Source organism: Coregonus clupeaformis, chromosome 1 (genome assembly GCF_020615455.1).
Source record: "Coregonus clupeaformis isolate EN_2021a chromosome 1, ASM2061545v1, whole genome shotgun sequence".
In the NCBI taxonomy this organism is placed as follows: domain Eukaryota; kingdom Metazoa; phylum Chordata; class Actinopteri; order Salmoniformes; family Salmonidae; genus Coregonus; species Coregonus clupeaformis.
In genome coordinates this window covers 12,524,543-12,575,264 of record NC_059192.1, presented here as the reverse complement: position 1 = coordinate 12,575,264, position 50,722 = coordinate 12,524,543, and the positions used below count along the sequence as shown (strand labels likewise).

The 50,722-nt window shown below is 43.2% G+C and overlaps 1 protein-coding gene and 1 long non-coding RNA gene across 8 annotated transcripts; one reads left to right on the top strand and one right to left on the bottom strand.

Annotated features, from left to right (window-relative positions):
• Nucleotides 1-4,075: 4,075 nt before the first annotated feature.
• Nucleotides 4,076-26,225, bottom strand: LOC121586593 (protein transport protein Sec24C-like). Of its 7 annotated transcripts, none has more exons than XM_045205215.1 (22): nt 26,137-26,225; nt 22,234-22,412; nt 21,825-21,905; nt 21,323-21,455; nt 20,361-20,527; nt 19,616-20,245; nt 19,335-19,468; nt 18,735-18,803; nt 16,206-16,445; nt 15,932-16,070; nt 15,721-15,836; nt 15,437-15,561; nt 15,144-15,335; nt 10,321-10,531; nt 9,984-10,154; nt 9,787-9,883; nt 9,406-9,690; nt 9,021-9,172; nt 5,976-6,155; nt 5,644-5,829; nt 5,468-5,557; nt 4,076-5,341 (listed from the first exon to the last, which is right to left on the bottom strand). In XM_045205215.1, the coding sequence occupies exons 2-22, from the start codon at nt 22,391-22,393 to the stop codon at nt 5,201-5,203; spliced, it is 3,699 nt and encodes a 1,232-aa protein (XP_045061150.1). In that variant the 5' UTR covers nt 22,394-22,412; nt 26,137-26,225; the 3' UTR covers nt 4,076-5,200. The 7 variants fall into 7 exon arrangements, with proteins under 7 accessions (XP_045061150.1, XP_041759474.2, XP_045061192.1 ...); XM_041903540.2 differs by having other exon boundaries at nt 9,054-9,172; XM_045205257.1 differs by lacking the exon at nt 26,137-26,225 and adding an exon at nt 25,532-25,706.
• On the top strand, nt 24,492-27,272 carry LOC121586797. The gene is made up of 3 exons (XR_006003970.2): nt 24,492-25,523; nt 26,096-26,339; nt 26,702-27,272. It is a non-coding gene; the product is annotated as an uncharacterized LOC121586797 (long non-coding RNA).
• Nucleotides 27,273-50,722: the final 23,450 nt, after the last annotated feature.

Below are 50,722 nucleotides of genomic sequence, written 5' to 3'. Positions count from 1 at the left end.
GTGGGGTCAAAATGATCACAAGAACGGTGAGCAAAAATCCCAGAACCACACGGGGGGACCTAGAGAATGACCTGCAGAGAGCTGGGACCAAAGTAACAAAGCCTACCATCAGTAACACACTACGCCGCCAGGGACTCAAATCCTGCAGTGCCAGACGTGTCCCCCTGCTTAAGCCAGTACATGTCCAGGCCCGTCTGAAGTTTGCTAGAGTGCATTTGGATGATCCAGAAGAGGATTGGGAGAATGTCATATGGTCAGATGAAACCAAAATAGAACTTTTTGGTAAAAACTCAACTCGTCGTGTTTGGAGGACAAAGAATGCTGAGTTGCATCCAAAGAACACCATACCTACTGTGAAGCATGGGGGGTGGAAACATCATGCTTTGGGGCTGTTTTTCTGCAAAGGGACCAGGACAACTGATCCGTGTAAAGGAAAGAATGAATGGGGCCATATATCGTGAGATTTTGAGTGAAAACCTCCTTCCATCAGCAAGGGCATTGAAGATGAAACGTGGCTGGGTCTTTCAGCATGACAATGATCTCAAACACACCGCCCAGGCAACGAAGGAGTGGCTTCGTAGAAGCATTTCAAGGTCCTGGAGTGGCCTAGCCAGTCTCCAGATCTCAACCCCATAGAAAATCTTTGGAGGGGAGTTGAAAGTCCGTGTTGCCCAGCGACAGCCCCAAAACATCACTGCTCTAGAGGAGAACTGCATGGAGGAATGGGCCAAAATACCAGCAACAGTGTGTGAAAACCTTGTGAAGACTTACAGAAAACGTTTGACCTGTGTCATTGCCAACATAGGGTATATAACAAAGTATTGAGAAACTTTTGTTATTGACCAAATACTTCCACCATAATTTGCAAATAAATTCATTAAAAATCCTACAATGTGATTTTCAGGATTTTTTTTCTCATTTTGTCTGTCATAGTTGACGTGTACCTATGATGAAAATTACAGGCCTCTCTCATCTTTTTAAGTGGGAGAACTTGCACAATTGGTGGCTGACTAAATACTTTTTTTTCCCCCACTGTATATATATATATACAGTGGGGGAAAAAAAGTATTTAGTCAGCCACCAATTGTGCAAGTTCTCCCACTTAAAAAGATGAGAGAGGCCTGTCATTTTCATCATAGGTACACGTCAACTATGACAGAGAAATTGAGGAGAAAAAATCCAGAAAATCACATTGTAGGATTTTTATGAATTTATTTGCAAATTATGGTGGAAAATAAGTATTTGGTCACCTACAAACAAGCAAGATTTCTGGATCTCACAGACCTGTAACTTCTTCTTTAAGAGGCTCCTCTGTCCTCCACTCGTTACCTGTATTAATGGCACCTGTTTGAACTTGTTATCAGTATAAAAGACACCTGTCCACAACCTCAAACAGTCACACTCCAAACTCCACTATGGTCAAGACCAAAGAGCTGTCAAAGGACACCAGAAACAAAATTGTAGACCTGCACCAGGCTGGGAAGACTGAATCTGCAATAGGTAAGCAGCTTGGTTTGAAGAAATCAACTGTGGGAGCAATTATTAGGAAATGGAAGACATACAAGACCACTGATAATCTCCCTCGATCTGGGGCATACGCAAGATCTCACCCCGTGGGGTCAAAATGATCACAAGAACGGTGAGCAAAAATCCCAGAACCACACGGGGGGACCTAGTGAATGACCTGCAGAGAGCTGGGACCAAAGTAACAAAGCCTACCATCAGTAACACACTACTCCACCAGGGACTCAAATCCTGCATTGCCAGACGTGTCCCCCTGCTTAAGCCAGTACATGTCCAGGCCCGTCTGAAGTTTGCTAGAGTGCATTTGGATGATCCAGAAGAGGATTGGGAGAATGTCATATGGTCAGATGAAACCAAAATATAACTTTTTGGTAAAAACTCAACTCATCGTGTTTGGAGGACAAAGAATGCTGAGTTGCATCCAAAGAACACCATACCTACTGTGAAGCATGGGGGTGGAAACTTCATGCTTTGGGGCTGTTTTTCTGCAAAGGGACCAGGACGACTGATCCGTGTAAAGGAAAGAATGAATGGGGCCATGTATCGTGAGATTTTGAGTGAAAACCTCCTTCCATCAGCAAGGGCATTGAAGATGAAACGTGGCTGGGTCTTTTAGCATGACAATGATCCCAAACACACCTCCCGGGCAACGAAGGAGTGGCTTCATAAGAAGCATTTCAAGGTCCTGGAGTGGCCTAGCCAGTCTCCAGATCTCAACCCCATAGAAAATCTTTGGAGGGAGTTGAAAGTCTGTGTTGCCCAGCGACAGCCCCAAAACATCACTGCTCTAGAGGAGATCTGCATGGAGGAATGGGCCAAAATACCAGAAACAGTGTGTGAAAACCTTGTGAAGACTTACAGAAAACGTTTGACTTGTGTCATTGCCAACAAGGGGTATATAACAAAGTATTGAGAAACCTTTGTTATTGACCAAATACTTATTTTCCACCATAATTTGCAAATAAATTCATAAAAAATCCTACAATGTGATTTTCTGGATTTTTTTTTCTCATTTTGTCTGTCATAGTTGACATGTACCTATGCTGAAAATTACAGGCCTCTCTCATCTTTTTAAGTGGGAGAACATGCACAATTGGTGGCTGACTAAATACTTTTTTTCCCCACTGTATATATATATATATATATTTGTACATGTATTTAACCCCATATTCTTGGCATTAAACAGTCTCCATTATATACTTCCATTCATTTTTTCAACTGGTACCAGGGGACCTTCAGATGAGTCTTGTGAGGCCTGTGGGTAAAACAACCGGCATGTACATATTTGTGAGAGTCTCACCTTTGCACGGAGGTGTCATATACCTAAAGGGTCATAGCCCAAACGGTTCGGAAGCTGCAGACAGAGGTTTGGCGGTTAACACCATTGTGTTTGTGAGAGTCTCATCTTTCCATAGAGGGGTCATAATAGTTTGTAGGCCAAACCGTTCGGACGCTACAGTCGACTTTGTGAGAAGACCGATTTTCGGGATCTCAGGGTCTGACAAACAACCTCTAGCTCTGTCACCTTTCACTGCAGATGTGGAAGTGCGACATAGGCGGATGCGGTGGATTGCGACACATGCAATGCAAAAAAAAGAATCTAGTTTAAATTGACAGATTTTTGTGGAGATTTTAAAATTATTCTAATTAGATTTCTGCGGGGGTGCGGTTACAAAGAACGTAGGGTGGGTGTATAACGTGAACATCTAGCAACCCAAAGGTTGCGAGTGTGATTCTCAACATGGACAACTTTAGCATTTTAGCTAATTAGCAACTTTTCAACTACTTACTACTTTTTAGCTACTTTGAAATACTTAGCATGTTAGCTAACCCTTCCCCTAACCTTAACCCTTTTAGCTAATTTGTGAGCGAAATAAGCTTTTATTTTAGCTCATGAAACATGGGACCAACACTTTACATGTTGCGTTTATATTTTTGTTCAGTATAAGATAACTCAAGAAATCTGTTATTCAGATTTCGAAGGGGCGTATTCTGCTACTGACTTCGGCTTGCCTCAAGAAATAAATTGTGCCCGAACAGCCGAAAATAACATTACCCAAGTACAATACTAACAAAAACGTCACAAAATATCATCCTAATATACGCACAAACTATTCCGAAATGTTTTGGCTGGGAAGCATGCTGACGCCTTCAGAGTCTACTGTAACCATAGTACCAACAAGCCAATGAGAGCACGGATGGGAGGAGCATGGCATGGTGATTCAACAATAACTTTATTTAAAGAGTCCAAGAGACAATGACAAAAACAAAATCAAAGAAAAGGGAAACTTAAAATCCCAGTCAGAAAGAAGGGCCATTCAACAGAGAGACAGGTTGAAGTAGAGGACATCACAAACACAAAATGTGTTAAAGACACAAGAAAGAAAACAAATGCATAATCAGAAAAGAAATGTCACCCCTTCTGTGTGTACCTATTGGCAGATCCCTCTTTTCCTCTGTAGAGAAATTCACCATGATCTGCCTTCAGAAACACACATCCACCTTTCTCTCTCCCACACACACTAACAAACCACAGCATTTGAGACAGGTGTTTAAAATGGAGGATTTAATTCTGTACAGGTTATATACGCAGATTATATATGTAAATATGAACTGAGGTGCTACAGCAGACAGTCCTTAGGGTGACAACTCAGACACAGCTGTATTTAGAGCACAGGTCGTGTTCAGCAAGGGACAACGTAGCAAAACATTCTGCTACGAAAAAGAAAACAAAAAACATATACTTCCTTGTTTCAAATAGTTTTCTCCAATTTCTGACTGACCTCAACAGAGAAGCGCCGCCAGTCACTCCCTCCCCCCACAGACAAGACAATACAGCCAGGAAGACACACAGGGAACAGGCATCAGTGTCAGAATGGTCTCTTATTCGATGCACACATTAGTAAAGACAACATGACACACACACACCTCCACCAAACCGTCTATACTGTGTGAGACAGTGGGACCGAACGCTGGTTGACCCTGTTCGGGTGTCAGAGGTGAAAATTCAAACCACTCGCCTGTCTGGATGATTCGATGCATAGACATTTATTGGGAGTTTAACCAATCACCACAGATTATCTCTATACACTCCTCCCTCTCTCCTATTGCCGTAGTGTTTCTAAAAGTCACAGAGGAGCACAATACACAGGAGGAGAGGGAGCAAGGCCATGTCTGAGAGGGAGAGAGAATAAGACAAATAGAAAAATAACTCTAGAGATGGAAAAACAGCATTTATTTCATTTATTTATGTTTAGTTTATGTCATCTTCCTTAGCTCTACTGGGTCTGAATCGTACAAAAACAAAAAGTGTTTCTACCAGCGGGCCGGTGAGTACACCCACAACGGGCTTCAGTGCTAGTGTTACAGACAGAACACCTAGTACAATCAACAGCAGTTATCTCCCTCTCACACACACACGTTCGCATATACTCACACACACTCTCACACACACACACAATCTACCTCCTCCGTTGGCCAGTGGATCAGCTCCAGTTGTTTTAGAGCTTGACATTTGGAATAGTTTAGAGTCGAATGATGACATGGAATCTGCCATGAGGCTGTGTATATGTCTCTGGCTTCTCGCTGACAGAGGGAGAGGGGTTCAGTTTATTAGGTCAATAAAAGATAAAGCGCCTGGGGGGGGACAGGGTTGAAGTGTCAGAGGTCAAGGGTCCTAGCTGAGCAGCTGGCGGATCTCCTTGTGCATGTGACACAGGAAGTCGACGTAGGAAGCTCCTCCGCTGACGCTCTTGTCCTCGCACAGGTAGTGTTTAAAGATTAGCTCCGCCTTGTCCTCCTGCTTCACCACCATCAACTAGAGACATGCAGAGAAAGACGTTAACACACCTTATACTCTAACTACAACACAGAGAAAGATAGAGATGGAAAGATACAGGAAGAACGAGGGAGAGAGAGAACGAGATTGGTAGTGAAGTCTGACCTTCATGTATCGTGATCGTTGTGATCTGAAGGAGTCGATGATCTCTCGGAGTCTCTGGGAGAACGGGTTGTCCAGCTCCGGCAGACTCGTCTGGAACACATCACATACATTTAGAAGATCAACACACACACACACGTCGAGGCAAGAAAATTATTTGTATGAAGTTGAGGTCTCACCATGTTGGGGTCTATCTGGCTGAAGGTGGGCGTGCCGAATATGTTGCTGAGCAGCTCCTGCTGGGCATTGGCTCCCACCCACAGGAACAGGTGGAGCCCTGTCTCCAGGAGATAGACTCCGCCCTTTGACAGGCGCTCCTCCGAGTTACGCACTGCCATGGGCAACGACCCTCCATCCAACTTCACCTGGGATGAAAAGGGATTTGATTAAAATACGATTTAACATTGATGTAATATGTTCTTACATGTTTGCTCATGCCTTGTCATGCAAAATGAGGCTGATTGAAGTGAACTGAGCGAGAGAGAGAGTTGGAGAGCAGCGTGTGTCTCACCAGGGGAAGTAGGCGGGGATAGAAGAAGATGTGGCTCTCTGATACGTCCATACAGCTGAGCAGCTGTCTCAGGTAGGCTCTGTCGTCTAATGAGATGTCAGCTCCCGGTTGCAGCACGTCACTCTTCAACACGCAGTTCAAATAGACTGGCAGCAGTTTCATACACTCTGGTAGGATCAGCTACAGAAGGAGAAAGGACAGAGGGGAAGGGTGTGAGGCGTCACGTCCCACGTGCCCACTCAGATGTCCTGTTTACATATTCAGATGTTAAATTCATTACTAAACTTTGTTTTTAAGTTCTGTCAGCTGTATTTTGCAGAGGGGGCACACTGACTGGACCAGACAAAGAGTAACCCCCACCCCACCCCACCCAGTAAGTGCACCACGGAGATCATGCAGACTGTATTGTCAGTGGAGGAGGATAAGAGTGTAGAGTGACACAAAGCATTTAATTTGATTTTAGCTGCCGGTGATGGGAAGGACTCGCAGGATATTTGTAAATTAATTTGATATACAGTGCCTTCAGAAAGTATTCACACCCCTTGACTTTTTACAAATTTTTGTTATGGCAAGCCTAAATAGGTTCAAGTCACATAATAAGTTGCATGCACTCAATCTGTGTGCAACAATAGTGGGCCCACCCACTTGGGAGCCAGGTCCACCCACTGAGGAAATGTGGGAAGGCAATTAACTTTTTCTCCTGAATACAAAGTGTTATGTTTGGGGCAAATCCAATACATTACAGAGTACCACTCTCCATATTTTCAAGCATAGTGGTGGTTGCATCATGTTATGGGTATGCTTGTAATCGTTAAGGACTGGGGAGTTTTTCAGGATAAAAAGAAACGAAATGGAGCTAAACACAGGCAAAATCCTAGAGGAAACCTGGTTCAGTCTGCTTTCCACCAGACACTGGGAGATGAATTCAACTTCCAGCAGGACAATAACCTAAAACGCAAGGCAAAATCCACACTGGAGTTACTTACCAAGAAGACAGTGAATGTTCCTGAGTGGCCGAGTTACAGTTTTAACTTAAATCTACTTGCAAATCTATGGCAAGACCTGAAAATGTGTTAGATTAATTTGTATTTTAAGAATAATGACCAAAGGATTTCACCCCAAATACAGTAAAAATGTGTAAACTGTGTTAGAATTATCAACCCACTAACAGAGGGGGGCAGGACTAAACATTCCAGGGTGAAGGAGAAGGTGGAAACTGTTTAAGAAAGCCTCCTAAAAGGTGGGCGGAGCAAAGTGCCTTTGTGTGTCAAGGGGTATAAAACAGGAGGGTATGGGTTTTGGCGCCAGAGCTCTCCATGAATAAAAATACAGATAATTCTTGCTGGTTGTGGACCTTGAATCATTTATGATTAAAACCAGAGCCTTACAACCTCTGGTAATGATTCAAGCTTAGGTTGAATTAGAGATAGAAATTCTCTTAACAAAATGGTTGTCTAGCAATGATCAACAACCAATTTGACAGAGCTTGAAGAATTTAGAAAATAATAAATGGGCAAATATTCAACAATCCAGGTGGGCAAAGCTCCTAGAGACTTACCCAGAAAGACTCACAGCTGTAATCGCTACCAAAGGTGCTTCTACAAAGTATTGACTCAGGGGTGTGAATACTTATGTAAATTAGATTTCTGTATTTCATTTTTCAATACATTTGCTAAAATGTCTAAAAACACATTTTCACTTTGTCATTATGGGGTATTGTGTGTAGACAGGTGAGAAAAATGAATTTAATCAATTTTGAATTCAGGCTGTAACAACAAAATGTGGAATAAGTCAAGGGGCATGAATACTTTCTGAAGGTATTGTATGCTTAGATATTAAGAAAAATACTTGGTTTAAATGTAATCTGGCACCTTATGATATGTGCCTTTATTGATGATTAAGCTATAAAGGCACACGAGGCAGTGCTGTATCATGAATGCAGTCACAGGCAAATGGCGTTGTTCGGCGCAACGCCATAGCTTTACTGCTTTTAATGTTACCAACATTAAAATAACACATTTTCATTTTTCAATTTTCATTAAAACCTTATTTTGATAAGTGAATTCATTCAATTTCATTCTTCCACCAGAAGATATAGTCTTTTGGTCATGTTGCTACAGATGCGACGCAGTCGTTAATTCCTTTTGCTTAGTTGCTATGCAAAAAGGTCTGGTTTTCCGTTCCAAACAAAATGGTTGCTATGCAGGCTGGATAACATTCTTGTCACTTGCTAGCTAGCTAGCCAGCCAACTTCAGCTAACTCAGTCACGTCAAACATTGAACCTGGAATTGACAGTACACTTGCTGCGTTTTATCTATTGACATTTACTTGGATATGTCCATGAAAATGACGTTGATGCGTGATTTTGACTGGCTCAGTAAAAGTTGTTTTGTCTGGGCACCCTTCACTCTATGTATGGTACTGCAGAGATCAAAATTCTAAAGTGAAACATTGTTTTCAGACAGCGAGGCTTATTTTAACCCCCGCTGTACCAAACTAAATGCTAGGCTAGAAGCAAGGGGAAATAATGTGAGAGTTGAGATGATTCGGACAGCAACATGAACATGATATTCTTATGGAGGCGCAGAGATCATTTTCAGATGGAACTGTTAGCAGCCATAGGTGTGTCTTTGATGGCCAATACAGAACGGCTTGGAACGCTGCTCATCCAATCAGCATCCAGGATCCAAACAACCAGTTTTATAATGTGTGTTATGATCCCATGTACTGTGTTGTAATGTAGATTGCAGGAAAAAGCTGTTTCAGCTGTTGGAAAAATGCTACATTTTCCAGACTTCAGGACATGGGGCAACGCCATCCTCACGTACTTTGTGCCCCCTCTAAAATAATGGGTGCATGACGCCCCTGAGTGCGTGTGTGTGTGTAAGTTGTTGAGTGTGGGAGTTGTTGAGTGTGGGAGATGTGTGTGTGTGTGTGTATATGTATGTTGTGTGTGACTGACTGACGTAAGTGGCATAGTGTGTGGTGTTGGGGTGAGCATTTAGTGTGCGGGTGAGTGTGTGTATCATGCGTGTGTCACTGACCTGTCCAAGAGGGGAGCTGAGTGACTGACTGACCTGTCCGGCAGACGAGGGGCTGGCACAGTTCTTGCGGTAGCAGGCCAGAATCTGGGCACACTGGTTCACCATGGTGTCTCTCACAGTCTTGGTGGGGGTGTTCAATATGCTGCGGTACGCTACACACACAGAGAGAACCATTGTTTCCATTTCCAGACGTGAAGTTGGTTTAAATCTTACTTATCAGACTGCTATAACGCATCTGAAGTAGAATTGGTTGTTTGTTGAGTGGACCCTTGCTGTCCTTTATACATGCTTTCTCTTAGTAACGTAATCCAGAAACATAGTAAACTATTTCACTGACATAGAGAGGCACAGGGGGATAGACGGAGAGAGAGTGTGTGACACTTACCATACTTCGAGATGAAGTTGATGATGGTGTCCGTCTCACAGTTCCGGTAGAGGTCGGCGAGCTGGGAGCAGCAGTTGACCGCCATGTTGTGGACCCGCAGACGCCGCTGACCACTACAGCTGGTGTACAACACCGCACACTGCATGAGTGCGCCGGTGTCCTCGCTGAGCTTGTCATCATGGCGGAATTCCACAGTAACAGTCTTGTCACAGTCCAGTCCTGCCAGCTCGACGTCTGTTGTGTTACTCATGAAGAACGAGCCGAAGAAATCTGTCGCTCGGATACCTGGAGGAGAGAGGTAGGAGGTTATGACAGCACTCAAAACAAGACCATTTAAAACTAGGTGAAGCGTGTGTGTGAGAGAGAGAGAGAAACACCTACCTGTGCTCGTTCGGACCCTCATGACAGCGTCGAAGCCCATCGGCTTCTGAACGTCTCGCCGCAGATCATTCAGGAACTGCTCGCGGTCCGTCTCAGCCTGACACACACACAGACAGAGTGCGTGAAGGCAGGTAACAGGTGAAGCGTGGACGAGGTTAGGATGAGCGCTAGTGTGTGTATAAATGTGTGTCTCTCACCTGGAAGTAGGTGTATTTGTAGACGGAGCCCCCAGTGGAGACGGGCACCACGCCAAGCGTTGCCACGTCGACGTACTGGTTTGGGAACAGGAAGAGGTCCACACAGCAGCCCTGGGCTACACACTCCTTAGACAGGTTACTATAGAAACCAGACTGGGGCTGGAACAGAGACTGGGGGGAGGGGAGAGAGGGAGGGGCATTGACAGAGTCATTGACTGCCCAACCAATACAAGATAAAACACATTCTCTCAAATGGGGGTTCTTTATGCGTTTTAATTGCTACAATCAGTTTACCTTGTCCTTGTTAGTGTGTGTGTGTGTGTGTGTGAGAGTGTACCTTCTCCTTGTCTGTTCCCACCAGTTTCTTGTCCTCTCTGTTCTTCAGTTTCCCAGGAGCCTCAGCGATGGGCAGACTGGAGTGGAACACAAACAGTTTCCCGGCACAGTCTGCAGCCTTCAATGCCTCCAGTCCTGCCTGGATGACTGGTCCAAACACCGTCTCAGTCTCCCTGGTGTCTTCAAACATCTCCGGAATCTGGTCTAGCAAACTGAAACACACAATGGGGTCTATGCAACATAAACAATTGAGATGCCTGGACAGATGAAATATGAGGGCTCCACACTGCGACCGTTTGACTTGGCTGTGCGAGTTAAAGCCATGATTTGGTCAATCGGTAAAGTACATTATCCTCATGATTCCTGTAATGAACGTTTATGCCCTGCAGCTGATACTTTTTTGCTGGGGCCTGCTACTGTGTTCGAGGAAGCTAATCGCTCTCTCCTTTCCCGGGTGAAAAAAAATAATCTGGAAGGAAAAAAAATCGGATTGTATGACATTTCAAAATCAAATTGCTGGGAAAACACAGCTATCCTGTGTAATACTGTCGTCGCTGTTGAAGAGAAGAGGTTCTCAGCTTTCTGTAAGTATAATTCATTTCTCAACTCTGATTACCGAGCTCAATAGCAACTATTTTACAACCCAGATATTTCATATATCTTTGAGATAGGCCTATGGAGCGGCCAAAATGCGCATCAGCATCATTGGGTCGTTTTTTTTTCTAGATTAACATATTGATACTAGCAGTGGGTATTATATTTAGAGTTAGCGATCTAGCTCATGTGTTTTGGGTATTATATTTAGAGTTAGCGATCTAGCTCATGTGTTTTGGGTATTATATTTAGAGTTAGCGATCTAGCTCATGTGTTTTGGGTATTATATTTAGAGTTAGCGATCTAGCTCATGTGTTTTGGGTATTATATTTAGAGTTAGCGATCTAGCTCATGTGTTTTGGGTATTATATTTAGAGTTAGCGATCTAGCTCATGTGTTTTGGGTATTATATTTAGAGTTAGCGATCTAGCTCATGTGTTTTGGGTATTATATTTAGAGGTAGCGATCTAGCTCATGTGTTTTGGGTATTATATTTAGAGTTAGCGATCTAGCTCATGTGTTTTGGGTATTATATTTAGAGTTAGCGATCCAGCTCATGTGTTTTGGGTATTATATTTAGAGTTAGCGATCTAGCTCATGTGTTTTGGGTATTATATTTAGAGTTAGCGATCTAGCTCATGTGTTTTGGGTATTATATTTAGAGTTAGCGATCTAGCTCATGTGTTTTGGGTATTATATTTAGAGTTAGCGATCCAGCTCATGTGTTTTGGGTATTATATTTAGAGTTAGCGATCTAGCTCATGTGTTTTGGGTATTATATTTAGAGTTAGTGATCTAGCTCATGTGTTTGGAGTTTCCACTTACTCAGGTGGTGAATTAGCCCCCCAAAAAGCAGCCCATGATATTAGTACACATAAAGAAGTAGGCAAATTCATCTCCATTGAACTCTATATTAACAGTAAAATATAGAAATAGCTTATTGTCAACCTGAAATTCATGACAATCACTGGATTAGGTTGCGCATAAAAAGATTTTCAATCACAACATGTTAGATTAAACAACTTATTTATTGAATACCATCTCAGTAGTCTATTACACGTCTTAATTAAAGCACTGAATGACTAAGATTATTACTTTATTGGGAATATTTAAGATGAACAAAAGTTCATATTCAGTTAAAGAGTAATTAACATTGCTTAACATAATTATACACAGGATTTTCAGTGTTCTATTTGGGACACATTTGTGTAGGGGTTGATGGTCACTAGACTTGATATGGAATGTTACGGATTGTTCTCATATCCGATTGTTATTGTATTCTGTGACACGGTGTGATTCTGTAGCAGCTGATGTGACTTCCGACAAGCCTCTCAGGCTGGTGTTTACAGAACATTGTTGCTGCGAGATTAGAATATAATGGCCTGCTCATGTGTTTCTTACTAAAGACTGTTGTGTCAAGACTGGAGTTTGTCATGGTCTAATTAATTATTCTGATCCTTTTCTCAAGAGGATGGCCATGCAGTCTCCAGATGGTACCTTTAATGCATCAGATGAATTTGACCAGATCAGTGAGACCCCAACACTCTAACCAGCTGAAGATAAGGCATCCACTACAGCTCTGTCCCTCACAACTACTAGCCTGAACCAAGCAACCTGTGTACAGCATCTGAGCTATAGACCGCCCTTCTCGCAGGAGTGCTGCATGTATCCTGAGACTTAGCACATGGCGCAGGCATGCGGAGATCCTATCTAAACTTCTCTCACGTTGCTGGTGCCTGGGAAAAAACAGACAATGCAGAATGGTCAGCAAAGGATGGTTGCGGCAGCTCAGGTTGTCGGGTAGGGAAATCAGACTTTCCCTAGACATTGATATTGGGACATCGGAAGGGCCACTGACAGTTTCATTTGTGCTGTTGGAAGTTGAATTGAAGAGATGCTTGGTTGAGTGCCGGGTGGGAGGAGTCAAGCTGGGGTCTACACTGTGAAAAGCTGTAGTAATCTTAAATTTGACAATGCATTGAGATACTGATTGGTCATTCGCATGGCACTTTGATGGGGTATGTAGAACATAGATATAGAATGAATAGAATGGGCTGCCAAGTCCACCCATTATGCCATCATTGACTTGAATGGGGACGTCCGTTCTATTCATTCTATTTCTGTAATGTCAAATTAGCAAAACAGGGGACTAATGGAAATACTTAAGATGAATAAAGTTAATATTCAGTTAAGAGTAATTAACACAATGTTTAGCATATTTACACTACATTCGGAAAGTATTCAAACACCTTGACCTTTTCCACATTTTGTTACGTTACGGCCTTATTCCAAAATTGATTAAATTGTTTTTTCCCCTCATCAATCTACACACAATACCCCATAATGACAAAGCAAAAACAGGTTTTTATAAATTTTTGCACATTTATAATAAATAAATAACTGAAATATCACATTTACATAAGTATTCAGACCCTTTACTCAGTACTTTGTTGAAGCACCTTTGATAGCGATTACAGCCTAGAGTCTTGGGTATGACGCTACAAGCTTGGCACACCTGTATTTGGGGAGTTTATCCCATTCTTCTCTGCAGATCCTCTCAAACTCTTTCAGGTTGGATGGGGAGCGTCGCTGCACAGCTATTTTCAGGTCTCTCCAGAGATGTTCGATTGGGTTCAAGTCCGGGCTCTGGCTGGGCCACTCAAGGACATTCAGAGACTTGTCCCGATGTCACTCCTGCGTTGTCTTGGCTGTGTTGGAAGGTGAACCTTAGCCCCAGTCTGAGGTCCTGAGCAAGTTTTCATTAAGGATCTCTCTGTACTTTGCTCTGTTCATATTTCCCTCGATCCTGATTAGTCTCCGAGTCCCTACCGCTGAAAAACATCCCCACAGCATGATGCTGCCACCACCATGCTTCACCGTAGGGATGGTGCCAGATTTCCTCCAGACGTGACGCTTGGCATTCAGGCCAATCTACCATAAAGGCCTGATCGGTGGAGTGCTGCAGAGATGGTTGTCCTTCTGGAAGGTTCTCCCATCTCCACAGAGGACCTCTGGAGCTCTGTCAGTGAGACCATCGGGTTCTTGGTCTCCTCCCTGACCAAGGCCCTTCTCCCCCGATTGCTCAGTTTGGCCGGGCGGCCAGCTCTAGGAAGAGTCTTGGTGGTTTCAAACTTCTTCCATTTAAGAATGATGGAGGCCACTGTGTTCTTGGGGACCTTCAATGCTGCAGAAATGTTTTGGTACCCGTCCCCAGATCTGTGCCTCGACACAATCCTGTCTCTGCGCTCTACGTACAATTCCTTCGACGTCATGGCTTGGTTTTTACTCTGGTGGACTCCAATCAAGTTATAGAAACATCTCAAAGATGATCAATGGAAACAGGATGCACCTGAGCTCAATTTCGAGTCTCATAGCAAAAGGGTCTGAATACTTATGTAAATACGGTATTTACATTTTTTTGTTTATACATTTGCTAACATTTCTAAAAACCTGTTTTCGCCTTGTCATTATGGGGTATTGTGTGTAGATTGATAAGGATATTATATTCATTTTAGAATATAACTGTAACGTAACAAAATGTGGCTAAAGTCTGAATACTTTCCGAATGCACTGTATTTTCATATTTATATTGACAATGTTATACAGTAGTTGCCATATTATTTTTGTTAAGTGTTATTTCTCCTTTTCAATTTGACACTCTTGAAAACGAGATGGTGCATCTCAAGACATTTCATCCTGCAAAATGTCAAATAAATACACATGACTTCCCGTGTTCTATATGGTACACATTTGTGTATGGGTTGACGGTCACTAGAACTTGATACTGAATGTTATGGTTTGTTCCCAGATCTGTTGATAGTGATTGACGCCAGACTGGAGGTACCAAGGACAGAGGACACTGATTGTTATTGTATTCTGTGACACTGTGATTCTGTAGCAGCTGATGTGACTTCCGACAAGCCTCTCAGGCTGGTGTTTACAGAACATTGGTGCTGTGACATTAGAATATAAAAAGGCCTGCTTAGAGAAGGTGAGTTAGACATTTTCTCTGCTTCTGTTCTGTTGCAACTTGTATTAGACCAGATTGAGTTTGATTGACTGCTCTTCTCTTTTACTCACCTTGAATATCCCCATGATATTTGTTTTAAAAATCTATTACGTGATTTTTTTTTGCTGTGACCAAATCATGGGCTGGTGCTACCAACTGAAAATGTTAGTCTGGAGCTCTGGTGTATATGCATGCGTGTGTGTGTGTGTGTGTGTGCATACCTCTCGATGACCATCCGGCTGTCGTTGACGTTGACCAGGAAGCCATCGAGCAGAGGGAGGAACATGTCACTGACGTCACTGACCACCATCATCTGGGGCTGGGCCAGGCTGGACTTGACGTTGTAGAAATGCAACACCTTGTTGTAGGTCACAAAACCCACACGCACCACCGAGTCAGCCTCTGGATTCTCCCTAGAGATGGAGCGGGGGAACACAGAGAAAATGTTAATTAGCTGGTATGTGTGTGTGTGTTTACATGGGTGAATAGTGTGTGTGTGTGTGTCTGTCTGTACCTGGGCAGGTAGTCCAGTAGAGTTTTGAGTTCCTGACAGACGATGTTGACCATGCCACTCTTCACGGCGTTGTAAGACACATCGATGAAAAAGACAAACGCTGGGGGCTGGGGGAGCTTATTGTTCTGAGAGAGTGACAAGTATTTAGACTAGACATATTGAGCATATTACATCATGAGAATCTCTGGTATGTGCCAAGTCTGGCTCTTTGAGAAAATCTTCTGGTCCAAATAGAGCAATGCTACAGGCCTCAAGTCTCTCATAAAAACACAGTAGTCACCTACCTTACAGTAGTCGACGGTGGCCACAAACTCGTAGCTGCCCAGCGAGAGCTCTGGCCGGTCGTAGCAGTCCACCCTCTTCCCTGTGTGGTCCAGATGTTGAAAGTAGTGGGGAGGCACTGTGGATGGATGGATGGATATAGATAGAGAGATAGAGAGCGTGTTATAACCCACAATAACCACACAGTAGCACAATATCTTCCTGCACACACACCCTCTGTGACGCAGCTGCAGAAGCCACACTGGAAGCGGCGTCCGCCCTCGATGAACTGCATGTAGGGACACATGTAGGCCTTACAGCGGTTACAGCGGATAGGACCGGCCTCCCCATGGTCCACGATGTACGGCAGGGTCTGAGAGACAGACAGAGGGTTGTGAAGACTCTTATAGCCTAGTTCAAGCTCATAGAAAGTTTAACACGAGAGAGAGAGAGAGTGTGTTGAGAAGACCAGACCAGAGGAGATAGCAGTGTGGTTTGTGTGTCTCACCTCGTCGGGGGGCAGCACGGCTAGAGGTTTGATTACAGCGGCCAGGGGGACCTGGGACTGTTTGGCCATGTCGGCCGTGCAGGGCATGTTGTAGGCCGTACAGCGGATGAACCGCGGGCTGGCGTTGCCCTGGTCTTTCACCTGGAAGTTGGTGGTGACCAGGGGCGGAGTCTGACCTTTGACCCCCGTGGTGAACGGCTCGCTGCTCTTGTTGGCCCGGTCGTCCTCAATCACCTGGATCTGAAATACAGAGAGAAAGCGAGTTTTACAGACACACTAATGTGAATATGACAGAGCATAGAAAACACATGCAGGGAGAGAGTTAAATTAAATTTATAAAAAAAACAGTGATGCCATCCCATAATAGGGCTGCACAATTAATAATATTGACATGTGCAATATCCATATCACATACAATAATTTGAAACGCCTCTCTCCCTCTACTCAGGCGCTGTCAACAGATTGTTCAAAAAAAGAACGATGCGGATTCTTAATATAAAATACACTACCAGTCAAAAGTTTGGACACACCTACTCATTCAAGGGTTTTTCTTTATTTTTACATTGTAGAATAATAGTGAAGACATCAAAACTATGAAATAACACATATGGAATCATGTACTAACCAAAAAAAGTGTTAAACAAATCAAAATATATTTTATATTTGCGATTCTTCAAATAGCCACCCTTTGCCTTGATAACAGCTTTGCACACTCTTGGCATTCTCTCAACCAGCTTCACCTGGAATGCTTTTCCAACAGTTTTGAAGGAGTTCCCACATATGCTGAGCACTTGTTGGCTACTTTTCCTTCACTCTGCAGTCCGACTCATCCAAAACCATCTCATATGTGTTATTTCATAGTTTTGATGTCTTCACTATTTTTCTACAATGTAAAAAATTGTAAAAATAAAGAAAAACCCTTGAATGAGTAGGTGTGTCCAAACTTTTGACTGGTACTGTATATTTCTATGATTCCAACAGTTCCAGTGTTTTGATGTCTATCGCAATATTTGGTTTTAAAAATCTCGATTAGATTTTTTGCCCATATCGTGCAGCCCTAAATCCCATAATACTAACACAATGTCACAGCAACCATGGCAACACTGTAGAGTACAGTGCACAACACACCAAAACCACTAGAGAGGGCGTAACACTCAAATGTAGAATGATCGTGGATGAACTTCACAACGCAAGGAATTGTGGGTGAGTCGTGAGCGAGATACTGCAGGCTGGCATGCGAGGAGGAGGGGAGAGGGTATCAGCACAGTGAGCATGGTCTACCCCCAGAGACAAAGGTGGGCTCCAGAGGGTCAGGGCAGTGTTTCCTCTGGAAAAATGTGTAGCAGTGGGGGCAAAAGGTCACAGATGGGGGGGATTTCTATGTATGACTGAGAAGCTCACTTCTGGTAACTTTTTTTAAATCGACATTCTACTCCAAAATGGATGAAAATAGGGTGCCGTTTTACAAGTTATGATACAATTGACCCGTGTTACATTTTGCCCCACTCTCCCCTATCCATTCACAGCGAATTGAGGAGAGGTAACGTGCTTAACCATGTCACTGCTAAAAACTCTGGGTATAAAAATTGGTGCAGTTCGCGCATATTTAGGAGTTGAGAAATAAATCAAGTAGGAATGGAGAGCTGGGAACGTCATAATTTTAATAAAGCCATTAAAACAGCTGTTTTCCCCACGATTGTAAGAATTGTTGTGCATTTACTGCTTGTCCGAATGCATGTTTACATCCATATGGCACTTCAATGCACCTTTCGAGAGGAATATTTCTCTCGCATAGAACACACAAGCAAACTAGGTAAACAGATCAAATATTCTACTACGGGGTTGTCGGATTTTTGTCTATTGGATCTCGTTTTGTTTGCAGAGGGAAAGTCAAATGTGGACTGATCTAGCATCTTCAAAGTATGCCTCGGCAGAAATATTTTTTCAAGTTCCATCTTTTTGGGCCGTGGTAGCAAAGATTTTGCCGTTGCGCAGCGCCATAGCTAAAAGACTGCAGCGGAAACACTGGTCAGGGGGTTAGGGTTCAAAGGTACGGGTGTAGCAGTTAGTCCGGCGGAGACGACACAGAAGATTGCTGGGCTGGGGTCAGAGATTAGGGCATCGGGTGTAGACAGGGGGATGATTAGTTAAGGGGTATATCAAAGTAGTTAGGGTGTAGGGGTTAGGGTATTGTAGACAGGGGGATAATGGTTTTCGGGGTTAGGGCATAGGGTGTAGACAGGAGGATAATGGGTTAAGGGGTATGGGATAGGGGTTAGGGCATAGGGGTTAGGGTGTAGACAGGAGGATAATGGTTTACGGCAGGACTGCCCAACCGTTTTCTTGGAGAGCTACCGTCCTGTAGGTTTTTGCTCCAACCCTAATCTAGCACACCTGATTCTAATAATTAGTAGGTTGATAAGATGAATCAGGTTAGTAACACCTGGGGGTAGCTCTCCAGGAACAGGGTTGGGCACCCCTGGTTTACGGGGTTGGGCATAGGGGTTAGGAGGTAAATAGGAGACTTACTGGACTGGGGACAGCATCTGGGTCTATTCTATGTCTGGATTTCTGCACAGCCGGCAGCTCAGACGCTTGCTTTACATTCACAACAGAGTTTTGTCCAGCAAATCATTAAATTAAACAAACCAAAAGAAAAACAGGGGACAGAGAGACAAGAAGATGAAAATAACTCTGTAGCAGGACTATCAACTCCCTGACTGATTGTCCAGACTGTGATGATTGGTTATAGATTAGTCAGTGATCAGAGAGAAGGCAAGCAGATGCACATGCTCAACTTGGATTGGGTTACACTGTTAGACTGACATGCACACACACACACACACAGTTTTGTATTGCTATCCTTGTAGGGACCAAAGAATTGATTTACCATCCCATTATCCCTAACTCTAAATCTAACCTAACCTCTAACCCTAATTGTAACCTGAACTCTAAAATAGCATTTTTCCTTGTGGGGACCGGTTATCACTTGTCCGAAATGTCCTTGTTTTACTATCCTTGTGAGGACTTCTGGTCCCCACACACGGTACAATATCTAACATCATTATCACCAATACACTATACATCAAAGGACTTACCACGATTAGGGTGTGTGTGTGTGTGTCTTACCGGGCTGGGGATGGAGTCAGGGTCCAGTCTCTTCTGTGCGGGTGCAGGGGCAGGGCCTGCTCCGTAGTTCTGTTGCCCGGGATACTGCGGACCTGCATAGCCAGTCTGGGGGCCTACGGGCTGCCCAAACGCACCTAGGGAGCAAAATATTGATTGATTATAAACTCTACTGGGTGGGCTTATGTTTATTAGCTAGCAAACGGTTTTCACATCCACTCTTGCCAAAAGCAAGCCAGCGGTCTAGTGGAAGTTGTACAGGGGTTTGAAAGTGGTGCACTCACCATTCTGCTGGGGTGGGTATCCTCCCTGCATGCCAGGCTGAGGAGGCTGCTGCATGGGGGGCTGCTGTATGGGGCCGGGGGGAAGGTGGTTGGCCTGCTGCTGGGACATGGAGGGAGGTGGCATGGGGCCTTGAGGAGGGGGGCCAGAGTGGAAGGGAGGGGGCCCGGGTTGGGACGGGGGCTGGGGGGCAGGGTACTGGGCAGGGGGTGCAAAGGTAGGTGGGAAAGGACCAGGTTGGGAGGAGGGAGGGTGGCCTCTGGGGGGGAAGGAGTGCTGGATGGGAGGAGGGGGGCCAAAGTATGAGGCCCGGGATACTGGAGGAGGGGCAGAGTTGGGGAAGGGTTGCTGAGCAGGGGGAGGGGGGCCAGGTGGGAAGGACTGCTGTTGAGAGACTGCAGGGGCCCGAGGTTGGCTGGAAGGGGGAGGGCCCGAGTATGGAGAGGAGGAGGGGAAGGGTTGTTGGTGAGAGGGAGGAGGCCCACTATAGTAAGGTTGGGGGGCTGCAGGCTCACTGGGAGGGGGAGGCTGGGAGGGGGAGCCAGACACTGGGGGAGGAGCTTGTGTATAGGAGGGAGGTGCTGCAGCGGAGTAGGCAGCACTGATTGGAGGCTGGGAGCTGGGAGGCGGAGCTGGTGAAAGAGCGAGAACAGAAAATTCAGCAAGAATCGGTAACTAGAGTTGTGTTTAGTAGGTGCAAAGTTCGGCACGAAATTCATCAATTGATTAATATTTATTATTTCTTACCATATCCTGGCCCAGCAGAGGTAAGGGGGCCTGAACCGATCTGCATCCCTGACATCTGATTGGTCACCTGTTGCATAGGGGGCTGCACCCCGTACTGCTGGGGGTAGGAGGGTTGTGGGCCAGACAAGTTCATAGCGCCTTGGCTATACAGCTGAGACACTGGAGGCCTGGACACATACACACAAACAACTCAGTACACATACACACCCCTTTCTTCGTAGACCACACATCTAACCATCTGGACACACACACGCACACATATAACTATCTGGACACACACACACCCCTATCTGGACACACACACACACACACACCCCTATCTGGACACACACACACAACTATCTGGAGACACACACACACACACACAACTATCTGGACACACACACACACACACACAACTATCTGGACACACACACACTCACACAACTATCTGGACACACACACACACACAACTATCTGGACACACACACTCACACAACAATCTGGACACACACACACACAACTATCTGGACACACACACACACACACACACACAACTATCTGGACACACACACACACACACTCACACAACTATCTGGACACACACAACTATCTGGACACACACAACTATCTGGACACACACAACTATCTGGACACACACAACTATCTGGACCTCTGTAGCTCAGCTGGTAGAGCACGGCGCTTGTAACGCCAAGGTAGTGGGTTCGATCCCCGGGACCACCCATACACAAAAATGTATGCACGCATGACTGTAAGTCGCTTTGGATAAAAGCGTCTGCTAAATGGCATATTATTATTATTATTATTATTATTATCTGGACACACACTCACACAGCTATCTGGACACACACAGCTATCTGGACACACACACTCACACAGCTATCTGGACACACACACTCACACAGCTATCTGGACACACACAACCGTTGTCTACTGAATACTATTCATGTGTGTTGTCTGACCTGTGAGCTGGCTGAGCCATAGAGTGATCCATAGATGGGGGTCCATTCTGAATGTCTCCCTGGGCATACTGGGAGTAGGCCTGGGGAGTGGAGACAGGAGGGGGGACAGAGGTAGGGGGGGCCCTGGCAGATCCTGAGTGAGAGGGAGGAAGGGAGGCAGAGAGGTAGGCTGTTAGGCACCTGCCTGCAATGACGACAGGTTTGAAACACAGCGGATGCATTCTGAAAGTTGTGTCATCCACTATGATGAATGTTATGTCATCAACACAAGAACATTAAAGGTAGGATTACTTCCAGCCAGAAAAACCCACATAGCTTCACCAGTTGGTAAAGTTAAAGTCATCCTAAGGTAAGGTCGGGCGGTATACCGTATGCGGAGGTATTTTGAATGCTTTGAAGGTAATGTCATGTCGTGTGAGAAAGCTACATCTTAGATTTGGAACTTTAAGTGGTTCATGAGAACCATTGTTCTCTGTAGAAGGAACAGAGAGAAAGCAGTTACCCAAGTCAAGAGGAGAGGACAGGGCAGAGACTGGGTTAGCTGCCACAGCCTTCGAGGGAAAGCTGGCATATGTACAGTAACCTGAAAGACAAGAAGAGAGGAAGACACTGTGTACTGAGACAGGAAGAGAAATGCAGAAAGCCGGGGGAGGAGGAACACATGCACGCATAGCTTGCTCACGCATTCACACTGCTCCAATCAAATACATCCAAACAGGTTTAGTTCCATTTCTCTCTCTCACACACACGCAGGAAAGGCAAAGAGTAAACTTTGCGATGGGCACAGAGATAATCTCTACCTTGCAGAAGGCAAGCCAGCTTGTGGGAGGAGGAACAGAAACAGACAGTCCCTTGCAAGAGGGAAGAAGCGAACCAGAGGGATAGGGTTAGGGAAAGAGGGACAGACTTACCTTGTGGTGGAGCCCCAGGCTGGTAGGCTGTAGCGGGGCCGTTGTAGGGTCCGTAGGGGCCAGGGTAGCCGCCTCCCAGGGGAGCGTAGTTGGGCTGGCCGTAGCCAGGCTGGGGTTGGCCGTAGGGAGACGCAATGGGAGGCTGCTGGTTCACATTCATTCTCAGTTCATACCTAGAGCTGGGAGAGGTTAACATGCATTTAGCTCCCGAGGCAGGGTTTGATTTATACATCAACTTCACTGCCCTAACAATACTAGACTGGGCCAACAATGTGAATCTTTTGAAGTTCCAGGGGTAGGGCTCTACAGTGCCACCATTTTACTCGCATATGCACCAAAATATTTAGCTGTGCGACTTGGAATTTTTATCCAGTGAGCCAAGAGAAATGAAGGATTCTAGCTTTATTACCTCAAATATTTTTCATTGTGCTCCTGAATTTCTCTGTGTGCTCCTACATTTTTCAACTTAGGTGCACGTGCTCCTTGCAAAAAGAGGTCAGCGTTGAGCCCCGAGGGGCTGCCCTGCTTCGTTAGGGTAGGAATCCCTGTAGTTGGAAGTGAGCCCTTGCTATCGGAGCTGAGATAAGTAGGAGTCAAGGTGAAAAGAGTGTGCTCAGGTTGATGTAGTACCCACTAAGGTTCCCCTACCAGTCTGGGTTCCCCTGGTTCTAGAGAGTATATATGCCCACTCTGCACAACCAGGCCAGCCCCTGTGTAATGGAGTCAGTACTGTGCTGCAGCATCTCAATAGCCTCCTGGTCTCGCTCTCCATCGACACTGATGTAGACGATCTGGACAGCTGCGAGAGAAATCCAAGAGACCATCCACCATATTTCTTTCGCCTATCATTTGTTGTTTGATCAGTGCAGAGTAGAGAAAAGCACTAGAGTTTTGAGATGCAGCCCAGATCTTGTTTAGCAACATACCCAGTCCAAAACCTAGTCAATGTGCTGAACGGCTTGTAGCTACAGTAACATGAGATGATATAGCCTGTGGACAGCTACACTGACATACACTACCAGGCAAAAGTTTGGACACTTACTCATTCAAAGGTTTTTCTTTATTTTTACTCAAATATAAAATATATTTTGATTTGTTTAACACTTTTTTAGTTACTACATGATTCCATATATGTTATTTCATAGTTTTGATGTCTTCACTATTATTCTACAATGTAGAAAATGTTAAAAATAAAGAAAAACCCTTGAATGAGTACGTGTCAACTTTTGACTGGTACTATATGTCTATAATAGCTGAGTCACATTCCCTGTGACAATCAGAAAAACACCTATATCAGCTCTGTACACCGTTTGTCTGGACCACGCCTTCACAATACACCTTAGTACACACTGTACGCTCATGGGAATTGGCCTATATGGATAGGGCTAAATTGAAATGTTTCTTACAGAAGAAATATGGAAAGCAAATGCATAACCATGGTAGCAAATAAAAAGTAAATTAGACTTAAAATGAGGACACACCAGTTAACCTGACAAGACTGGATCCAAACATTACACTGTTGATTTTGTGCATTTTACATTTACTGTACTTTTTGCTACATTTGTTGATAACGAAATCTGAAAACTCTGGATACATTCAGTAACATAACATTATTCCTGGAAAATTGGGGGAAGGTGCAACATAGGACAAAAAAATGACAAGGGTTTGAGTGAGAGGTCTAAATTGTGTTTCCAAGTGGCCACACACACACCTCTCCAAAGTGTGCACAGATTCCAAGTAATTTCAATGCACTTTTATGACTAAAAAAATAATCTTCAACTATAAGGTGCTTTTTTGCGCTCTCCTAGCTGTGCCATTGAGGAACCAGACCAAGCACACTTGTAGTTGTTTTGTTTGGAACATCGCGCATCCCATCTTTACACAATTACTGTTGTTTACACAATCCAAAAACGGTCCATTATAAGTCATCCTTGTAATTTACAGCATATCCCTCACTCAGACAACAAAACATGTGCAAACGTTGCCCAATTAGCGGGAGTGAGGGGGCAACTTCTTGTCGCGTGCGGTGCTCATGTTCAGATAGATTTTAGACAAAACCCATACAGAGCTGTGAAGCGGAGACCGTGAGCTCTCACGTTATGTACTATAGCATATTACTGTCCTTCCAATGTAGGTGTTTATCAGTATCCAAATCTGCCATTTTCAACCCGGATGCAGGTACGAGCGTAAAAATCATCCTACTACAGGGCTGACATGGTATTCTGAGTTTGCCAAACAGAAGAATGTCGTTTCCCCACTTCCATTTTTTTTTTTTTTTTTAAATACACCTAACAGACCTGACCTCATTTCTATTTGTGCGCCACCAATACAACCCTAGCTATACAACACAAGTAGGATCAATCTCTGCTCAATCAACAGACCTTGTTGAACAACAATGCTCAATCAAACGTCATGTGCTAGGCTGACAGGCTGCCATATAATGGATAGCCTGTAGTTCCAGAGTTAGTCTATGCTAGTGTCCTGTCCTCTGAACACCAAAAGTAGGCCTAGCTACACCACCCACTTGTCAACAAGACAGATAGCAAACTAGTAGCTGAGAGTAAATTCACCATAGCTGGCTATTGAGCATTCATTCACTTACAACATGTCTTTCTTAAAGGTTAAACGAGCAGGTTAAAAGGCACCAACATATTCTGACAAGACCTGACCATGATATTTAAATAATTGATGATAACTCATTGACTAGCTAGCTAGTCTCATCGGAATTCGCTAGCTACTACCGTTACTAGGTTACCTTGGCTGGCTTGTTAGCTGGTGTACCAATATTATCGTATGACAAACACGGGTTCATCCAACGCAGCTCTTTAAATAATTCAAAGTAGCAGTTGCCACTGCTAGAAATACAATACCGTTGGATCCGTGTATCTATTAACGTTACAGGCCTGTTGAATGACCCATCTTCGCCGTAGAGGCGTTAACAAAAAACTGTCGAACGTGCAGTAGCTAGCTAACGTTACGACTGGCTATCTAATTAGCTAGCTAAATCTGTTTAGCAACTGATTCTCGTTCAAAATGCTTAGATTACTTGATCAATACAGCCCACGAGAGTATATTGAAAACTTCAAAAGGACAAGGCAGGAGAGGTTTTGGGGGTTTTAGGTGAACTGGCTAGCCAGGCAAGATTAGCTAGCGCGGTTAGTTAGCTAACCTAAGCAACCAATGTGTCGCATTTGACCTAACTAGCTAAATTATTATTAATGGTCCTGACCAGGCAGCGAAACAATCATATTTCAGTTTCTATACACTGCGTCTTCAGTCGAAACTTAAAGGTACTAACCTTCCTGTCAGCTAGTTGAGAGTTTGGGCCTAATTTAAACACGTTGTTGAATCATGAAAAGAAGAATCGGCTGTGGTTATCCTGCTAGTTATGTAGCTAGTTAAATTAGTATGTAGTTAGCAGAACCAGTATCTGTGCGTTGGACCTCTGGCTCTAACGCCCAGAAAGCTCCGATTCAAACTCCCATTCGCCATCTCTACAAGCTTTATTATGTCAAAATACGTTTGTTGATCAGCAAATACGGAGTTTCGCTGAGCAAATATTTTAATTAAAGCCCGGTACGGCTGGTATGTACTTCCAAAAAAGGTCCAACGTTAAATAAAAATGTACAAACAACTGAAAATGATTTTTTTGGTTCGTACATTTTTATTTACACTTTTTTTTAAAAGTACATACCGGCCGTAACGGGAGTAAATTACGATAGTATTTTCACATTATAATGCTTACAGAACTGTTGAATGGGAGTTTGAATCAGAGCTTTCTGGGCGTTAGAGAGATCTCTAACGCACAGGTTCAGTAGCTAGCTAGCACTACCACGGAATCCTAATCCTGTTTTCTTTCAAGGAATGTCACACACTGCACCACCGTACAACTCGACAACCCACCTCCAACTGGGTAAAATAACAAGTTAGCCAAGCAGACGGTTATTCCCTGTTCAGAACCGGTTCCGAAGGCCGGTGGACGTCAAACACTTCACAGCGATGTCGTCCCGGGATTGATGTTTCACTAATCCCTTCTCTGGTTTCTCTCCAAGCGGACATTCGCACCGGAAGCGTCGTAGCTGTCTGCCACGTCCACATCCGGACAGGTGCTGGTTTGTGAATTATATGACGCTACATTCATGACAAAGTGGGAATTTACCACCATAGAGTTAGCTAGAGGACTATAGATGGATGAAACTCGTTTTGGCGTAGACATTGCCATTGAGGGATTAGCGAACTGGGTGGGCCTTTCTATGGGTGAAGGAAGGATCATATGATTCCATCTGGGTCATCAGGAGGGATCAGCCAATACATTTTACTTGTGAGCAAACATACCATAACTATAAGTGGCAGTAAAACGCCATCCTTGGCTTTATACCTGTTCAAACAACACTCTAGATAGCAGTATGCACCCTTTCAGTTTGTTGTGCCTGCTTACCCCTCAGCTTGTCATTCCTCCCCTATGCAGATCCAACACCAGCACCAATCCAGATCCCGGGATCCATTACCAGTCCCAGCACCAGACGAGGAACGGAGGAGGGGACAGACCAGACCTTCACCCGGAGCGAGCAGACCACAGGGTAGTGCTACCATTGACCTCTGGGTCTAGGGTTCCCTTGTGTGTCTGATTGGTCCTCAGGTTGTCTTTCCTCCCCTCCACAGACCCATATCCTGACCCAGAACCTGCAGCAGCCCCAGTTCGCTGTTCCTGTTTTTTTCCCAGTCCCCAGCACCAGCACCAACCCCTGGTCTCCAGTCCCGGCCCCAGCACCAGCACCATCACGATTCCCAGTTTCCAGCCCAGCCCAGCCCAGACCCCACCCCTTCCCCACCTCCAATAAAAGGACACAGACAGACTGGCAGCCACTCCGCCAGACCATCCACTCAAGCAAAAACGTCAAAACTCAAACAAGCAAAATCTACTCTCCAATGAACACTATCAAATGAAGACAGACGGCTAGTAATAGTTTGAATTTTGGTTAGAAGTTTTTTCCTTTCTTTTGTAATGAGGCTTTTTTTATTTTCATGTAATAACTGATTGATTTATTGACTCAACATTTATTGAATTGATTGAATATCTTGTTTTAAACTTTTAAACTTGAATGCCAGTTGAATTATGGATGACTTATGCGTAACCAAATAAAATTACCTTTAATGGTTGAGTGTTTAGCCATGTTGTTTTGATCTGTTTGCCCTGTAGTCACTGCCAGTTTAACTTTCAACTTTCAACTTTTAATGTCACATGCACAAGTACAGTGAAATACCTTTCTTGCAAGCTCTAACCCCAACAATGCAGTAATCAATAACAATGTAATATTACAATTTACAAGGTAGAATAAAAACACACAATATTTAGAAATAAGAAGAACATGACAAAGTATACTATATACAGGGTCAGTTGTTCCAGTACTGTATTTACAATGTGCAGGGATACTGGATCGATAGAGGTAAATATGTATAGGGATAAGGTGACTAGGCATCATGATATATGATAAACAGAATAGCAGCAGCGTATATGATGATTGGGTGTGCGTGTGTGTAGAGTCAGTATAAATGTATGTGCATATTATGTGTGTGTGAGCAAATTATGGAGTGTTTGTATGTGTGTTGGAGTGTCAGTGTGCGTAAGTGTGTAGGGCCCTGTGAGCGTTCATAGAGAATAAAATAAAATGCGAGGGTCAACTCAGATAGTCTGTGCAGCCATTTTGTTAGCTATATAGTTAAATATTTAGCAGTCTTATGGCATGGGGATAGAATCTGTTCAGGAGCCTGTTGGTGTCAGACTTAATGTACCGGTACAGCTTGCCATGCGGAAACAGACAGAACAGTCTTGGGTAGTTGGAGTCTTTAATGATTTTCTGGGCTTTCCTTTCACACCGCCTGATATGGAGGTCCTGGATGGCAGGAAGCTCGGTCCCAATGATCTACTGGGCTATCCGCACCACCCTCTGTAGCGCCATGCAATCGAGGGCGGTGATATTGCCATACCAAGCAGTGATGCAGCCAGTCAAGATGCTTTAAGTGGTACAGCTGTATAACTTTTTGAGGATCTGAGTGTGTGGACCATTTAAAGTTTTTAGTGATTTGGACACCGAGGAATTTGAAGCTCTCGACCTGCTCTACTGCAGCCTTGTTGATGTGGATGGGGGTGTGCTCGCCCCCCTGTTTTCCTGTAGTCCACGATCAGCTCCTTAGTCTTAATGACATAGAGGGAGTAGTTGTTGTTCCGGCCCCACACTGGCAGATCACTGACCTCCTCCCTGTAGGCTGTCTCATCGTCGCCGGTGATCAAACCTACCACCGTTGTGTCGTCAGAAAACTTGATGAGGGTGCTGGAGTCATGCGTGGCCACGCAGTTGTGGGTAAACAGGGAGTACAGGAGGGGACTAAGCATGCACCCGTGTTGAGGATCAGCGTGCTGGAGGTGTTGTTGCCTACCCTCACCCCTTAGGGTCGGCCCGTCAGGAAGTCCAGGATCCAGTTGCAGAGGGCCTCTACAAGTGCAAGTAATATGAAACGTATTATTGATTGGTATGCTGTAATATATAATTACATATTCACTGTGAGCAATTTTATTACAATACAATTTAACAATGTTTGTTTTGCTGTATATTTACTTCAGTATTCAGTAAATAATGGCACATTGTGGACACATTTTGTGGGAGGGAAAATAATTGCTGGCTTATTACCATATTTTGAGGCGTGCCTTGTAAGTGTCTATATTTGTGGCACCTGTTAGTGAGAATGCTGTACCAATTGAACTGATGTGTGGTAGTAGTGCCCTAAGAATTATATGTATATAGAGAACAGATCAGAGTGATAGTGGGTGTAAAACCTTTAATGGTTAAATGTTATTGTGTCCTGTATTTTGATCAAATTTGGTCTTGTTTGGAGGCAGAGGTCATTAGAATAATACCAAGCAGTATGCTTTGCAAGTGTTCATATTCACGTTTAAATTTCAAACCTTTAGCAGACGCTCTTATCCAGAGTGATTTAGTCAGTATAGTAAACGAGATTATAAACTGGGTGGTTTGAGCCCTGGATGCAGATTGGCTGAAAGCTGTGGTATCAGACCACATGCCACAGGTAAGACAACATATTTATTACGCTGGTAAGCAGTTTATAATAGCAATAACGCACCTCTGGGGTTTGTGGTACAGTATATAGCCAATATACCACGGCTAAGGGCTTATCCAGGCACTCTGCATTGCGTCGTGCATAAGAACAACCCTTAGCTGTGGTATATTGGCCATATACCACGCCCCCTTGTGCCTTATTGCTTAAACATACCACAGTCATAGCAAGTGAAAAGATTGTTACTTTTACTGAAATTTTTTTAGTTAAGTGGGCTACTTGCAAGTATATAAAGTGCCTTCGGAAAGTATTCAGGCCCCTTGACTTTTTCCACATTTTGTTAGGTTATAGCCTTATTCTAAAATGGATTAACCTCTATGGGATCGGTGTCCCGTATACAGGACGGTTGAGCTAATGTGTGATAATGTGATTAGCATGACTGTTGTTGTCAAGGGGTGCTGAAGGTGGGTGTGGTGCATGAATCAAGCGCAGGACGCAGAAGCTCAGTCCAAAAGACTTTAGTGCAATATTCACGTAGAAAATAAGCACAATAAGCCCGAAGGCGAAATCACGGCGCACACAGGCGTCAAACAAACGGCGCACTAACATGTGCGAAAAACCTCTCCAAAACACTGGAGGGAAGTACGTAGCTCCAACACGAAAACAGAAGAGCAATCACACACAAAGACAAACACAACCAACGAGAACTAAATAGGACACTAACGAGGACTAACAAGACACAGGTGTACAACATAAAGACAAAACCAAACGAACATGAAACATAGATCGGTGGCAGCTAGTACTCCGGGGACGACGACCGCCGAAGCCTGCCCGAACCAGGAGAAGGAGCAGCCTCGGCCGAAACCGTGACAGTTGTAAGTAACAGCAAATTTTCCAGGTCATAGACATGTCTTATATGGGCAGAAAGCTTAAATTCTTGTTAATCTAACTGCACTGTCCAATTTACAGTATCTGTTACAGTGAAAAAATACCATGCTGTTGTTTGAGGAGAGTGTACAACAACAAAAAACGTATCACGGCAACTGGTTTGATACATTCACCTCTGAAGGTAAATAATGTTTTTACATTCAATAATCTTGCTCTGATTTGTCATCCTGAGATAAAATGTAGCATAGTTTTGTTTGATAAAATCCAATTTTATATTCAAATGTAGGGAACTGGGTTCTACAGTTTGAACCCTTGCTGTCTCTGGCTCCACACCCACCCCGCACGGCCATCTAGATGTGTGAAAGTTAATGTATAAGCTAATGATCCATCATGTATGACATTCCTGGGAGTGTGTAAACTTACATTTTGTATTACCATATCATTTTTGTATGTTCTCTATAGTTATGTACTTGAAAATGTATCAATTGACCAATTCGGCACATTTGGGCAGACTTGATACAAAATAGTCCAGTATTGCAATGATTCACTGGATCAATCTGAAATACATAAGTATTTAGACCGTTTACTCAGTACTTTGTTGAAGCACCTTTGGCAGCGATTACAGCCTCAAGTCTTCTTGGGTATGACACACCTGAATTTGAGGAGTTTCTCCCATTCCTCTCTGCAGATTCTCTCAAGCTCTGTCAGGTTGGATGGGGAGTGTCGCTGCACAGCTATTTTCAGGTCTCTCCAGCGATGTCCGATCAGGTTCAAGTCCGGGCTCTGGCTGTGCCACTCAAGGACATTCAGAGACTTGTCCCGAAGCCACTCCTGCGTTGTCTTGGCTGTGTGCTTAGGGTTGTTGTCCTGTTGGAAAGTGAACCTTCGCCCCAGTCTGAGGCCCTAAGAGCTCTGGAGCAGGTTTTCATCAAGGATCTCTCTGTACTTTGCTTTGTTCATCTTTGCTTCGATCCTGACTAGTCTCCCAGTCCCTGCCTCTGAAAAACATCCCCACAGCATGATCCTGCCACCACCATGCTTCACCATAGGGATGGTGCCAGGTTTCCTCCAGACGTGACGCTTGGCATTCAGGCCAAAGAGTTCAATCTTGGTTTCATCAGACCAGATAATCTTGTTTCTCATGGTCTGAGAGTCTTTAGGTGCCTTTTGGCAAACTCCAAGCAGGCTGTCATGTGCCTTTTACTGAGGAGTGACTTCCGTCTGGCCACTCTACCATAAAGGCTTGATTGGTTGAGTGCTGTAGAGATGGTTGTCCTTCTGGAAGTTTCTCCCATCTCCACAGAGGAACTCTGGAGCTCTGTCAGAGTGACCATCGGGTTCTTGGTCACCTCCCTGACCAAGGCCCTTCTCCCCCGATTGCTCAGTTTGGCCGGGCGGCCAGCTCTAGGAAGAGTCTTGGTGGTTCCAAACTTCTTCCATTGAAGAATGATGGAGGCCACTGTGTTCTTGGCGACCTTCAATGCTGCAGAAATGTTTTGGTACTTTTCCCCAGATCTGTGCCTCGACACAATCCTGTCTCGGCGCTCTACAATTCCTTCGAACTCATGGCTTGGTTTTTGCTCTGACATTACATTTACATTTTAGTCATTTAACAGACGCACTTATCCAGAGTGAGTGCATACGTTTTCATACTGGCCCCCTATGTTCTGTCAACTGTGGGATCTTATATAGACAGGTGTGTGCCTTTCCAAATCATGTCCAATCAATTAAATTTACCACAGGTGGACTCCAATCAAGTTGTAGAAACATCTCAAGGATGATCAATGGAAACAGGATGCACCTAGGCTCAATTTCGAGTCTCACAGCAAAGGGTCTGAATACTTATGTAAATAAGGTATTTCTGTTTTAAATGTTTAATACATTTCTAAAAATGTCTAAAAACCTGTTTTCGCTTCATCATTATGGGATGTTGTGTGTAGATTGCTGAGGATTTGTATTTATTTGAGACATTTTAGAAGAAGGCTGTAACGTAACAAAATGTGGAAAAAGTCAAGGGGTCTGAATACTTTTCAGAATGCACTGTATTTGTATTAGAAAATACAAAATCAATGTATTCTAATTAAACTCTTACAAAATAGGCTACATGTAATACAAATTACAAGAAAGTATTGAAATACTGCCTGTCGTTGGCACTAGCTACCTGCACTGTAAATCTACAACAGTTTACTAACCACTGTGGTTCCAGTAATGCTCTGTACATTCCTGTTTCATGTGAATATAAAAAAAATCGGCCCGGTCGTGACTTTTTCATGCGTCAGGTAATTCATCCGCATGAAACGGTTGGATGGAAACATGGTTATTGTTATATATATTGTGATGTCACGAGAGGCTGTGTCCTGGAGGGACGTTACATCCCCCTGAGGTGGCTGCAAACCCAGACAGCTATGGCTCCATCTGCTGGTATGGTCGGGAACTCCACCCCTCTATGGCCAATCTTCCCACGCAGCTGAAACAAATGAGGAGCGGATGAGCTGAAGGTTTGGGAAGGGAAGAGACACAGTCTCCAACCTGGGCTCTCTGGAGGACAAGAGTGCTGCACGTCCACTTCCAGGAGGAATATAAGGATTTGGAGATACTTACCTTTGGGAAATACTCACCTTTGGATATATGCACCTGTGGAAATACGTGAGAGACATTTGGAAGGACTTTTTGCTGGGTTGGCCACTAGCTGCAACGTGGACTACAGTAAGGCTGGGGAAAAGTTATCTGAGCGAGTGAGAATTATGATTTTGGATGTGGAAGAGACATCCCTGAACTGTTAACCCTTAAAGAGCCACAAGAGAACAGAATTTTGTTATATTTTCGTTAATTTCCCAAGACCTATAATAAAATCCTTGTTTTGTTTGAACCTTGTCTCCTTGCACGACTTGAGCAATCCCGCTGAAAGCTGTGTAGCCTCTCGTGACGTCACAGATGGTGGAGAATACAGGCACGCTCAAGCGTTAATAGTGCATGTCAGAGGAGGATACCGAAGGTTTGATCACCCAGTTTTCCAAGTTGGCCGTAGGCTCCCCGCCCGACTGAAATGGAGGACATATTGAAAGCCCTTGTTGCTGGCCAGCAAGCCCAGATGCAAGCAAACGTGGCTCTCTTGGAGGAGCAAAAGAAAGCCAACCTTCTGAAGGCAGAGGAATTGCAGTTGCAGAGACAGAGGGTGGTCCAAAATACCCGCCCAATAAAGGCAAGTGACTTTATATCTAAGATGGGAGCTACCGATGACATTGAGGCATACCTGCATGCATTTGAGGCCACGGCCACTAGGGAAGCCTGGCCCAAGCAACAGTGGGTTGGTCTGTTAGCCCCCCTTTCTAACCGGGGAATCGCTGAATGCTGTCCGGGACCTGGGCCCCTGACCAGGTTACTGACTATGATGCCCTGAAGTCTGAGATCCTCAGCAGATATGGACTCACAAAGTTTGGTATGGCCCAGCGCTTTCACAGCTGGACCTTCCAACCAGACCAACCTCCTCGGGCGCAGATGCATGAACTTGTCCGAATCGCAAGGAAATGGCTGGATCCGCAGAGGAATACAGCAGCGGCGGTGGTGGAGGCCGTTGTGGTGGATCGTTACCTACGCGCCCCTGCCTTATGAGGCAAAACGGTTCATCAGTCAACAGGCCTTGACCACGGCTGATCTGACCGTGGAAGCTGTGGAAAAGTACCAGGCCACAGCGGAGATGCTGAATGCTTCCCGAAAAGACCCCAGGAGGGCGGCCCCACCACAAATGGGAAGAACCCGTCCAAAGGACCCCAAGGTCTCGAACCCAGCCACGTCAGGACTTATCCCGGCTCCAGGGGGAGCCAGAAACCAGGCGGGTCCAAGAAGAGTACACCAGGAGGGGGGAAACTCGACAGTGTTACCGGTGTGGGGAGATGGGACATATCTCCTGGCAGTGTGGGAAACCAGCCGATGAACCTATGCCCACTGCGGAGTCCTCCAGCTCAGCACCCACACACCGTTTGCCTCGCTCTTGGGAGTCGTAGATGGCGGCCCAGATCGACCCCCCACCTGCCCGGTAACTGTGAATCACCATGATGTGGAGGCCTTACTGGATTCTGGTAGCCGGGCCACCCTGGTGCGTAAGGATTTGGTGGGCCCAACGTGTCTGACCCCGGGGAAAGTCCTCCCAGTTTCCTGTGTCCATGGGGACACCAGAGAATACCCCATTACTGAACTTACAATGACCAGCACACGGGGAACCATACACACGACGGCGGGGGTGGTTGATTCCCTCCCGTTCCTGTCCTAATTGGGACGAGACTGCCCAGCCTTTTACCCACTCTGGAGAGAGTCTCAGGAGAGGATAACCCGAGTACCTCGGAAACGGAGAGGCAAGACTCATCCTGGGAAGGCTCCGGTGCAATCCTCCGAGTTACTCACTCCCCGCCCCGGGCTCTGATAGGGATGGCAGGTGCCCAGACCGACACAGAGACGGAGCTACAGAATCTGGACAAAGAACTGTCTGGTCTGAAGGGGACCGCTGAGAGGTATCGTTTGTTAAAGCAACAGTTAGACATGAAGACAGAAGAGTTAGATATCCTCCAGGCTAAACTCCAACAGAGCTCCTTCCCTAAGCAACAGGAGGAGCTGGAGAGGCTGCGCAGGACCATCGAGGAGTGTGAGGAGACCCTGCGCAGTAGTAAGGAGGTCCAGAAGAAGGCAGAGGAGAAGTACAAGGTGTTGGAGAACAAGATGAAGAATGCGGAGGCAGAGAGAGAGAAGGAACTGAAAGCTGCTCAACAGAAGCTAAACTCTGCTAAAACCAAGGCTGATGCGTTCAGTAAGAAACTCAAGGAGAGACAACAGGAGGCTGAGTCCCTGGTCCTAGAGTTGGAGGAGTTGAAGAGAGAGCAGTCTGGCAAGCACCACGGCAATGCGGACGCCCTCTCCCGGCGTGATGCCTTCTTCGCTGCCTTTACCCCGACGAGGACGTCGGTCCCGAGGAGGGGGATGTGTGATGTCACGAGAGGCTGTGTCCTGGAGGGACGTTACATCCCCCTGAGGTGGCTGCAAACCCAGACAGCTATGGCTCCATCTGCTGGTATGGTCGGGAACTCCACCCCTCTATGGCCAATCTTCCCACGCAGCTGAAACAAATGAGGAGCGGATGAGCTGAAGGTTTGGGAAGGGAAGAGACACAGTCTCCAACCTGGGCTCTCTGGAGGACAAGAGTGCTGCACGTCCACTTCCAGGAGGAATATAAGGATTTGGAGATACTTACCTTTGGGAAATACTCACCTTTGGATATATGCACCTGTGGAAATACGTGAGAGACATTTGGAAGGACTTTTTGCTGGGTTGGCCACTAGCTGCAACGTGGACTACAGTAAGGCTGGGGAAAAGTTATCTGAGCGAGTGAGAATTATGATTTTGGATGTGGAAGAGACATCCCTGAACTGTTAACCCTTAAAGAGCCACAAGAGAACAGAATTTTGTTATATTTTCGTTAATTTCCCAAGACCTATAATAAAATCCTTGTTTTGTTTGAACCTTGTCTCCTTGCACGACTTGAGCAATCCCGCTGAAAGCTGTGTAGCCTCTCGTGACGTCACAATATATATATATATTCATATTTATTTATCTTTTTCATTTAAGAAAAAATATACAGTACAGCTCCTGTTTGGCATGTCGCTTGGATTTTAATTCACATCAGCACTGACGCATGTGATGACTTGACAACTGCGTCAGTTTTGAACAACCCTTCCCCGCCCTCCCTTTCTGTTCCGTGCTAATAAGACCTAGCTATCCAGTAACTATCTAACACCAGAAACAGATGAAAGGGGAAACATTTAAGTATATTTGCCATAAATGAATAGTGTAAACTTTTAATTATGTTTGCTGACACCCAACAGTCAAATTCTGGCACCAGTCGAGTAGCTATCCAGCTATATAAACCACGCCCCTATGCAAACACGCCTGCTCTGATGTTGGTTACAAGGCGGTACTCATTTAAATTAGGTACGAGAATATAATGTTACCATTTGTGTATTCAAATGAGAGTTAAGGTGATGTCACCTTGTCATCCAAGTGTTTGACATGGTGGAGGGGACCAGTAACTTTATGATCAAACTTTATGATCAAACTTTGATAAAACTTGGCCAAGCAACAGTCATTTCTCATACTTTGGTCATCCTACTTTGATCTGGTTTCCTTCAAATATCATCCAATTTTAATGAAAAACATGATTTTGACTGTTCATGACCTGTAGTATGGGCTATATGAGGTACCCCGTGAGGGCATTTATCCCCTGAGTAATGCAGTGTTCCAACTGCAAAGCATTGTGTTGAATGTTTGCAGACAGTTGGACATCAGTTGCTATTATTATGTAGGGCAAGACGAGGAAGTTTAATGTCGCAATTGTGGTGGGAAGCATGCACATGAGTCCCCAGAATGCCCAGCAAGAATAAAGGAGGAGTTCTGCCATTGTTTATACAAGTTTTTCTTTATAATGTCAAAATAAACATGTCCCCAACCCCCATATCACACACTCACAAACTGAAATCATATGTGTGCGTTGTACAATCAATTAGTTGTGATTGGGAAGAAAAAAAATAACATAGTACAGTACAGTCAAAGACAAATGTCCTGTAGTGTATTAAGATTATGACTTTGTTAATGTTTTTCAGTGGAACCTGAGAGGATGTTTATTTAGTGCCAGAGGGAATTGTTTTAGTGTGACGCCACATAGGACAGAGAAGTCTGTGTGTTGTAGACAGGGGATTGGACAGTAGAGGGAGCCACCCATATCTTGGGAAAATTATAAGTACTGGGTTTAAACAGAGAACGTTAGAGCAGACATTGTAATTTGGAGGACACTGCTCTCCGGGTGATCATGACATCCGTAAACTTATGCTGAAATCTTGTGATATGAATAAAACTTATGATCAAAGTTCAGTATAAGCGGACTCCTTTGTTTAACAGCAATAATTAGCAACATTGACTCGACACTACAGTCCCACTAATGATGACTTCACCCTATATTAACTCTTTGCAATGCCTTTCCAATGAGTTTTGCGTTTCTGCTTCAACGTTCCTTTTCAATCTTACTGGTGCATTCAAGACAACTGGAATTCAGAAAAAGACTAGCTCAGATTTCAAAACTATTTTTCCCAGTCTAAGCTAGTTTTTTTCTGACTCTGAGATTTCCTAGTTCCGAGTTCGGAGTTGCCTTGAACACACTATGGCAAAACCAGACCAGTTTGTCCTGAACCCACAGAGGGAAGTTGGGGGGTAAGATGGCCTCAGCACTTTCCCAGGTTTTCCTCTAACCTTGTCAAACGCTGACCTGTCTGCTGATGTGTAGAATTCCTCTCCTCCTGTAGGCGACAACATCTACGGACCTGAGATCTGTCAGGTACTGGAGGGCTTGAAGCAGAGCCCTGAGAGGATGGCCTGTATTCTGATTGACAATGTTCAGCCCCGCCCTGTACACAACTACCTCCTGAGGGTGGGGATGCCACTCAATAGGTGTGTTCACGGAGTAAGGCTAACGAAGCTGACGGTCGAAGAAAGTTGATGAATGAAGTCGGGGGAGGTGCATCTGTGACAGCCGAACGTCGGACGCTGTCGTGGTTTTCAAACAGCAAGGCTCAGATCAGCATGGCAGTGTCAACATAGCTGCTATTTTAATACATTTTTTTATTTATAAATGTCAAAACAAACTTTTCTATATCCCCATATCACACACTCACACTCACAAGTGTGTGCAATTAATTGAGAGAGGTCTCAAACATATATTTTGTGGCAAAGTTTGTTCCTGTTTCAGTCACATCTTTGGTCATGTTCACATGGTTCAACCAATCGTTAGGGTGTTTTTTTATTTGGGTTGACCCACGCGAACGTGACCAAAGACAGGACTGAAACGGGAACCAACATTGACACAATTCTAAAGCTATAATGCCTCCAACTAGCCAGACGATGGCTGCACGTTGGGGAGAAGCAACTGTAGCGACTTCATAAAAACAAAACTGCATTACCTTCGATTACATGGTTTATGTAAAGTACGTGCAGTCGACATGTTGGCGTAAATCATTGTGGACTACAGGAAAAATAAGTTTGACTGAGCACACCCCCATTTTCTTCGATGGGGCTGTAGTGGAGCAGGTCGAGAGCTTCAAGTTCCTTGGTGTCCACATCACCAACAAACTATCATGGTCCAAACACACCAAGACAGTCGTGAAGAGGGCACGACAAAATCTATATATATATATATTTTTTTTTCTTTCTATTTTTATTAACCGGAGGACAAATATATATTTTGTTTTTTTTTACAGCTTTTCTGCTACATATACATTTTGTATACACATTTTACATACATGGTACTTTTATATACAGCAATCACATAACAATAACACATTACCAAACATAAGGTCTTTAATCCCACCCCTCAACCACTCTCAGCCCATCCCACCTATCACCATAGACCACCCTCGTTTGGATTCCATGTGCCATATATTTTTCAATTGTGCTGTGATGTTTTACATACATTTTAAACCTTTCTAATCATATAGTATCCACAGATTGTGAGCTAAAGATGAAAACCTTTCCTACGAGTATTATTATATTATTTATTGACTGACTATGGCTTTCCTAATCGCCCAACACTGCTATTTGTAAGGTTAATTTTAAGTGAATTATGTAATTATTTTACCGTTCCTGAACCTGTGAGCAGAAACAAGCTACACAGGGGTAATACCAGAATAAATGATCTAGTGATTCTGTCTCTTTACAGTAAAATGCTACTTGATTAAAGTCTAAAAGTATTTGGTTTTAAATATACAAGTCAGAAGTTTACATACACTTAGGTTGGAGTCATTATAACTCATTTTTCAACCACTCCACAAATTTCTTGTTAACAAATTATGGTTTTGGAAAGTCGGTTAGGACATCTACTTTGTGCATGACACAAGTAATTTTTCCAACAATTGTTTACTGACAGATTATTTAACTTATAATTCACTGTATCACAATTCCAGTGGGTCAGAAGTTTACATACACTAAGTTGACTGTGCCTTCAAACAGCTTGGAAAATTCCAGAAAATGATGTCATGGTTTTAGAAGCTTCTGATAGGCTAATTGACATCATTTGAGTCACTTGGAGGTGTACATGTGGATGTATTTCAAGGCCTACCTTCAAACTCAGTGCCTCTTTGCTTGACATCATGGGAAAATCGAAAGAAATCAGCCAAGACCTCAGAAAAAAATAGTAGACGTCCACAAGTCTGGTTCAATTTCCAAATGCCTGAAGGTACCACGTTCATCTGTACAAACAATAGTACGCAAGTATAAACACCATGGGACCACGCTGCTGTCATACCGCTCAGGAAGGAGACGCATTCTGTCTCCTAGAGATGAACGTACTTTGGTGCGAAAAGTGCAAATCAATCCCAGAACAACAGCAAAGGACCTTGTGAAGATGCTAGAGGAAACAGGTTAAAAGTATCTATATCCACAGTAAAACGAGTCCTATATTGACATAACCTGAAAGGCCGCTCAGCAAGGAAGAAGCCACTGCTCCAAAACCACCATAAAAAAGCCAGACTACGGTTTGCAACTGCACATGGGGACAAAGATTGTACTTTTTGGAGAAATGTCCTCTGGTCTGATGAAACAAAAAAATAACTGTTTGGCCATAATGACCATCTTTATGTTTGGAGGAAAAATGGGGTTGCTTACAAGCCGAAGAACACCATCCCAACCGTGAAGCACGGGTGTGGCAGCATCATGCTGTGGGGGTGCTTTGCTTCAGGAGGGACTGGTGCACTTCACAAAATAGATGGCATCATGAGGAAGGAAAATTATGTGGATATATTGAAGCAACATCTCAAGACATCAGTCAGGAAGTTAAAGCTTGGTCGCAAATGGGTCTTCCAAATGGACAATGACCCCAAGCATACTTCCAAAGTTGTGGCAAAATGGCTTAAGGACAACAAAGTCAAGGTATTGGAGTGGCCATCCCAAAGCCCTGACCTCAATCCTATAGAACATTTGTGGGCAGAACTGAAAAAGAGTGTGCGAGCAAGGAGGCCTACAAACCTGACTCCGTTACACCAGCTCTGTCAGGAGGAATGGGCCAAAATTCACCCAACTTATTGTGGGAAGCTTGTGGAAGGCTACCTGAAACATTTGACCCAAGTTAAACAATTTAAAGGCAATGCTACCAAATACTAATTGAGTGTATGTAAACTTCTGACCCACTGGGAATGTGATGAATGAAATAAAAGCTGAAATAAATCATTCTCTCTACTATTATTCTGACATTTGACATTCTTAAAATAAAGTGGTGATCCTAACTGACCTAAGACAGGGCATTTTTACTAGGATTAAATGTCAGGAATTGTGAAAAACTGAGTTTAAAAGTATTTGGCTAAGGTGTGTGTAAACTTCCGACTTCAACTGTACTTACAGTGGGGAAAAAAAGTATTTAGTCAGCCACCAACTGTGCAAGTTCTCCCACTTAAAAAGATGAGAGAGGCCTGTAATTTTCATCATAGGTACACGTCACCTATGACAGACAAAATGAGAAGAAAAAAATCCAGAAAATCACATTGTAGGATTTTTTATGAATTTATTTGCTAACTATGGTGGAAAATAAGTATTTGGTCAATAACAAAAGTTTCTCAATACTTTGTTATATACCCTTTGTTGGCAATGACACAGGTCAAACGTTTTCTGTAAGTCTTCACAAGGTTTTTACACACTGTTGCTGGTATTTTGGCCCATTCCTCCATGCAGATCTCCTCTAGAGCAGTGATGTTTTGGGGCTGTCGCTGGGCAACACAGACTTTCAACTCCCTCCAAAGATTTTCTATGGGGTTGAGATCTGGAGACTGGCTAGGCCACTCCAGGACCTTGAAATGCTTCCTACGAAGCCACTCCTTCGTTGCCCGGGCGGTGTGTTTGGGATCATTGTCATGCTGAAAGACCCAGCCACGTTTCATCTTCAATGCCCTTGCTGATGGAAGGAGATTTTCACTCAAAATCTCACGATACATGGCCCCATTCATTCTTTCCTTTACACGGATCAGTCGTCCTGGTCCCTTTGCAGAAAAACAGCCCCAAAGCATGATGTTTCCACGCCCATGCTTCACAGTAGGTATGGTGTTCTTTGGATGCAACTCAACATTCTTTGTCCTCCAAACACGACGAGTTGAGTTTTTACCAAAAAGTTATATTTTGGTTTCATCTGACCATATGACATTCTCCCAATCCTCTTCTGGATCATCCAAATGCACTCTAGCAAACTTCAGACGGGCCTGGACATGTACTGGCTTAAGCAAGGGGACACGTCTGGCACTGCAGGATTTGAGTCCCTGGCGGCGTAGTGTGTTACTGATGGTAGGCTTTGTTACTTTGGTCCCAGCTCTCTGCAGGTCATTCACTAGGTCCCCCCGTGTGGTTCTGGGATTTTTGCTCACCATTTTTGTGATCATTTTGACCCCACGGGGTGAGTTCTTGCGTGGAGCCCCAGATCGAGGGAGATTATCAGTGGTCTTGTATGTCTTCCATTTCCTAATAATTGCTCCCACAGTTGATTTCTTCAAACCAAGCTGCTTACCTATTGTAGATTCAGTCTTCCCAGCCTGGTGCAGGTCTACAATTTTGTTTCTGGTGTCCTTTGACAGCTCTTTGGTCTTGGCCATAGTGGAGTTTGGAGTGTGACTGTTTGAGGTTGTGGACAGGTGTATTTTATACTGATAACAAGTTCAAACAGGTGCCATTAATACAGGTAACGAGTGGAGGACAGAGGAGCCTCTTAAAGAAGAAGTTACAGGTCTGTGAGAGCCAGAAATCTTGCTTGTTTGTAGGTGACCAAATACTTATTTTTCACCATAATTTGCAAATAAATTAATTAAAAATCCTACAATGTGATTTTCTTGAAAAAAAAATCTCAATTTGTCTGTCATAGTTGACGTGTACCTATGATAAAAATTACAGGCCTCTCTCATCTTTTTAAGTGGGAGAACTTGCACAATTGGTGGCTGACTAAATACTTTTTTTCCCCACTGTAAGTATCAAAATTAAATGTAATGGCTAAAATATACTTAAGTATAAAAAGTACAATTATAAATAATTAAACATTCTTATATTAAGCAAACCAGAGGGCAGATAGCCAGGGGCACACTCCAACACTCAGACATAATTTACAAACGCAGCATGTGTGTTTAGTGAGTCTACCAGATCAGAGACAGTAGATGACCAGGGATGTTCTCATGATAAGTGCGTGAGTTGGACCATTTTCCATTCCTGCTAAGCATTCAAAATGTAACTAGTATTTTGGGTGTCAGGAAAAGTGTATGGAGTAAAAAGTACATTATTTTCTTTAGGAATGTAGTGAAGTAAAAGTAAAAGTAGTCAAAAATATAAATAGTAAAATAAAGTACAGATACCCAAAAAAACTACTTAAGTATAACTTTCAAGTATTTTTACACAACTGCCTCACTGGCAGAGTCAAGACATGGTGCTGATTGAGGTTGCTGGACATCTGCAGAGGACCAAGCGTGACGAGCACTCTGATGGAGGTGTGGCTGCGGGAGTGGCAGTGCTCGACAATCCACTCCTCGTCTGACCTACACTGCCCTCTGTCACATTACTAGTGGAACTGCACAGGAGGACAGCCAGAGACAGGTCAAACACACACCTTTGACCACAGAGAAAATAGCTGCTCATCATCTTTTGTTGATTTTTTTGTGTGACTTTTACTCAGTTTTTACTGTAAAATCAAATATGTCTTCTTGTAGCTTGTGGAGATCAGGAATGAGCCTGATGGAGGAAGAGCAGCTATGTGTGGACACTGAAGTCTTACTGTCACAATACATTTGAATCACTGCTCGGATAGACTTAAACAGAGACAATAAATTAATGTAAAACAGAAAATACAGAACTATCATTATTTCGGACCAAAAAGTATGTAGTATTCTAGATATTGTACAATCAAACTGAAAAGCTGAACATGATTTCATCATGAAACAATAGAACAATTGCGGGTTGCGGACGTGACAGTAATAAATATGATCAGCACTGTATTACCAAAGCTGGTATCACATGTGCCACATTTCCATTGAGCATTTATCCTAGTGTTTAACCCAAAAGGCTCAGACTTTTCTGTTTCCATCTACACGGACCCACATCTCACTGGGCCATGGCTCCGGCAGACTTGGGGCCAAGGCAAGACCCTGGATACGTGTAAGCTTTCATTTACATAACAATTACTAACTGTGAACTTAAACACCTCACAAAGCAACAGTCTTGAATGATGCAGAGGTTGTTGATTCTGCTCACCCCAAGTCTTTAGTTTCAACTACTGATGGAAGAACAATAACACTAGAGCTTACACATCAACATAATGTAGTGTATTGACAATATGATGGTGTTAAATGTTTTTCAAATGGAACTGAAAGAATGTTGATTTTGGTATCAAGAGGGACTGTTTTATTGTGACGCCACATATGACAGACCGGAAGTGTCTTGTAGACAGGGGAGACTGGGGATTGGCCAGAAGAGGGAGCTTCATTGTTTATAAATAGGGGGGTTAAACAAAGAAGAAGTCAGAACGAGCAGCCATTCGGAGGCGTCGCTCTCCGGGTGTCATGTCACCTGTCATTTATGCTGTAACCTCGTGATTTTAATAAAAGCCTCTAACACGATGCAGCATAGACGGACTCTTTGTTGACAGCAATAATGGCCACCACTCATCCGATACGACATAATGGCGCCCAACGTGGGGCTGGGTTTGCGTCTCTTCCTTGTTTCAGTCAACCGCCAGGCTAACTCGCTTTGAAGCATGGCCAAAAAGGGTGAGTGTTTTCTTACCGCTTCGGAGTTTGTTAGATTGGATACGACTTGTGTACACTGGAGAGATGTACCATATGACCTTGCCTCGGGTGGCGTTGTTGCTGTTGACTAGAGTTTGCTAAAATGTTATTCCATTGGTAACGGGTGGCAATGGGGAAATTTAGAGCATTAAGATAGATTCCATTGGTAACGGTTGACAATGGGGAAATTTGGAGCATTAAGATAGATTCCATTGGTAACGGTTGACAATGGGGAAATTTGGAGCATTAAGATAGATTCCATTGGTAACGGTTGACAATGGGGAAATTTGGAGCATTAAGATAGATTCCATTGGTAACGGTTGACAATGGGGAAATTTAGAGAAGGCCGATATGCGCATTCTTTAGGGCACCGTGAATCTGGTAAAGACCTCGAAGCGAGGCGATTCTTTAGGAATGGGCCATGAAATCCTTGCAACGCGTTCGGTGTGGTAAGGTTGATTCTGGGAATTATAAGCTGGATGGATTATATGCATGTTATGCTCATCGTATAGTTGACGAAGTATAATGCATGGGGTAACCTCTCTATGATTATCCAGAACTTACGGCAGCATAAAGTTAGGCGGAGATATGGATAATAATGGACAATGATTTGGCCACGGTGCAGGTTACTTAGGGCTGGGTAGGCCGCAGTTAGCTAGAGGCTAAAGCTAATGTTAATGCTAAATGGGAGTGTGTTTCATGCTACATGGTACATCGTGGCTAAGGCTAATGCTAAATGCTAATTGTGTTGTGTGCTACATGCTAATGTATCCTTAGAGACTCCATTGCGATGGATTAAAGTCTCTTAAATTTGTCTCTGTGTGTGAGTCAGGTTATATGTTTTGTGAGCGCTGTTAAATGTTGTTTGACTATAAGGGGGAAACGGGAGTTACAGCTGGACTGTTAACCGTCTATTTGGGATTGGGGAGAGTCCACGGTGAAAAAGTATTTTGAATGGATGTGCGCATGCGTTTAATTTTGCGACACTACACTACAGAAAGGGGGAGTTTATGGCACGAGATTAGGACACGTTTTGGTTTACGGCACTAAACTACAACACGAGGGTATTGTAAAACTACAAACCAAAATGGTGGGTTAAGGTCATAGGTCCCATTTGGCGTTACCCTGCAAGGGAAAATAGACAGACAGAGGAGAAATTTTTACACGAATATTCTAGTTGTTACATCGGCGATGGTTAAAGATGAAACTTGTTTTGTGATCTATTGAATTTATACATTAAATATATGTTGGCGAAGTATAATGAGTTGAATTAAATGACGGATTAAAATAAAATAAAAATGTTTTTGAGCGATCTATTTAGTTCTGAGTTTAGTCTTAGAGTGAATCATGTAGAACGAACGAATATTGAATGGTTGGAAATACTCAGTGATTGCATTAACTACTAAAAGCTGTTTCTGTGTCTTTGTCCCTTGTCATGAGAGACAGGAGAGAGGGGGAGCGAGGAGATACAGGAAGTGATCACGTGACGCGGCAGAGGATCAAGTCAAAAAATAAGGTTTTGAGACTGTTACAAGATATGTGATGTTATGACAATTTTACATAGGCTTGGCAAATACTATTTCATTAAAAATTGCATTTTGGAGGCTCTGCATCACTGGGGTTTGATGGGAATTGTAGTATTGAAGGGTTAGAGGCTTTGTTTTTGGGGGATTGCTTTGAAGTTGACTAACTACATTTACTTGCATTTGATGGGTTGTGGTAAGATAGCCAACACTAATTGATAAATTGGTGACATAGGAATAAAAATTGGTTTTAATTATTCATGATTTTTAATTGATTTATTTGGAGTTTATTTGGATTTATTTGGAGTTGTTTAGGTTATATTAATAATTAGAGGGGGGGAAGCCTTAGGCTATACAGTCTAAAATAAGCTAATTCATAATAAAGGAATATAAAAGGGTTGTTACAATGGGGAGAAAGGACAGCAAGGCTAGATGAAGGTGATTACACCGATTGATATAGGGGGAAAATAGTAATCCTTTAATTAAAGTAGGGTTAGAAAGTAGTGTTAGGAAAACTAATGGCAGAAGTTAGTACACCTTTCTCACATACGGATTCAGCAAAAAGACACCCACCTTACGAGAAGGAAAAGTACAGCTTAGGGATGTTTATCCTCAGCTTTCAGTGATCATCCAGCAGGGTGATTATGGCATCAGAGATGAAGACGAATAATAGATAGAGGACAAGCAGAAACGACGATAAAGATGAATCCAGAACTCCAGAAGGAAGGAAATGAGATGTCTGGAAGAGAAGAGTGAGGTTAAAGAAGATGAGGATGATGAAGATGAGAGTGATGATGAAGAGGTCATGGGTGGATATGACTCTGTGATCAGAAGGAAGTTGGCAAGAGAGGAAAGAAGAAGGATACACGAGATTTGATCTCTGATGGAAGTTGAAGATGAAGAAAGCGATGAAGATTTGGAGATTAAAGGTGCTTTATGTTCAAGAGGATTTTATCCTACAATGACTAGCAAAGAAGAAATAGAGATATAGACCGATGCTTATCATGCCTGGATAAAGCAAATAGTTTAGAAGTAACACAGCTGAAGATACAGAAGAGGAGAAACTGCTGAGGAGAGGATCCCAAGAATTGGAGAAGAACAAAGAAGAAATAGAAGAAGGAGGAAGATTTCAGCTACACTTCCAGCAACTTTCAGAAGACTGTTATAATTGTGGACAGATTGGTTACTTTACCTGGGATGGAAATGCGCCAGGAGAAAACAACAGAGGAAGATAAAGGAGCAAGTGAAGATCACCTGTTAGTGCCTAGAAGAGACGAAGGGGGGTGTCAGCTGAGAGAATCGATTAGAGAAGAAGAGAAAATAGCTAACAATTGAAGTTAGGGAATCAATGGAGCTCTGCTATAAAAATCAAAGAGAAATCAAAATCATAGACATACTAATATTAGAAGATACTGTTATGGCAGTGTTGGGAAGAGATGCATTGTTTAAATTGAATTGTACAATAAGATGTACACTAGACGACTGGGTTTTTGGGAATCATTTGCTTAAAAACGATAATATCATAGGAAGGATGATAATCTATTGTTCTGTCTATTAGACAATCTGTCTGGAAAAATAAAGTTAAAAGGGGTGACTATTATTCTGGGTTACATTCTTACACTAAGGGATTTCAGGATAGGCTAAAAGGTGTTTAGTCGTTTGCCAAGTGTGTGTGAAAAGTCAAAGGCAGTTGGGGATTTTCCCAATCACATTTTCTAAAAATTGGTGTTAAAGGGGTTTTGTGAATAAATCAGTGGGAAAAGGTTTTAAATGTTATGAGAGAAAACATTAGATTAAAATAAGTTAGGAGTAGATTAGGGTTGAAGGAACTCTGAGACAGTAAGCTAAGTTTCAAAGTTAGTGGTAAGAGAGAGAACAATGGTGAAGGACACTGTAGAGTAGGAAGATCAAGGTAATTATAGGTGTATTTTGTGTAATCAAAAGTTTGAAAGTCAGGGATTTAGAGAAAGGACTGAGATTTGGGGAAAAAGTGACACTAGTGGTGATAGATGGAAGTACAAGCAAAGACAACTTTTTTCTTTGGGGAAAAACTAGGAGTAACTAAGGACATTAACACGTGAGTCTAGTAAAACAACAGTGAGAAGCAATTTAACTCTTTCAACATTGATAGTTATTAAAGTCATAAATATATTGCATTTGATTATAAGGGTCCAGCACCAATTATAGGGGGAAAAGACTGTTATTAGGGTGAGGATGGTGACGTTTCTCCCACATAGAGAGATAATTAGGGAGAAGAAGTATTGTTATCAGGACCAGAAGTAGAAGCGGTTGCACCTAGTCAGAGGAGGTATTATTTGGCGTAATGTTACAGAGAAAGGTCAGGGAGAATATATGTGTATTTATCTAGTACAAGCATTAGAAGTTGTTCCGGTTAAGAATTATTGGTTAAAAGGCTATGTAATTCGTAAAGTAACGCTTATGATGGAAGATTTGAAATCTGTTGAAGTTCCACAGTCATTGAGGGAGTTCAGGAGGAGTAGATTACAGTAGTCACTCCAACAGTGAATAATACACATAGGATAATGGGAACTTTTGCACTAGAAGTAATTAGGGTTGATACAGCAACTAAGTCAACTACTTTAATGGTAACTTTGGAAGGGATTAATGATACGATGGCAATAGCAAATGTAGAGAATATGACATCGACAACAACTTTTCTGAAATTAAATGGGGAATTTTAGACTCATGGGTTATGTTACGGATGGAGAGTACTGTCAATGATAGTACGAATAGGGTTAAAATAGGAGAACAGATAGTAGTAGAGAGAATATAGATTCATCATGGAGGACAGGATGAGGTCTTTGATTTTAATGACAGACAGGGAGAGGTATCTGATCAGTACCGCTCGTTCTTCTGTTGTGGAAATTAGAGATAGATTAACTCATTCTGTAAGATCAGTGAGGAATCTTGAGGGTCCATGTCTGTTGAGAATTCCAGCACCAAACATGTTAGACGGTCGCGCGGCCTCTATCAGGTATGGGTCAGTCTTATGCTTTGTCATGACTGTGGTATCAGCAACAGTCATTGACAGATAAAATAATGTCGTTGTCAGAACAGTGGTTTAAGCCTAGGTTTAAGTGTTCTTGGTTAAATGAATTACCCTATGGGAATTGTTAAATGGGAAAGGAAAATCAGGTAACAACGGAACCCTGAAGTATTCAGGTGAAACATTGAGGGCTAAAAGTTGTTTTTGTTCTAATAAAACATATGAGGTAAAGGGTATGTTTATGGGAATATCAGATTGTGATGATTATATGATGACTTTGGATAAGCATGACCTTAAGGGTAGTAATGAGAAATATAAGGTTACTTTTTAATATACCAGGTAGTAAGAAGAGCAGGACTTTGATGGTTAAACGATTAGCTTTTGACTGACAATGTGACTATTGGGAATTTTAGAGATATTTGGTGGGTTTGTGATGATAAAACGTATATATTCTTACCCTATGGATGGATAGGATGTTGTTAATGTCAACGTTGAAGCTTCCATATGAGGCTTTTACTATTAAAAGAGGAGTAGCACCGAACACAGATCAATCTGAAACTAGAGTTCAAAATAGGATGAAAAGGGACATGTCATAGGCTTCAAGCCTATCATTGAAGGATAAGTCTAAGGGAGAAGGGGGGACTTTATTCATGGTATGGTGTAACATTTGGGAAGATCATATTGATAAATATTAGTTATACTTTGAGTCCAGATAGTTCAGATAATATCACTGGGGTTATAGATGCATTGAAGGAAATAAGGGATGCATTTGGAAGACTTGGTTGCAAGATCAGTTAGGCCAGTAGGGGCAGTGATGGGTCAGATTTTAGTTTCAGCTTTGATAACACTGTGTGATGTTTCTAATATGTTACTGACTTTTGAGAAAGCTATGATATTGAGATAGGTTGGAAAGTGATGCCTGGAGACAACACTCAGATGCCGGTGTTTACTGTTCCTGATCTGGATGAAAATGGACCAGTGGAACTGAATGGATAAATATTATTTTTGATTATTTCATCATTTTTCAAATTATTTTTTTTTTTCAATATTGGGGTGATGTTGGTATGATTTATGAATCAAAGGGGGGAATAGGTTTATGTGATTCATGCATCATTTATATATCATTGTTATATTCTTAGTTGATATTGATGTTTAAGTTGAAAGTGTTTGTTTTGCAAAAGATACTGTTTGGTCGTTTCTTTTTCTTCCAGAAGCATTTGGGGGAACATGTGGAGATTGAAATACTCAAACAAAGACAATATGAAGGGACAATATGACTGGAGGAGATGAAACAAGGAGGGTGTGGCCGATTCCATCATCAACAAGTCCATTGGAAGAGGAGACTACAGGGAGATGAAGTGTAGTGGACTACATTCCAGTGTTTGCAATGAAATATAGACATGTGTAATACATAATTGTGTCATATTCTTAGGGATTAATTTTTGTAGAATGATGTTTGATGTTATTGAATACATGTGAGGAACTTAGATGTTTTTGTTTATTTCGTGAATGTTTAGGGACAGAAGGTCTAGGCAGGGAGAGTTCCACTTTACGGTCCAATGGGTTGACCAGCCGTGGAGTGGATGTTTATGGATAGGATTTTGTTTGCAGGGGCTTACATGTGTATTTAATTGCATCATAGTTTCAAAGGCATTTACATGGTTTATGAGGTTATCTGGAGTACCGAGGTGGTTGCCTGGGGCAGAGGGACCGTGAGAGAATTTTACTGTCTTGATTGATTGATGGATGGATATCTGAAAAGATGGCTGCCGGACAGTTTTTCGCTCTTACACTCCATAAAGATTTGTTCATATTTCATAGAAAGGTATTTACACTCCAGAGGAGAATGTTTTTGGTTTAATGTTAAAGATACTCAATAAGATAAATTGTTACTTGTTATAAGCCTATTCTGTTTGGTTTCGAGACATTTAGGTTGTCTCGAAAGGGGGGAATGTAGTGTATTGACAATATGATGGTGTTAAATGTTTTTCAAATGGAACTGAAAGAATGTTGATTTTGGTATCAAGAGGGACTGTTTTATTGTGACGCCACATATGACAGACCGGAAGTGTCTTGTAGACAGGGGAGACTGGGGATTGGCCAGAAGAGGGAGCTTCATTGTTTATAAATAGGGGGGTTAAACAAAGAAGAAGTCAGAACGA

What these genes read in the sequence shown, in the direction of transcription:
- LOC121586593 (XM_045205215.1), bottom strand. Translation starts at nt 22,393, where the DNA reads ATGAATGTGAACCAGCAGCCTCCCATTGCGTCTCCCTACGGCCAACCC. An exon ending in ATACCCACCCCAGCAGAATG is followed by an intron (nt 19,469 to 19,615) that starts GTGAGTGCACCA and finishes TTTGCTCCCTAG; the next exon opens with GTGCGTTTGGGCAGCCCGTA. An exon ending in CTGACTCCATCCCCAGCCCG is followed by an intron (nt 18,804 to 19,334) that starts GTAAGACACACA and finishes GTGAATGTAAAG; the next exon opens with CAAGCGTCTGAGCTGCCGGC.